Source organism: Chiloscyllium plagiosum, unplaced genomic scaffold (genome assembly GCF_037043375.1).
Source record: "Chiloscyllium plagiosum isolate Xiang-an unplaced genomic scaffold, Cpla_swu_hap1 HiC_scaffold_7, whole genome shotgun sequence".
Taxonomy (NCBI): domain Eukaryota; kingdom Metazoa; phylum Chordata; class Chondrichthyes; order Orectolobiformes; family Hemiscylliidae; genus Chiloscyllium; species Chiloscyllium plagiosum.
In genome coordinates, this window is record NW_028270145.1 from 81,830,325 (window position 1) to 81,902,413 (window position 72,089).

A 72,089-nucleotide genomic window follows, 5' to 3' on the forward strand; every position below is an offset into this window, starting at 1 on the left:
AACATGACATTCCAATCAGAACACTATCAACAAACACATTGAGTTAGACCCCATCTACCACCTCGAGTAAAAAAACAAGAAATGGCGTCACCAGAGGAAATGACATCATCACAGCAAATGGCATCACCAACCCAAAGAAACCCAAACATATAAATAGAAAGCAGGAATCATCAGCAGTGCTTCACCCGGAGGCTCACTGAAGGTGTTACTTAGTAAGGTGACGAAATGCACCTTCCAGCTCAGCGAGCAAGCCTATATCCATTAGTTATATTAAGTCTAATTAATAGAAATCAAATCAATTATTAACCACAGTAACATGCAAATTACTCTTGAAAATAATTTTGTCATTTGCCTCTCTTGAGCTGGGTGCAAGTGTTGGAGGACTTCATGTTTCAGATGGATATAAATTATATCATTTCAGTGAATAAATCCAACAGAAATTCCCCATTTTGTTTTCTATCAATGAAACACACTGTTACATTAAAGTCAGTGAGAAGCTCATTGATCAAATGGTTCATTCATGTTTTAGCAAGCATTTTGTAGAAATCAGTGGAAAAGTTACCGGTAGGAAATTGGGATCCAAATATTTTCCTAATTGCATGCTGTCCACTGCAATTAATAATAAAATTGAAAGCATATTTATTTGGTTCAAAAACTGATAACCCCAAATTTGGTTACACAGAAAGGATATGTCTGTAAGTTATTTATATCTTGATCATATTTACAAATTGTGTATGCTCGATGGAAAAGAAAATACCTTATTGTAACATATATGTAACATATATGCCTTTGTATCCAATGAGACTGAGTGTGTAAGTGTCCAGTCCTATCTGGAGTAAGATGGTCCAGCCAGAGCTAATACGCTTTGTCCATTCCTTTTCTTTTTTTTTCTCGTTTGTGATTTTTTTCCTTCTGTTCTGTCTTCTTCCTTGGCCCGAGTGGAGTGATGGGGGCAGCCAGAAGCCCAGAGCAAAGTGGATGCGGCCTGGAGCAGGGCCACCAATGGTTCGGAGCAGGAAGGGCCAGCAAGCCCAAAGCAAAGCGAGGACAAGAGCCGGTGAGCCTGGAGTGAAGGCGGCTGTTGGTTGAGAACTGGTGCAGCAGGTCAGACCACAATGAAGCCCTTCTGAAAAGTCTGTAATAGCAATCTTTTAAACTTTATTTCTTAATTTAACTTATGCTGTGTATATTTGTAAAGTAGTGTAACCTTTTTTCTTTATTTTCTCTTTTTTGTATACCTAAGATGTCTACCAACGTACTTTGTGCCCAAGTTGGTGCCATATGTTGGCAACATTGTACACTTTTCACCATACCCCTGTTCAATTGTATCTTGAGTACATGTGCTAATAAACCCAATTCCAATTCCATATATTTAATGGTTTATCTATATAATATATATAAATATTATTGACAAATAATGCATTGTTCAAATATTATTCGTTTGATTTTCAGAGTTAATGACTTTGGGAATATACTGCTGTCTTAGTTTTGTCAATTCCAAAATAATCTTAGTAAATCATAGAAAGTTGCACACTCAGAAAACAATAATTATTTGTATTCATTATGCAAAATGGACATTCATGCCCATTCATAAATGCTCTTGAAAATGTGGTGGTGAGCCACTCGAACCACAGCAATCCATGGATTTTGCAATTTAATCAAAATGTATTTAACCTGAATAGATAAACATGATACTTCTGATGCTTTTCTGCATTGCAGCAAAACTTCAAAAGGAATATGTAAGCAGCATGCAAAGATTCAATTGCCATCTATAATTGTCTACCTATCATTAAAATTTACTTTTTCTCTATTACTAAATTACACTGAACTTTAGCAATGTTATTCTTCTAAAGCGAGACTGTCAAACTGTATTTTAATTAATTAATTTCCCATTAACTCAGAACTCTTCACACTTGGACTTCAATTGTTTGCAATTTATGTAAATATCTTAGATGAAGAGATGGAAGGCATGGTTTGAAATTTAGAGTTGACAAAAATGTGTAGGAAAGTAAGTTGCGAAGAGGACACAGGGAATGTATAGAGGATATAAAAAAGATGTAGATATGTTAATTTTGTAAGCAGAGATCTGGCAAATGGACAATGTAGTGACTGCAATGTGGTCAGCCAGGTGGACCTTATGGAATATGAGTTCCCTGATTGAGGCTTTTAATAAGCTCTAATCATGAGTGTCAGAGGCTCTGCTCACACTGACAGCTTGCTCTGAGGGAGCTAAATCAGTGTCGAGGACTGTCATGTGTACATAAAGGGTGACTTAGTGATGGCCTCTGTGGAGCTTTTCAGTGAATAATGTGGAATAATGTAAATTTGTCCATTTTGGCAAGAGTAATTTTTTTAAAAATCAAAATAGTGAGTGCAGAGTACTGAGATGCAGAGGGATCCGACTGCTCTTATGCATGAATCACAAACAAGTAATGAGCAAAACTTTATCTCAACATAAATTGAAAAATAAGAAAGTTATGCTTTAGGTACCCAGGGCACTAGTAAGACCATATCTGGGATACTGTGTACAGTACTGCTAATGTATTGGAAACAGTTCAGAGAGTGTTTCACAAAGTAATACATGGATAGATTGCGTTGTTGTATGAGGAAAGATTGGACATACTGGACTTCTATCTGTTGGAATTTAGAATAATAAGATGTGACTTCATGAAATTCATAAGGTCCTGATGAACCTGGACACGATCGGTATGGAGAGGATGTTTCCTGTTTTGGGAAGTTCTAGACCTAGGGTTACCGTTCAGAAGTCGGGAGATACCCATTTAAAACAAAGATTAAGTGTCTTTAATTTTTCTCCGAGAATTTCATGAGTCTCTGTGGAACCTGGGGAAGCAAAGTCCTCGAACTTTTTTAAAGCAGAGGTGGATGGATATTTGATAAATAAAGGGTGAAAGGTTTTCAGTAGTTGGCAGGAATGCAGGTTTGATCAAGCCATAATTCACCTGTTATCATAAGTTTAATTTAAGTTGATTCAGCTTGGAGGCGGCAGATTGGAAGTGACGGCCAGTGACTGCAAAAAAGGAGCACATTGCCAGAACCCTGTGGATGATGTCGGACAGCGAGGACTGGAAGCGCAGAGAAGGTAAAGTTTAAGGTAGCAAAGTGGCTCAGTGTTCACACTGCTGCCTCACAGCAGGGACCTGGGTTCAATTCTACCCTTGAACAACTGTCTAAGCAAAGTTTACACATTATCTCTGTGTCTATATGGGTTTCCTTTGGGTGCTCTGGTTTCCTCCTACTGTCCAAAAATGTGCAAGTTAGGTGGATGAGCCCTGTAATATCCTAATATCCAGGCATGAGTAGGTTAGGTGGATCATTCATGGGGAATGCAGAATTTATGGTAGAGGGTGGGTATGGGTGGGATGCTCTTTGGATGGTCACTGTGGACTTGATGGGCTGAATGGCCTGCTTCTGCACTGTGGGATTCTACAGAGAGGTGAACATTTGAAGTTTTTTCAGTTTTAGTAATAACAGTTTAATATTAATTTATTCAGTATTTTACCATTTATACAATTTATTCAGCCATCTATTTTGTAATCCAATATGGCACCGGAATGTGGCGACACTATCCACTTTTCACGATACATAGGAGCAAGTGACAAGAGTAAATAAATCTAAAACAATTTGTCAGGAATAACGGGAAGTTTACGGGAGGTTCTTGATAAATTCCAGTGCTATTTCTAATCTACAGCACAGAACCTGGAGCTTTTTAAATTTATCACTTACTAATACCACACCGAAATTCTTGTGGCACTGTTTCAGAATAATCCTGGACAAATCTCTGATATCGTGTTATGACACAATTAGGAAAGTATGTAGACTTTCAAACCTTATTACTCCCAGGATTGCTACAAAAGTTAATTAAATCAATGTGCATAAAGTCCCCAATTTACTTGCCCGATGGAATATGATTAAAAAAAACACTGACCAGGTTTCTGCATTTAACAAAAGCTACTTTTTTGTTGCAAATATGTAAGTTTTCACCAAAGGTAAACAATATTAAGAATGATCAAAATATTGCTTGGTTAGTTGAAAGTCTAACTCTTTGAAAACCCTGCACAGAGATACACACTCTGACATTCACAGAGAAACATAAAAAATTATGGATATTTGATTTGATTTATTGTAGTCACGTGTGTTTAAGTACAATGAAAAGCTTTGTTTACGAGCAGTACAGGCAAATTATAGTAAGTAGTGACTTACAGATCACAGGGTGCTTAGGCAGAGTGAGGCATACAGCTTAGACAGCACAGAAGGTGTGCAAAATACAATGAATATTAACAAGATCAACATTATTTGAAGTTAGAGAGTCCATTCATCAGTTTAGTAACGGTAGGGAAGAAGATGTTTTTGAACCTGTTGGTCCATGTGTTCAAGTTTCTGTATCTCCCGCCTGACAGAAGAATTTGGAGGAGAACATTACTGGAGTGGGAGGGGTCTTTGATGCTGTTGCCAGCCTTTCCATGGTAATGAGAAGTGTAGATGGAGTCCATGGATGGAAGGTTGGCTTCTTTGTTGGTCTGGGCTGTGCACACAACCTTCTGCAGGTTCTTCTGGTTCTGTGCAGTGCAGAAACAAGCAGTTATGCACCCAGACAGTATATTTTCAATGGTGCATCTGTAATGGTTGGTGAAGGTCCTAATGGACATGTCAAATTTCCCACGCCGTCTGATCAAGAAGAGGCATTGTTGTGCGTCTTCACCATCGCATCTGCATGGGAAGTCCAGGACAGGTTGTCAGTTATCATACTCGGAACTTGATGCTCTCCACCCTGTCAACCTCCACTCCTTTGATGTAGGCGAGGCTTGTTGTCCTCCTAAAGGAAAACATATTGGGGAAAGCCTTCAGAAATCTGAAGTCCTAGTTCAGGATTCTTCTGAGGTTACCATGCAGGTTCAATTAGCAATTAGGAAGTCAAATGCAATGTTAACATTCATTTCAAGAGAGCAGATGTACAAGAGAATAGATTTATTGCTGAGATTATATAAGAATCTGACCAGAAAGCATTTGGAATATTGTAAGCAGTTTTGGGCCTCGTATCTAGGGAAGGATATGCTGGCCTTAGAGGGGCCTCAGAGGAGGTTTACAAGAATGATCCCAGGACTTGTCATATGAGGCTTGTCAGATGAAGGATGGTACAGTGGCTCAATAGTTAGGATTGCTGCCTCACAGCGCCAGGAACCCAGAATTGATCCAACCTTGGGCGACTGTCTGTGTGGAATTTGCATATTCTCCCCATGTCTGCACGGGTTTCCTCTGGATGCTCCAGGTTCTTCCCATAGTCCAAATAAATGCACAGGTCAGGTGAATTCGGTGCATCGTGTTAGGTGCATTAGTCAGAGGGAAATGGGTCTGGGTGGGTTACTCTTTGGAGGGTCGGTGTAGACTTGTTGGGTCAAATGGCCTGTTTCCACACTGTGTGGAATCTAATCATATGAGGGGTGTTTGAGGACTCTGGATCTACACTCGATGGTGTTGAAGGATGGGGGGTGATCTTATTGAGGCTTACAGAATACTGAGAGGTCTGGATTGAATAGATGTTAAGAAGGTGTTTCTACAAGTAAAACAGACTAGCACCTAAGAGCACAGTCTGAGTGAAAGTCTTTACAACTGAGATAATGAAGAATTTCTTCAGACAGAGGGTGGTGAATCTATGGAACTTATTGCTATAAAAGGCTTTGAAGACCCAGCCATTGTTTGTATTTAAGTCAGATGGGGTCTTGATTAGTAAAGAGATCAAGGGTTAAAGGAAGAAGGTAGGAGAATGGGATTGAGAAACATATCGATCATGATCGGCTGGAGCCGACTCAATGGGCAGAATAGCTTAATCTTGCTTCTTTATCTTATGATCTTCTTGGTTTATCTCTCATTTTGAGTTGAAAGTGTGGTGCTGGAAAGCATATCAGGTCAGGTAGCATCCGAGGAGTAGGAGTTTCGGGCAGGACTCTTTTCCAGCACACTCTTGACTCTGATCTCCAGCATCTGCAGTCCTCACTTTCTCCTTTTCTCTCATCCCTCAAAGCTTGCACAAAGTAATTGCATCAACATAACTCGCAATAAATCCAGTAACTTATTTTAAAATTACAGTAATTCCTTCCACAAACTTTAGTTTTTGTTTTAACATCATTCCTTTTGGCATTTAGTCCACAATCAGAAATAAAGATCATGAAGAGATGTGTGAAGAATGAAATGTTTGCAGCATGGGTATGTGTGAAAGTATTGTATTCCAAAAATTAGAGCAATAATTTCTCTTTCAATGTTGGAGTAATTTGCTTGAGCTGTCAGAAAATTGGTGGGGCTGATGAAGGTTTGGAGGAAGTGAGGACTGCAGATGCTGGAATCAGAGTGAAAAAGCGTTGGTTTGGAAAAGCAAAGCTGGTCAGGACGCATCCATGGAGCATGAGAGTCGCTATTTCGAACATAAGTTCTTCATCCTGATGAAGAGCTTATGCTCAAAATATCAACTCTCCTGCTCCTCAGATACTGCCTGACTGGCTGTGCTTTTCCAGCACCACACTTTTTCACTCTGATGAAAGTTTGTGTCATGCTCATATTTAGTTCTTCCAAAGACTGCAATGTCATCTGTGATACTATTATCCTGGTAGAGTTTTGATGATACAATCCATATGTCCTTGGAATATATCCTGTCTATTGGATAATCCAAAGAGTAATCTGAAAAAATACCCTCTAACAAAATATTTTCTCAATGTTGTCAGATCCTGTGAATCTGAGGAACCATCTGAGGACCAATTTCTACCTTGGAATCAAGCTTGTAAAAGTACTTGGCAGAATTAATTTGGGATTAAATTCTTCCAGATTTAGGAATCCTTTGTGGGTATCTCTTTCTTGTAATGTTCAGTTGCATTAGATCTTAAATATACATATTGCGTAATATATCTTTGAAGTAAAGTGTTGACTAAAGGAACGGTTTTATAAATCCAAATAATGTGGCACATGATTTGGAGTTCTACTTCCAAGTGGTTATGTTCTGATGCATAAATTGAGCTTGTTCTTCGGCTGCAATCAATTATGAGGTTTGGTAGATATACCCACAAATATTGCCCCAGTGCAGTGGAGTGAGAATGAATGTTTAAGGCAGTGGATTGGATGTAAGTCCAGGTAAAGCTTTATGAAAAATAATGAACTTTTTGAACAAAGTTTACAACAAAAACATAGAAGGTATTAATTCACAATGATTAACTTATTGTTGCTAAAAGTTGTTACCTCTTATAATTACATTGGTTAGTAGAAGCTATTGGTTCTATGATCAATCAAAATGATTGTGATGCCTCACACATGGAGACTGCAAAAAACAGATCAAGGTTATGTTGGGACTTCATATAAAGATGTCATTTTCACCTGAAAACATGGTGCATATAGATTTTCAATTTTTGAAAAAATTCAGGTTTTGGAGATTTGCTCAAGGTTAACCCACCATTATAATTTAAAAGTTTTAATGTTTGGATTGAACCTTATCTGGTATTTTAATGGCCATTTTAGCTGAATTATACTTGTTTCAGAACACTTCTGCATTATTCTTTTCATGAATACATTACTGTACATCTTCAATAGGATTATGAAAACTGTATTAAAATTAAAAGGATTTCAGTTGTTTTTTCAAATTGTTTACCTTTTGCTGTAAACTTCCTTTACCTTTCAAATCAATTTTCACTGAACTGTAAGAACTATAAAGCTTGCAAAATCTATAACAGGTAAATGAATTTTCATTGTATTTTTCAATTACCTCATAAATGTATTTGTTTCAATGTAAGTAGAACAATGAATACATTACAATAAGTCAACGCATTGTAGACTTTTGTTATATTGTGAAAAATGGACTCTAGAACAAAATTCCTTTGCTTGCTTGAACAGGTGATTACATCTCAAATTTGGGGTGAGATTGTGGGTCCTGGCAACTGATGGGTGGATAAGCAGCATTCTTTACCTAAAGTCAAATTTAATTATTTATTATTATTGTTTGATTTTGACATTGTTCTTCTACTACTCACTCTCTTTCAACTGCAGCAATAGCTACAAGTGTGCTCACAATCAATTTGGCCATTTTACATTAATGCAGGTTCAGTGAACACGTCAGTGCTGTTGAGATTCAGATTTTCTGCTATTCACAGTAAAGAGCATTCAGCATTAAGTTTTATCATTCAATCATCTAACATTTAGTTATGCATTTTAGAGTCATAGAAATGTACAGCAATGGAAACAAACCCTTCGGTCCAACTCGTCCGTGCCAGCCAGATATCCTACATTAATCTAGTCCCATTTGCCAGCACTTGGCCCATAATCCTCTAAACCCTTCCTATTCATGTACCTATCGAGATGCCTTTTAAATGTTGCAGTTGTACCAGCCTCCATTACTTCCTCTGGCAGCTCAATTTTCATGTTCTTAATCAGTTGGTTAGATAATTGTAAAGTATTATAGTCTCCACATCCTATACTTTACATTCAGTGCCTTGGAGTCTTTCAGATGTTCAGGAGAAAAGAAAAGCTTTTAGCACGCAAGCATCTGTATAACACAGAAAAAAGCAGTAGAGTCATGAAATCGTACAACACATAAACAGACTCTTCTATGCCGACCAGAGATCCTAAATTAATCTAGTCCCACTTTCCAGCATTTGACCCATATTCTTGCAAACCTTTCCTATTTATGTACCCATCCAGATGCCTTTTAAATGTTGTTATTGTACCAGCCTCTACTATTTCCTCTGGCAGCTCATTCCATATAAACACCATCCTCTGTGTGAAAAAGGTGCCCCTTAGGTTCCTTTAAAATCTTTACCCTTTCACTATAATCTGATGCCTTCCAGTTTTAGTTTCCACTACCCTGGGGAAAAGACCTTTGGGTATTCTCCCAGTGTATGCCCTTCACGATTTTATAAATCTCTATAAGGTAACCTCTCAGCCTCTGATGCTCCGGTAAAATAGACCTTCCCTATACAGCTCTTCCTACAGCTCAAACCCTCCAACTGCAGAAGCATCCTTGTAAATCTTTTCTGCATCCTTTCAAATTTTGTAACATCTTTCCCATAGCAGGGAGACAGTATTGAAAAAGTGGCTTAACCAATGTTATGTACAGCGACAACATGACATCCCAACTCCTATACTCAGTGCACTGACTAATAAAGGCAAGTGTACCAAATGACTTCTTCACCATCCTGTCGACGTGCGACTCCACCTTCAAGGAACTATGAATTTGGACTCAAGGTCTCTTTGCTTGGCAATACTCCCAAGACACTGTCATTGACTGTATACGTTCTGCCTTGATTTGCTTTACCGAAATGCAACACCTCACACTTACTAAATGAAACTCCATCTGCCACTCATCGACCCATTGACCCATCTGATCAAGGTCCCATTGTACTCAGTTGTATCCTCATTGTACATTGTACAGGGGTCCTCATTTTACCCTGATATATTCTTCACTGTCCATTACACCACCAATTTTGTTATCATCTGCAAACTTACTAGCCATTCCTCCTACATTCACATCCAAATAAATTTTAGAAATGACAAAAGGCAGTGAACACAGCACTGATCTTTGTGGCATCCAACTCTTCACATGCTTCCAGTCTAAAAAAGAAACTTTCCACCACCACCCTCTACCTTCTACCTTTAAGCAATGTTATATTCAAATAGCTAACTCTCCCTGGATTCCATATGATCTAACCTTGCTAATCTGTCTGCCATGTGGAACCTTGTCAAATGTCTGCCTTAATCAATCTTCATTGTCACTTCTCCAAAAAATGTAATAAAGTTAGTAAGACATGACTTCCCATGCACAAAGTCATGGCTAGCTAGCATGAGTCTGTAAACCCTGTCCCTCAGAATCCCCTATAATTATTACCCATCACTGAAGTCAAGCTCACCTATCTGTAGTTCCCTGGCTTTTCTGTATGACCTATCTTAAATAATGGCACCAAATTTAGCCACCCTTCAGTTTTTCGGCACCTCACCCTTTGCTATTGATGAAACAAATATCTCAGCAAGCGGCCCAGCAATCATTTCCCTAGCTTCTCACATAGTTCTAGGATGCACTTAGTAAGTTCTAATTTGAATTATTAACATGGGTATACCCTTAAACACATTTCATTAAACACAGTTTTCAAGGAAACCATTTCTTTGCATATTGTTTTCAACGGGAGCTGATACGTATTCCGTAAACAATACTGCATCAATTACCGAGAAGAAAACATATTCAACATTAAAATATGAAGGAGTTGAAAATATATTATCAAGGAAATTTGCTGTCAATCCATCTGCCTGTATATCTACAGATGCTGACTTTTCCCTGGTTTCTCCTTGTCAGGCGTGTTGGCACCTTCTCTACTCCAAAAAGAAACATTTCTGTTCGCACAAATAAGATCATCATTAACAAATATTTTTTTAATGTAGTCAGATACTTTGGAGTCTTTATTCTCTGAAAATATGCTGTTGGGCCCAATGGTCTTTTGTACAAGAATTCATTTTTTCAAGAAAAGGCAAATTTTCTGCTCAATTCCATATTCCTCTACTTGTGTGACTCCGACAGCATTGTTACATCATCTTCCTTTGTGCTTTTGATGTCAACCTCCTTACCCAGCCCTCTCAAGTCTTTATCACTATCTTGGTGTATGATTAGATTAGATTCCCTCTAGTGTGGAAACAGGCCCTTTGGCCCAACAAGACCACACCGATCATCCAAAGAGCAACCCACCCAGACCCATTCCCCTACACTTAACACAATTTAGTATGGCCAATTCACCTGACCTACACATCTTTGGATTGTGGGAGGAAACCAGAGCACCCAGAGGAAACCCACGCAGACCCAGGGAGAACGTGCAAACTCCACACAGTTACCCGAGGCTAGAATTGAACCTGGGACCCTGGTGCTGTGAGGCAGCAGTGCTAATTACTGAGCCACCATGCCACCCTCTTAACATCCTATCTATCTTAGTCACCCTCTTGTGATTTTGCATCTCTCTTGATGTTGAGCATATCCTTGATTGTCTTATCTCTTTGTTTGAGTGTTCTAGTCCTTGATGCTTATAGAGATTATTGCAGAAATTTCTTCTGTTTAGTAAATCTAAGTTTCCATTGGCCTTCTGTTTACAGCTTTTAAACATTACTGTTTCCTTTTTATGATACTATTTGTTTCAATCATATGCAAGCTCAGTTGTTTTCTTTTTCAAAAATTGTATCTTCTGTGTTTGTACCTAAGCCATACTCTCTTGCTGGGCTTCAACTTTTGTAACTTTCATGCTCTGTACCTGTTTTTGAATTTGAGCATGGTTGTCACATTTCTTTTCCTCTCCCTGTTTTACTCTCTCACGGTTATTCATGTTAGGTTTTAATGTGTATGACAGAGATGGAGCTTGTGCTCTCAAACTCCCACCCATGAGTAACTTTGCTGGTGGTAACCTATTCTAACTCAACAAATTAAAACTGAGGTGTTAGCTTTCCTTCAACAAAGTTTCAATTTTTTTCCACAATCCCTACAGTGTAGAAACAGGATATTCAGCCCTTTGGGCCAACAAGACCACACCGACCATCCAAAGAGCAACCCACCCAGACCCATTCCCCTACACTTAACACAATTTAGTCCCTGACATCCCTCCAATAGGCAACCCACCCAGACTCACTCCCCATACCTGTAACTCTGCTATTCCCAAGGCTAACCCACCTAGTTTGCACATCCCTGGAAACCACTTCCCTGGTATTTTAGCATGGACCGCATGAAGAAACTGGAGCACCTGAAGGAAATCCATGCAGACATGGAGAGAAAATGCAAACTTCACACAGCCAGTTTCCTGAGACTGGAATCAAACCTGGGTCCCTGGTGCTGTGAGGCAGCAGTATGAACCACTGAACAATTGCACTGATAACCAGGTATCCCTCCATCATCCACTGTATTTACTTGAGAATAGAAAGGTGAACAGGTAATATGAATGAAATCATAGTCATTTGCACAAGTTTGAAATTCATCTTTTGCAAATTATGACATATTGCCTAACAGTACAATGTCCCGGAGCCCTTGAGTGGGAATAAAGCCTCAGGAGGTATTGAATAATTGTGTCTTTGATAAAACGAAAATTGTTGACTTCAAACTATCATGAATCACAAACAATAACGACAATGAAGGATTGTTTTTCAGTATACATGAACGAAACCATCCCCAACAGCCTTGATGGAAAAGAAGAAGAAGTTCATGATGGACTGTCCCCAGCTTGTAAGAGGTCCAATTATGTTTCATATACAGTCCTGAAATAAAACCAGTCACAAATCAATTATTCTTTCCAACTTTTATAAGCTCAATTCTCTCCCAATCTGTAGAGATCATCAATAAACAAACCTATGCCTTCAGCTGTTTTGTTTTTATTCTATTGAACTTTGACCATCTGATAATTAAACTTTGCAGAATATTAAAATATGAATTGAATGCTCATTTGAACTCTTCATTCAAAGCTATAGCGTAACAAATGCTCTATCATACCATCGTTGTGACCTCCACATAAGATAATGTACTGACCTGGTCTTTCTTATTCATGCCTGAAGTAGCTCTCTACCTCGTGAATATTTTCTACCAAGTATCCAATTTCTGAAATAGGTTGCAGACTTTCAATGGCTGGATAGATTATGGATGTGGTAGTGTGGATTCCATGTTTCTTCTATACCCTGGAAGTGTTCCTGCCTCTTTGTCACTTCATCACTGCACATAGCTTCAAGCCTTCCTCACTTGTGTCTATTCTTCAGTTCTGTGTTCCAACTTGCTTCTGCTGCACCTGGGATCCTGCAGCATCTTGGTGGGATTTCAGATATTTTGTGTTTCCCCTGTTAATCTCATTGGGCTCTTCATTTGCTATAATTGAATCTTCTTTTTCCCTTTTCCAATGCCATCTTGTTAGGGTGTGGTATAAGGTTTGTCAGTGCCCTTTAGTCTCCAACGCATAATTATTGAAATTGTGCTTTTCCATGCAAGAGATCTTTCTTTACAAGATATGCACCCTCACTGTTTTTCCTTTACTTTTCTCAATTTTTGTTTTGGTAGAACTAGGAATTGAATTTTGAAGAGTTCCTTGCTTTTAAAGAGAAGAAAATGAACCCATAGTCTGCTGTTGATGACTGGCTTGGAAGATAATTACCACTCTGAGAATCTCCATAGATATTTTGTCAAACAAGTATTGCTTTGCTCAAGGCTGAAGCCGATTTGATCCTGAGTTGACGGTTCAAGGGAAGACTGAAGCTAACCAGCCAACCACAGAGGATATTGATTTTAATAAAGTAATAACAATTCTGACTGTTTTTTGGCAGGTGCAGAGTCAGTTTAGAAGCTTCTGGATTGGCTGTTCTGTTTTACTCTCTATCCAGTTAAAGAATTATTGAATGTCTGTGGAAAGAATCCCAGTCTGTAAAACAATAAGTAAATACTTCTGAAAGTATACATGCCAATGAACAGCTCAGTATCCAAGGACTGCATGAAGGCTTGGCATCCATTTGATACAGTTTGATTGAAAAGACATGTTACAATTCTTTTCTTTTTATGTTTTCCCTCAAGTTTGTCCATCTATCTGTTTATGTGTAAGTGGGTGGATATGATCAAAGAAAATTGGGTTTGCATCATAGATATTAATTAGATTATGTTATCGTTTAGCTTTATCCTGCAAAAGTTACAGTTTTAATAATAAATTGTTATTTTTTTTTGTTATAAACTTGCTTTCCAAGATCTGTTATTTGTAAACAAATGGGCAGTTTTGAGGGTCATTGAATATTTTAATTTCATGACGTCGTGGATCTAGTGATATTAAGGCTGATTTGGTTTGTCTTCCTATTCCTGGTAGTAATAACAACTAAAGATGCATTCCAACTTCTCACAGCTTATGCTGTCTTCTGGATCCCACTCCATCGGTGCTGAAATTATTGTTACTTCATCTTCAGCATCATTATGTATGCTTCTGATATTAATCCAATTATTGCACAGTTAGTGACAAGAGCAAGTTTCATGCTTCACTTGCTGCAGAACAAATCCTCAGTATCATTATGGTAAATAAAATAATCTTCCTATTCACCATGAGGATGTAAGCTAGCCCAACGAGTAGTGCTTCCAACAGCTGGAGTTAGAGTAAATTTTCTTTTACAGGATGTGAGTGTTATTGGTTAGGCCAACATTTATTACTCATCCCTAACTGTCACCCAGGAGATGGCAGTGAGCCCTTCTTAAAGTGTGGCAGTTCATTGGGAGTGTACTCCAGTCTACTTGTTAGTTGTGGAAACAAATTGACTTTCAAAGGTAAAGTCCAGCAAATCTTTGAAAGAAACCTAAGGGGAGAGTTTTATTGTGTTAATTATTGAAATAGTATACCCAGAAAATCCTAATGGAGCCATACTGCTGTTGCCGAGCAACTACCGTGGCATGAGGTTTTTTTTTGGTATGGGTTTGTAAGGATGCAGTGTGGACTGTCTCCTTGTCCCAGGCGGTAAAAGAAAATAACTTGGGATTGAAAGCAGTATACATTTCAAATATCCAGACTCCTAACGCAAACTCAGCTGAATCTGAAGATTTTCCATTATTGTGGAACTGTTAGCATTCGGATCCCATCAATGGAAATTCATGTCAGAGGAATTATGACGAGTCAATCATTTTGTTTTTTGTCTGAATTTGCTCCTTTACGTACAGTGACTCTTTTTTTCTTCATCCATAATGGCTCTGGAGAGTTGTATATGATTTTGTCCACCTTTATATGAATGTGTTTGGAATAAAGGTTGGAATAAGGGGTATATTATATAATTTGTGTGGTGATGGTGGTGTAGCGGCAATGTCAATGTACTGGTTATCCAAAAACATAGGTTAATATATGAAACATATGAGTTCAAATTGTATCATGACAGATAATGAAATTTGAATTTCATAAGACTGAATTTTAAAAAAAACTTTCTTAATGTCAACTATATTGCCACTGTCAATTTTCATAAAAGAAAAACCCTCATTCATCAATATCATTTAGGGAGGAAACATTTACCAGCCTTCCCTCTTCTGGCCTACAAGTGACACCCCATATGCAGAAATGTGGTTTAATGGCAATTGAGCCATGGATGTCTCACATTCCATGAACCAATAAAACAAATTGATAATCACTCTGTCACTTGTTTGAGTTTATTGAGAAACTTGGGGAAATACACTTTTGTTTTAGTTATAGTAATAAAGAAAAACAAATTCACCATTTTTGATTATTGAATAAGCATTTATACTTTTTTATATGGCTCCTGGAGTAGTTAGGCTTGATTTTCAGTACACTCTTCCCATTAGAGTCATAAGAATGAATAACATAAAGATAGAAAAGAATCAATGAAAAGTGTGCAAACTTAATCTATAGTGATATATTGTTTAGTTCTTGGTCTTTGCAAAAGAAATATGAAAAGAAATATCACTGAGCTGATATGATATGGAGGTGTCGGTTTTGGACTGGGGTGTACAAAGTTAAAAAATCACACAACACCCGGTTATAGTCCAATAGGTTTATTTGGAAGCACTAGCTTTTGGAGCACTGCTCCTTCATCATTTACTCTACAACAACTTGGTGAAGGAGCAGTGCTCCGAAAACTAGTGCTTCCAATTAAACCTGTTGGACTATAACCTGGTATTGCGTGATTTTTAACACTAAGCAGATAAGCCTTTAAATTTAAATGTATTTAGTAACAAGCAGAAAGCCCACAGAAATAATCTCAATTTCAATGAAGACTCATTAAAGCGCATACATTTCTAAGAGGTCTTAACAGGCTGGATGCAAGATATTGAGGCCTCTTGCCGGGCATGGTATTGATAATAGTCGAGGTGCTCTGTACAGAAAAACGATCATGACTTTCGGAGAAGCCATTTTGGGCAGAGGTAAGGCAAGATTTTTCCTCTGAGAGGTGAATCTGTGGAATTTTTTACCAAAGAAGCCTGTGGAGTACAAGTCATTGAACATGTTTAAGAAGGAAAGAGAAAAGTATCCAGTTGTTGGCAGGGTCCCCAGGTATAGGAAGTCAGCAGGATTGTGGCATTGAGATGAAGGATCAATCATGATCATGTTGCATGATAGAGTGAGCATGAGGGGATAAATGGCCTACTCCTGTTTCCATTTTCTATCTCTAGATTTCTAAGTTAAATGAAAGCTACAGATTTTTTTCTGGTGCAACAGGCAACCCTGTAACATACAAGTGTTTACATCAATCAAAAGGAGATTTCTGCCAGGAGATTCATTTATAGAGACCAGAAGAAATTGCAGTCATGAACTTTAAGATGTATCAAAATAACTCAGTGTTCAGATAATATTTTAAAAGCTCTTTTCAATAATGCAGGAATTTTTGTTTCTCATTTGCTGAAAAATTGTTCTAATAATTTTAAAGAAACATATTGTATGAATTTAAAACATTAATGCAAGAATAATTACTTAGCATAACTAATACGGCAGCAAGAAAATGTAGATTAAAGAAATTCTGAGTGAAGTTAACTGGAAACGACGTGCTGAAAGATATACGATCAATAGTCAATTACTATGAATTTCAAATTATTGCTAAACAGAATTTTCTTGTTTTCCTCTCTTGAACATGAAGGTTGATGTAGGTGTTGAAGAACTTCAGATTTGAGATCCTCAGGGGCGGTTTTCCTGAAATCTGCTGAATCTGTGAGGAAATCCAACAGACAGTCCCCATTTTCATTTCCTTCAATGAAACACTCTGTGATGTCAAAGTCAGAGGAATGCTCATAAACCTGATACTTCATTTTCATTTCAGCAAGCATGTTTTGCACATCAAGAGAAATGCTTGTAGGAAAACGAGATCCAAATTTCGTCCAAAGTGAACTCCATCCGCTATCATCTGTTAGCAGTAAAATTTGACATGTAAAACAAAATTGAAATGTATCTGATGTAGATTTCTTTTGGGAAAAATGTTGATGATATTTACAAATTATTCATTATTTTTCAGAAAGAAAATAACCTGTTGTAAAATTTATTTGGGATATTAAGCAAAGCGATTTAGTGCAAATATGCATCGAATAACAAGAACGCATGAGGAAATTACAGAAAATCATGTATTGTTTGAATATCATTAAGTGTGAAATGCTGGATTAAAAAGCAACAGTTTTTTTTGTCATTTCACCAATACCAAATATTGGAGAATCATAGTAAATTGTAGCACTGAAAATAGGCCATTCAGTCCATCAAATGTTCCCTCCTACATCTAATATAATCATAGGAAGGGTCACCAGACCTGAAACATTAGCTTTGATTTCTCTTCACAGATGCTGTCAGACTTGTTGAGCCTTTCAGCAACTTTTGTTTCTGATTCACAGCATCTGCAGTTCTTTCTGTTTTTAATATAATTCTGAATTGTTTCCCATATATTTTCATACTCTCCACATTTTTAGACATTTAACTCTGCTAAAAGTATCTGCTGACTTCACTTCAGTGACAGTTTCTTGAGACCTGAAACAATTTTTCTAGCCTTTATACTTCTGTAATATTTTCTTTAATATCACAGAAATAGAGTACGGAAGAAATTATTTGGTCCTTTGTGTCTGCACTGGCTCTCCAACTTCACTTATTGCAATTCTTCTGCCCTCTCCTCATAACCCAGAACACTGTTAATTTTGAAATAATAGTTTAATTCCCTTTTATGTGCTTTATTTGAATAAGTGTCCACATGTCCTAAGGTAGTACATTCTAGACCTTAACCACGCACTTTACAAAAAAGGCTTCTTTTCTCATTTAACTTCTGATTCTTTTGCCAATTCAATGCTGATCTTTTCGGATGTGAGAATATTTTGTCTTATCTACTCAGTCCAGATCCATCATGATTTAGAATACCTTTATCGGACCTCATTTCAAGTTTCTCTTTTTAAGGAAAACAGTCCTAGCTTGCAGTTAACGAGTCATAGAGCTGTACAGCATAAAAACAGACCCTTCAGTCCAACTCATCCATGATGACCAGATATCCAAAATTAAATTAGTCCCATTTGCCAGCATTTGACCAATATACATCTGAACTGTTTCTACTCATATACCCACTCAGATGCCTTTTAAATGTTGCAATTGTACCAGCCTCCACCACTTCCTCTGGCAGCTCATTCCATACATGCACCACCCTCTGCATGAAAATGTTGCCCCTTACTCCCTTTTAAATCTTTTCCCTCTGAATGTAAATCTATGCCCCCTTGTTTTTGACTCCCCCACACTGTGGAAAAGACTTAGTGACCCTTTCCATGCTCCTCATGATTTTATTAACCCCTATAAGGTCACCCCACTGCCTCCAATGCTCCAGGGAAAGCAGTTCTAGTCTATTCAGCCTCTCCCTCAAGCTCAAACTCTCCAAACCTGCCAACATCCTTATTAAATCTTTTCTGCACCCTTTCAAGTTTCACAACGTCCTTCTTACAGAAGGGAGGCCAGAATTGAATGCAGTACTCCAAAGGTAGCCTAACCAATGCCCTGGATAGCTGCAACATGACCTCCCAATCCCTATATTCACTGACCAATAAAGGCAAGCAGACCAAACACCTTCTTTATTATCCTGTCAACTTGTGACTCCACTGTCAAGGAACTAGGAAGCTGTCCTCCAAGGTCTCTTTGTTCAGCAACAGTCCCCAGGACCTTATCATTAAGTATATAAGTCTTGCTAAGAATTGCTTTTCCAAAATGCAGCACCTCACAATTATCTAAATTAAATTTCATTTGCAACTCCTCGGCCTATTGGCCCATCTTATCAAGATCTGAGGAAACCTTCTTTGCTGTCCACTACACCTCCAATTTTGGTGTCATCTGCAAACTTACTAATCGTACCTCCTATGTTCACTTCCAAATTATTTATAGAAACACCGAAAAGCAGTGGACCCAGCACCAATCCTTGTGGCACACCACTGTCTACAGGCCTTCAGTCTGAAAAGCAACCCTCTACCACCACCTTTTGTCTCCAACCTTCCAGACAGTTCTGAATCCAAATGGCGAGTTCTCACTGTGTTCCATGTGATCTAACCTTGCTAACCCGTCTAACATGTGGAGCCTTGTCAAAAGCATTACTGAAATCCATATAGATCACGTCCACTGCTCTGCCCTTATCAATCCACTTCGTTACATCTTTAAGAAAATCAATCAAGTTTGTGAGACATGATTTCCCACGTACAAAGTCACGTTAACTATCCCTAATCAGTCCTTGCCTTTCCAAGTACATGTAAATCTTGTCCCTCAAGATTCCCTCCAATAACTTGCCTGCCACCGATGTCAGGCTCACAATTCTATTATCCCTAGCTTTTCCTTACCACCTTTCTTAAATAGTGACACTACATTGGCCAACCTCCAGTCTCCTGGCACCTCACCTATGTCTATCAATGATACAAATATCTCAGCTAGAGGCACCACAATGACTTTCTTAGCTTCCCTCACAGTTCTAGGGTCCACCTGATCAGGTTCTGGGAATTTACCCTCCTTTATGTATTTTAAGACATCCAGTACATCCTCCTTTGTAATATGGACATATTTCAAGATGTCGCTGTTTATTTCCCCAAGTTCACCAGCTACTATGTCCTTCTCCAAAACACTGATACAAACTACTCATTTAGTATCTCCCCATCTCCTGCGACTCCGCACATAGGTGGTATCACTAATCTTTAACGGGCCTATTTTCTCCTTAGTTACTCCTTTGTCCTTGGCATCAGAAAGGACAATGGCAGGAACAACCCTGTTGACTCTGTAAAGTCATTCTCACTAACATCTCGGGGCTAGTGCCAAATTTGGGAGAGCTGTCTCACAGATTAGCAAAAAACAGCCTGATATAGTCATACTTACAGATAATGTCCCAGATACCACCATCACCATCCCTGGATATGTCCTGTCCCACTGGCAGAACAGACCCAGCAGAGGTGGCTACACTGTCAGTTGAAAGGGATTTGTTCTCGGAGTCCTCAACATTAACTCTGGACACCAAGAAGTCTCATGGCTTCAGGTTAAACATAGGCAAGGAAACCTCCTACTGATTAGTACATACCATCCTCCCTCAGCTGATGAACTGGTCCTCCTCCATGTTGAACAATACTTAGAAGACATACAGAGGATGGCAAGGGCACAAAATCTACTCTGGGTGTAGGATTTCAATGTCTACCACAGAGTAGCACCGGAGCAGTACCACTAATGGAGCCACTAGACTGGGTCTGCAGCACGTAATGAGGGAGAAACATTCTGGACACTATCCTTTCCAATCCACCAGCTGCAGATACAACTGTCCATGACAGTATCATGGAGAGTGACCAACGCACAGTCATTGTGGAGATGAACTTCCACATTCACATTGAGAATAAACTCCATTTTGTTGTGTGGCACTATTACCGTGCTTAATGGGACAGATTTGTAACAGATTTGACAACTCAAGACTGGGCATCCATGAGGCACTGTGGACCATCAGCAACAGAATTGCATTCTAGCACAATCTGTAACCTCATGATCCAGCATATTCTCCATTCAACCATTACCATCAAGCCAGGAGATCAATTCTGATTCAATGGAGAGTGCAGGGGGGTAATGACAGGAGCAGCACCAGGCATATCTGCAGATGAGGTGTTAATCTGATGAAGCCAACAAACAAGACTACTTGCATTCCAAACTGCATAAGCAGCAAATGATAGACAAGTTGAAGCGATCCTGCAACTAACTGATCAGATCTAAGCTCTGCAGTCCTGCCACATCCAGTTGTGAATGGTGGTGGACAATTAAACAACTCACAGGAGGAGGAGGAACCACAAATATCCCCATCCTCAATGATGGAAGAGCCCAGCAGATCAATGCAAAAGATAAGACTGAAGCTTTTGCAGCAATCTTTAGCCAGAAGTGCTGAGTTGGTGGTCCATCCTGGCGTCCTCCAAAGGTCCCCAACATAACACATACCAATCTTCAGCCAATTTGTTTCACTGCCTGTGAACAAGTGGTTGGAGATACTGGCTACTGCAAAGGCTATGGGCTGTGACAACATTTTGGCACAGAGTGGAAGACTTGTGCTCCAGAACTTGCCGCCTCCCCAGACATCTGTTGCAGTACAGCTACAGTGCAGGCATCTACAGGACAATATTGGAAATTACCCAGGTATGTCCTGTACATAAGAGGCAGGACAAATCAAAATCAGCTAATTACTGGCCAATCAGTCTTCTCTTGATCATCAGTAAAATGTCTCATCAATAGTGCTATAAGCAGCATGTGCTCAGCAATAATCTGCTCAGTGACACCCAGTTTGGGTTCCACCAGGGCCACTTAGCTCCTGACCTCATTACATCCTTAGTTCAAATATGGGGAGGATGTTTCTGGTGGTGGATGCATCCAGAACCAGGGATCACAGTCTGACGATTCAAGGTGGATCATTTAGGATGGAGATGAGGAGACATTCCTTCACCTAAAGAATGTTGAGGCTGTGGAATTCATTACCACAGGAAGTAGTTGATGCCAAAACATTGGATGTATTCATGAAGTGGCTAGATATAGCACTTGGGGTGAATGGGATCAAAGCTTATGGAGAGAAAGCAGAATTAGTTGGATGATCAGCCATGATTGTGATGAATGGTTCAAAGAGAGCAACAAATATGCAGGGAAATTGGGAGACTTGCAGTAATAGGGTTTTCATAGTAGGGGATTTTAATTTTCCTACCACAGACTGGGACTACCATAGTTAAGGACTTAGATCGGGTGGAATTTGTTAAGTGTGCTCTGGAAAGTTTCCTTAAGCAGTATATAGAGAGTTGTATTCAGGAAGGGGCAAAACTCGACCTACTCTTGGACAAGTGACTGAGGTGACGGTGGGGAAGCACTTTGGGACCATATATAGATTATAGAACATAGAATATTACACATAGTTGTGCCAATTTTAAAATAGTTATGGAGAGTGACAAAGCTAATCCACAGGTTCAAGTGCTAAATTGGGGCAAGGCAAATTTTGATGGAATTAGATAGGAGCTTTCAGGGATTAATTGGAGTAGCTTGTTAACAGGCAAAGGGATCTCTGGCAAGTGGGAGGCTTTTAAAAGTGTGATAGCTAGAGTTCAAGGTCTATATGTCTCTGTGAGGGTGAGGGGAAAGGTTGGCAGGGTAGGGAACCCTGGATGACAAGAGATGTTGATGTCAATCATTTATATAAATCATTTGGATGTGAGCATAAGAGGTATTGTTAGTAAGTTTGCAGATGACACCAAAATTGAAAGTGTAGTAGACAGTGAAGAGGGTTATCTCAGATTACAATAGGATCTTGACCAGATGGGCCAATGGGCTGAAAGTGGCAGATGGAGTTTAATTTAGATAAATGCAAGGTGCTGCATTTTGGGAAAGCAAAGCTTAACAGGACTTATACACTGAATGGTAAGGTCCTAGCTGAACAAAGAGACCTTGGAGTGCAGGTTCATAGCTCCTTGAAAGTAGAGTCGCAGGTAGATAGGATAGTGAAGGCGGCGTTTGGTATGCTTTCCTTTATTAGTCAGAGTATTGAGTACAGGAGTTGGGAGGTCATGTTGCGGCTATACAGGACATTGGTTAGGCCACTGTTGGAATATTGCATGCAATTCTGGTCTCCTTCCTATTGGAAAGATGTTGTGAAACTTGAAAGGGTTCAGAAAAGATTTACAAGGATGTTGCCAGGGTTGGAGAATTTGAGCTATCGGGAGAGGCTGAACAGGCTGGGGCTGTTTTTCCCGGAGGGTCGGAGGCTGAGGGGTGACCTTATAGAGGTTTACAAAATCATGAGGGGCATGGATAGGATAAATAGACAAAGTCTTTTTCCTGGGGTGGGGGAGTCTAGAACTAGAGGGCATAGGTTTAGGGTGAGATGAGAAAGATATAAAAGAGACCTAAGGGGCAACTTTTTCATGCAGAGGGTGGTACGTGTATGGAATGAACTGCCAGAGGAAGTGGTGGAGGCTGGTAAATTGCAACATTTAAAAGGCAGTTGGATGGGTATATGAATAGGAAGGGTTTGGAGGGATATGGGCCTGGTGCTGCAGGTGGGACTAGATTGGGTTGGAATATCTGTTCAGCATGGATGGGTTGGACTGAAGGGTCTATACCTTTATATAACTCTATGTTTCTATAACACTCAAGAAGCTTGGTACCATTCAGAACAAAACAGCTCACTTGACTGGCACCATACCCACAAGCATCCATCCCTCCACCATTGATGATCAGTAGTAGAAGGTGCACTATCCATAAGATGCAGAGCAGAAATTCACCAAAGAGCCTCAGCACCTTCCAAACCCATGACCACTTCCAACTAGAAGAACAAGAGGAAAGATAAATGGGAACATCACCACCTTCAAGTTCCCCTCCAAGATACCCCCCATCCTGACTTGGATATATATCACCATTCCTTCACTGTCACTCATTCAAAATCCTGGAATTCCATCAGCCAGGGCATTGTGAGTCAACTCATAGCAGGTGGACTGCACCAGTTCAAGAAGGACAACTAAGGTCAGGCAATAAAAACTGCCTAGCCAACAATGTCCACATCACATCACTGAATTTCTTTAAAAGGTGGTTGCTTGTTATCACCTCACCAGGGAACAAATTTCCCACTAGTTAGCCATTAAACCATTGCAGACTTCTGCCAGGTAGTCTTTTCTCTCCTCCAATGAAATAAGGCCAAACTTCTGACCTTTTTTTCTCCCAACCATAAATCTTCATCACCATCACCACATGAATTAATTATGCCGCACTTTTTTGTATTGTTACTTATCGCCATTCAATATTAGATCAACACAAATTTGTACACAATATTCCAAGAAAAACAAAATTAAGTTAATATTCTGGTTCCACTTGACCTTTGTGAAGCAATTTGACATTAAATCATTAGTTTGGCAGTGTAAAGTGAACAGAATGATATTTGATGCTGGAAATGATGAGTTAGTGAAGACAAGTGTTTCCTAATGCTGTGGATGTCTCTGTAACGATAAAGGACATTATCCTCCAATCAGAGTGTGAGAGATTACTGTGGCAAATTCGGGAAAGGGTGGAGCAAGTAGTTGAGCAACAGTTGAAATGGCCTTGCATGCAATACTTGGCACTGCCCATTCGTATTGAATTACGATAGCAATTTTAAACTTCAGCACCACCTACAAATGGAGTGCCTTTCGAACCTTTAGACAGAAGCAGAACCTAGAAACAGAAATATCAGTAAGTCGAGCCATTAGGGCCAACTTATGATTCACTAATTATAATTAGTCACTTCCAATGCACAGCATTGACAGCTATCCACTTCTTTCTGTCATCTAGTCAATTATTTATCTACTACACAATTTTTCACTTCGTTTAGTCTTCTTGTTTGTTGCAAGAAGGGAAAGTTGCTGTAGTCCCAAAGGACTGCTCTCACATGAAATGGTTTAACCTAAGGGTTACCACACCTCTGACAAGAGGGTCCTTCATGGTAACCTCTGCTGGTATGGAAATTGAACTTGTGTTGTTGAAATCACCCAGCATTACAAGCCAGACATTTGGCCAATTCAGAGAATCAACTCTCAGGAATGCCAAGAAGTTGATCAATAGAATACATATGAATTTAGTTATCTTCTCCGTACACTTTCAGATTGCTCAGGTAAAAGGCTGCATAGAATAACAGTACCAGTTTATCAGAAACACTGGACAATAACTTACCTGCAGTCTGTATTATTAGAAGTTTGCCATTCCTTTCCAGAAGACTGTGAAAATACTTAATGGTATCATGCGCATTTTCCACAAAGTACAGCAACTAGTCAGCAAAAATAAATAGAAGCACAGATAAGTTATGAATATAAATCCTTATATTAAAATTAATTGGGATACAATTATCAGTGCCTAAAAACACAAACTTTGAAATTCTTGTGGGCATATCCTGGAATCTTTGATCCAACGGCAAAAAACCTTACTTAATAAAGTCAATTTCATTTTATGAAATATCATTCAGAAGTAGCAAAGTTTAAATTTACTTGACTGGCAGTTCAGAGGAGGTTGATACCTGGAATGAGTGGTGATTCTTTATGAGGATAGGTTGGACAGACTGGACTGGTTTCTCCTGGAGTTATGAAGAGTGAGGGGATTTCATTAAAGATTATGAGATACTGAACAACCTTATCAAGGTCAATGTCAAAATGTCACTTCCTATTGTGGATGAGCCCCGACCCAAGTGACTCTCTTTAAAAATTAGATGTCACCCTTTTCAGATTCAGAGGAGGACAAATCTTCCTGACAGCAAGTTGTGCAGCATTGGAATTCTTTCCCTCTCAAAGTGGTAGTAGTTGTAGAGTCGTTGAATACTTTTAAGGCAGAGTTAGACTCTTTTCTGGAAAGGAATCAAAGGTTATTGTATCCCTTGCAGGGACTATGAAATCTGATCTCCCATATCTCATAGGAGGAGTGGTATGCTCTTCCTGTGAGATATGGGAGATCAGGGAGAAGTCAAATCATCCCTGATAGCTATGTCTGCAGGAACTAAGAAGTGTGCCCACCTGCAGCTCCTCTCAAACTGTATGGGTCAGTTGGAGTGGCAGTTGAACCCACTGAGGAGCATACATGAGGCAGAAAGCTTACTAGACAAGGTTTCAGGGATGTGGTCACCGAGATTAATAGTGACTGCTAGGAGGGGCAGGCAGGCAGGCAGTACAGGAGTCCTCTGTGGCTATTCCCCTCTCAAGCAGACATACCATTTTGGATATTGCTGGGGAGTGTGATATCTCAGGGCAATGCAACAGCAGCAGCCAGATCAGTGGCATCACAATTGGTTCTGCTGTACAGCACAAAGTGTCAAAAGTATAGGTAAGCAGTAATAATAGGAAACTCGATAATCAGGGCCATAGACAGGTGTATCTGTGGCCATGAGTGAGACTCCAGGATGTTGAAAGGGGAAGTTGAGCAGCTTGATGTCATGGCCTATACAATGAACAACAATGGAAAGAAGACAAATGAGATTCTGCAAAGAGAATTTAGAGCATCAGGTAGGAAGTTGAAAAGCAGAACCTTTAGTGTTGTAATGTTGGAATTACTCTCTGTGCTACGTATTAGTGAGGCCAGGAAGAGGACAGTGCATTTCAATGCATGGCTAAAGGACAGGTGTAGGAGGGAGGGTTTCAGGTATCTGGATCACTTGCATCTCTCTCAGGGCAGGACAGGTTGTACGTGAACTGGAGGCGCACTAACATCCTGCAGGAATATTTGCCCATGCCACTCAGGAGGGTTTCAACTAATGAGGCAGGAGGATGTAAACCAAAGTATTAGATCAGTATGTGGAGTTATTGAGTAGAGGTAGAGGTTATGTCAAATAACGCGAAGAAAGGCAGAGTTAGGCTAATGAACACTGCAGGACTGGCAATCAGAAGTTTTAACCTAAGAAGTAAGGCAGATGAGTTTTGAGCCTGGATTAGTGTAGAGAACCATGATAATGTCGCCATGACAGAAATTTGACTGAGAGAATGCAGGACTGATAGCTCAAAGTTCCAGAATTTAGATGTGATAGAGAGGTGGGGAAATGCATTACTAGCTGCAGACAATGTCACAACTGCAGCAAGGGAGGATATTTCAGAAAGCTCATCCAGCAATGCCCTTTGGGTAGAACTCAGGAATAAGAAAGGTACAATCACAACCCCTAGTTAGACCCCACTTGCAGTATTGTGAACAGATCTGGGCATCATATTTAGGAAGGATATATTGGCCTTGTGGGGAATACAATATAAGTTTACAGGAATAATACCTGGACTTCAGGGGTTAAATTATAAGGTGTGATTATACACATTAGGCTTGTTTTCTCCAGAATATAGAAATGTAAGGGGTGCTCAAAGTCTTCAAGATATTAACAGGAAAAGACAAGGTAGACAAAGTATTTCCACTAGTTGGGGATTCTATAACTTGGGGCATGGTCTCTAGAATTAGGACCAGACAATTCAGAGAGATGTCAGGAATTGCTTCTTCTGTTTGGAAACTTTTTCACAAGCAGTGGATGCAGAATCAGGTGTAAATTTTAAATTTTAGATGGATAAGTTTTTGTTAAGCAATGTTTTTAAGGGGTATAGGCCAAAAATAGGTATATGGAATTAAGCCACAGATGATTGAACGTTGGAACAGGCTCAATGGGTTACATTTGCTCCTATGTTCCTATATTCTTACTGATATGATCTGAAGTATATAAGCTAGCTAACCACACAGCCTTGTCCATCACACAAGCCAGCCTTCCATCCATTAACTCCATCTACACTCCTCACTGCCTCAGGCAGCCAACATAATAAAAAATCCCTCCCACCCTGTTTATAATCTCTTCCAAAATCTTCTGTTGGGCAGAGGACACAAAAGCTTTTCCACATGTTCCAGCAGATTCAAGAATAGCTTTCTTCCCCACTGTCATTAGACTTCTGAGTAGACCTCTCCAGTTTTAAATTTAATGTTGACCTCATTCTCTGTGCACCTTCTCTGCAGCCGTAACATTTTATTGTTTGCTTTGTTCTATTACCCTTATGCATTTTGTATGGTATGATCTGCTTGTAATGCACACAAAACAAAACTTTTCACTGTACCTAGGTACATGCAACAATAATAAAGCAAATCAAATTGAACCAAAACAAACCATTAGATTGAACCAAATTGAACCAAAACAAATTTTCCTTTCCTTCCATCTATTACATTCTTGCCTAGTTGCTTAACTTGTCCATATTTTCTGTGGACTCATCTGCACCAGAGACACCAAAGGACAGGCAAATTAAAATAAGGAAAAACTTACAAAGACATAATGTCAAAATGAATATGAATTCTTAAACTGACCATGGTACTTAGAACCATTAGTATTTTAGACATTAAGCAGCATGGATGTGAACTTGCTCTACATTTAGCCCTGAGTGACAGGTTGAATGTGCTGTGACTGCTGGCTATTAAGTTAACCGAACAGCAGTTACCTCAATCATATGAATGAAATCAAACTTCTTGCTTTCTTTTCTCTCCTTGTTTTGCTTTTCATAGTCAGTTGTATACATCTGGTTCCAAGTGAAAGAGGCATTCAGTCCTTGACCCTTCTCTTTTATGAGCTCTAAAAGTAATATATCATTAGAAGGGCTTTTCTCTTATTAATAAAGTAATCAGAAATACTATTCATCATATCCAGGTTCCTGAAACCGAATTGTAGGCACTTGGTTGTCTGCTTTTAGGTGAAAACAGTGGCATGTTAGATTTGGTCCAAGGAAATAACATATTAAGCATTGTATTAATTTGTTTGCAGTTCAACATATTATTGAAAATCATAAACTGTTTTGTAAAATGTATACACCATCATTCAACAAATCTAGTATGAGGTGGTACATTTTAAAAACAATTCTTTCTTGGGATATGGATACCGCTGTTAAGGCCATGATTCATTATCCATCCCTAATTGTCCTTGAGGAGATGGAGAGCCATTTTCCTGAACCTTTACTGTCTTTGTTCTCTGTAGATATGCTCAAATACTGTTAAAGTGTTAGTTCCAGTGATTGTCAAGGAATAGCAATATAATTCCAATTCAGAATGCTGTGTGAGTTGGAAAGCTCCCATGTATCTGTTGTTCTTGTGCTTCACATTATAGCTGATATTTTAATGATAATAGTCAATCATTTTTGACCTAAATAACACTCTGGATTTTTTTAAAATTTAGTAAAACACATTTCAAATTAAGAAGCAGATATTATAGCAAACTAATCGATTTCTACATGTGTAGTTTGCAACTGCAAAGCAGACCGAGTCAGGCAGAGTCACAATATTGTATATACACAGTACATGAAGGCATAGAATCCCTACTGTGTGGAAACAGGTCCTTCAACTCAACAAGTCAACACCGACCCTCCAAAGAGTCACCCACTCAGACCCATTCCCTACATTTACCCTGACTAATTCATCTAAACTGTGCATCCCTGAACACTATGGGGAATCTAGCTTGACCAATTCACCTAACCTGCAAACTTTGGACTGTGGGAGGAAGCCAGAGCACCCAGAGGAACCCATGCAGAGATGGGGAGAATGTGCAAACTCCACAGAGTCACCCTTGACTTGGATCGAAACCAGGTCCCTGGCACTGTGAAGCAGCATTGCTAACCACTGAGCCACTGTCTTTAAAGGCAAACTTTCTTAAAAGGAAGGGACATATAAAACTAGTAGAGGTCCTGTGTTTCAAAGGAGGCTTTGAGAGTGTTTGCAGTATATCTTGTATACGACACAGGCTGCTGCTTGTGTTCATCAATGGTGAAGGATATGAATGTTTCAGGTGTTCAATTGGCTTCTGAGCTTTCATCCAGGAAAATGAAGAGAATTGGTGACAGTGAGGACTGCAGGTGTATTGGCGACAGTGAGGACTGCAGGTGTATTGGTGACAGTGAGGACTGCAGGTGTATTGGCGACAGTGAGGACTGCAGGTGTATTGGTGACAGTGAGGACTGCAGGTGTATTGGAGACAGTGAGGACTGCAGGTGTATTGGCGACCGTGAGGACTGCAGGTGTATTAGTGACAGTGAGGACTGCAGGTATATTGGAGACAGTGAGGACTGCAGGTGTATTGGTGACAGTGAGGACTGCAGGTGTATTAGAGACAGTGAGGACTGCAGGTGTATTGGAGACAGTGAGGACTGCAGGTGTATTGGTGACAGTGAGGACTGCAGGTGTATTGGAGATACTGAGGACTGCAGGTGTATTGGAGACAGTGAGGACTGCAGGTGTATTGGTGACAGTGAGGACTGCAGGTGTATTAGAGACAGTGAGGACTGCAGGTGTATTGGCGACAGTGAGGACTGCAGGTGTATTGGTGACAGTGAGGACTGCAAGTGTATTGGAGACAGTGAGGACTGCAAGTGTATTGGAGACAGTGAGGACTGCAGGTGTATTGGCGACAGTGAGGACTGCAGGTGTATTAGCGAAAGTGAGGACTGCTGGTGTATTAGCGACAGTGAGGACTGCAGGTGCATTGGTGACAGTGAGGACTGCAGGTGTATTGGCGGCAGAGAGCACTGCAGATGTATTGGTGACAGTGAGGACTGCAGGTGTATTGGTGACAGTGAGGACGGCAGATGTATTGGTGACAGTGAGGACTGCAGGTGTATTGGTGACAGTGAGGACTGCAGGTGTATTGGAGATAGTGAGGACTGCAGGTGTATTAGAGATAGTGAGGATTGCAGGTGTATTGGAGACAGTGAGGACTGCAAGTGTATTGGAGATAGTGAGGACTGCAGGTGCATTGGAGACAGTGAGGACTGCAAGTGTATTGGAGATAGTGAGGACTGCAGGTGTATTAGAGATAGTGAGGATTGCAGGTGTATTGGAGACAGTGAGGACTGCAAGTGTATTGGAGATAGTGAGGACTGCAGGTGCATTGGAGACAGTGAGGACTGCAAGTGTATTGGAGATAGTGAGGACTGCAGGTGTATTGGCGACAGTGAGGACTGCAAGTGTATGGGAGATAGTGAGGACCGCAGGAGTATTGGTGACAGTGAGGACCACAGGTGCATTGGTGACAGTGAGGATCGCATGTGTATTGGAGACAGTGAGGACTGCAGGTGTATTGGCGAAAGTGAGGACCACAGGTGCATTGGTGACAGTGAGGACCGCAGGTGCATTGGAGACAGTGAGGACTGCAGGTGTATTGGTGACAGTGAGGACTGAAGGTGTATTGGGGACAGTGAGGATTGCAGGTGCATTGGAGATAGTGAGGACTGCAGGTACATTGGAGACAGTGAGGATTGCAGGTGTATTGGAGATAGTGAGGACTGCAGGTCCATTGGAGACAGTGAGGATTGCAGGTGTATTGGAGACAGTGAGGACTGAAGGTGTATTGGGGACAGTGAGGACTGAAGGTGTATTGGGGACAGTGAGGACTGCAGGTGCATTGGAGACAGTGAGGATTGCAGGTGTATTGGAGACCGTGAGGACTGCAGGTACATTGGAGACAGTGAGGATTGCAGGTGTATTGGAGACAGTGAGGACTGAAGGTGTATTGGGGACAGTGAGGACTGAAGGTGTATTGGGGACAGTGAGGACTGCAGGTGCATTGGAGACAGTGAGGATTGCAGGTGTATTGGAGATAGTGAGGACCACAGGTGTATTGGTGACAGTGAGGACTGCAGGTGTATTAGTGACAGTGAGGACTGCAGGTGCATTGGAGACAGTGAGGATTGCAGGTGTATTGGAGATAGTGAGGACTGCAGGTGTATTGGTGACAGTGAGGACTGCAGGTGTATTAGTGACAGTGAGGACTGCAGGTGTATTGGGGACAGTGAGGACTGCAGGTGCATTGGAGACAGTGAGGACTGCAGGTGCATTAGAGACAGTGAGGATTGCAGGTGTATTGGAGACAGTGAGGACCACAGGTGTATTGGTGACAGTGAGGACTGCAGGTGTATTAGTGACAGTGAGGACTGCAGGTGCATTGGAGACAGTGAGGACCACAGGTGTATTGGTGACAGTGAGGACTGCAGGTGCATTGGAGACAGTGAGGACTGCAGGTGTATTTGAGACAGTGAGGACTGCAGGTGCATTGGAGACAGTGAGGACTGCAGATGTATTGGAGACAGTGAGGACTGCAGGTGTATTGGAGACAGTGAGGACTGCAGGTGTATTGGCGACAGTGAGGACTGCAGGTGTATTGGTGACAGTGAGGACTGCAGGTGAATTGGAGACCGTGAGGACTGCAGGTGCATTGGAGACAGTGAGGACTGCAGGTATATTACCAACAGTGAGGACTGCAGGTGTATTAGTGACAGTGAGGACTGCAGGTGTATTGGTGACATTGAGGACTGCAGGTGTATTGGTGACAGTGAGAACTGCAGGTGTATTGGTGACATTGAGGACTGCAGGTGTACTGGTGACATTGAGGACTGCAGGTGTATTGGTGACAGTGAGGACTGCAGTTGTATTGGTGACATTGAGGACTGCAGGTGTATTGGGGACAGTGAGGACTGCAGGTGTATTAGTGACAGTGAGGACTGCAGGTGCATTGGAGACAGTGAGGATTGCAGGTGTATTGGAGACAGTGAGGACTGAAGGTGTATTGGGGACAGTGAGGACTGCAGGTGCATTGGAGACAGTGAGGACTGCAGGTGCATTGGAGACAGTGAGGACTGCAGGTGCATTGGAGATAGTGAGGATTGCAGGTGTAGTGGAGACAGTGAGGACCACAGGTGTATTGGTGACAGTGAGGACTGCAGGTGTATTAGTGACAGTGAGGACTGCAGGTGCATTGGAGACAGTGAGGATTGCAGGTGTATTGGAGACAGTGAGGACTGAAGGTGTATTGAGGACAGTGAGGATTGCAGGTGTATTGGAGACAGTGAGGACTGCAGGTGCATTGGAGACAGTGAAGATTGCAGGTGTATTGGAGACAGTGAGGACTGCAGGTGCATTGGAGACAGTGAGGATTGCAGGTGTCTTGGAGACAGTGAGGACTGAAGGTGTATTGAGGACAGTGAGGATTGCAGGTGTATTGGAGACAGTGAGGACTGCAGGTGTATTGGGGACAGTGAGGACTGCAGGTGCATTGGAGACAGTGAGGACTGCAGGTGCATTAGAGACAGTGAGGATTGCAGGTGTATTGGAGACAGTGAGGACCACAGGTGTATTGGTGACAGTGAGGACTGCAGGTGTATTAGTGACAGTGAGGACTGCAGGTGCATTGGAGACAGTGAGGACCGCAGGTGTATTGGTGACAGTGAGGACTGCAGGTGCATTGGAGACAGTGAGGACTGCAGGTGTATTTGAGACAGTGAGGACTGCAGGTGCATTGGAGACAGTGAGGACTGCAGATGTATTGGAGACAGTGAGGACTGCAGGTGTATTGGAGACAGTGAGGACTGCAGGTGTATTGGCGACAGTGAGGACTGCAGGTGTATTGGTGACAGTGAGGACTGCAGGTGAATTGGAGACCGTGAGGACTGCAGGTGCATTGGAGACAGTGAGGACTGCAGGTATATTACCAACAGTGAGGACTGCAGGTGTATTAGTGACAGTGAGGACTGCAGGTGTATTGGTGACATTGAGGACTGCAGGTGTATTGGTGACAGTGAGAACTGCAGGTGTATTGGTGACATTGAGGACTGCAGGTGTACTGGTGACATTGAGGACTGCAGGTGTATTGGTGACAGTGAGGACTGCAGTTGTATTGGTGACATTGAGGACTGCAGGTGTATTGGTGACAGTGAGGACTGCAGGTGTATTGGTGACATTGAGGACTGCAGATGTTTAGGGGACAGTGAGGACTGCAAGTGCATTGGAGACAGTGAGGACTGCAGGTGTATTACCGACAGTGAGGACTGCAGGTGTATTGGGGACAGTGAGGACTGAAGGTGTATTGGGGACAGTGAGGACTGCAGGTGCATTGGTGACATTGAGGACTGCAGGTGTATTAGTGACAGTGAGGACTGCAGGTGCATTGGTGACAGTGAGGACTGAAGGTGTATTGGGGACAGTGAGGACTGAAGGTGTATTGGGGACAGTGAGGACTGAAGGTGCATTGGGGACAGTGAGGACTGCAGGTGCATTGGAGACAGTGAGGATTGCAGGTGTATTGGAGACAGTGAGGACTGCAGGTGTATTAGTGACAGTGAGGACTGCAGGTGCATTGGAGACAGTGAAGATTGCAGGTGTATTGGAGACAGTGAGGACTGCAGGTGTATTGGTGACAGTGAGGACTGCAGGTGTATTAGTGACAGTGAGGAGTGCAGGTGTATTGGTGACAGTGAGGACTGCAGGTGTATTAGTGACAGTGAGGAGTGCAGGTGTATTAGTGACAGTGAGGACTGCAGGTGCATTGGAGACAGTGAGGATTGCAGGTGTATTGGAGACAGTGAGGACTGAAGGTGTATTGGGGACAGTGAGGACTGCAGGTGCATTGGAGACAGTGAGGACTGCAGGTGCATTGGAGATAGTGAGGATTGCAGGTGTAGTGGAGACAGTGAGGACCACAGGTGTATTGGTGACAGTGAGGACTGCAGGTGTATTAGTGACAGTGAGGACTGCAGGTGCATTGGAGACAGTGAGGATTGCAGGTGTATTGGAGACAGTGAGGACTGAAGGTGTATTGAGGACAGTGAGGATTGCAGGTGTATTGGAGACAGTGAGGACTGCAGGTGCATTGGAGACAGTGAGGACTGCAGGTGCATTGGAGACAGTGAGGACTGCAGGTGTATTTGAGACAGTGAGGACTGCAGGTGATTTGGAGACAGTGAGGATTGCAGGTGTATTGTAGACACTGAGGACTGCAGGTGCATTGGAGACAGTGAGGACTGCAGATGATTTGGAGACAGTGAGGACTGCAGGTGCATTGGAGACAGTGAGAACTGCAGGTGCATTGGAGATAGTGAGGATTGCAGGTGTATTGGAGACAGTGAGGACCACAGGTGTATTGGTGACAGTGAGGACTGCAGGTGTATTAGTGACAGTGAGGACTGAAGGTGATTTGGAGACAGTGAGGATTGCAGGTGTATTGTAGACACTGAGGACTGCAGGTGCATTGGAGACAGTGAGGACTGCAGGTGTATTTGAGACAGTGAGGACTGCAGGTGCATTGAAGACAGTGAGGACTGCAGATGTATTGGAGACAGTGAGGACTGCAGGTGTATTGGAGACAGTGAGGACTGCAGGTGCATTGAAGACAGTGAGGACTGCAGATGTATTGGAGACAGTGAGGACTGCAGGTGTATTGGAGACAGTGAGGACTGCAGGTGTATTGGTGACAGTGAGGACTGCAGGTGCATTGGAGATAGTGAGGATTGCAGGTGTATTGGAGACAGTGAGGACCACAGGTGTATTGGTGACAGTGAGGACTGCAGGTGTATTAGTGACAGTGAGGACTGAAGGTGATTTGGAGACAGTGAGGATTGCAGGTGTATTGTAGACACTGAGGACTGCAGGTGCATTGGAGACAGTGAGGACTGCAGGTGATTTGGAGACAGTGAGGACTGCAGGTGCATTGGAGACAGTGAGAACTGCAGGTGCATTGGAGATAGTGAGGATTGCAGGTGTATTGGAGACAGTGAGGACCACAGGTGTATTGGTGACAGTGAGGACTGCAGGTGTATTAGTGACAGTGAGGACTGAAGGTGATTTGGAGACAGTGAGGATTGCAGGTGTATTGTAGACACTGAGGACTGCAGGTGCATTGGAGACAGTGAGGACTGCAGGTGTATTTGAGACAGTGAGGACTGCAGGTGCATTGAAGACAGTGAGGACTGCAGATGTATTGGAGACAGTGAGGACTGCAGGTGTATTGGAGACAGTGAGGACTGCAGGTGTATTGGAGACAGTGAGGACTGCAGGTGTATTGGAGACAGTGAGGACTGCAGGTGTATTGGCGACATTGAGGACTGCAGGTGTATTGGTGACAGTGAGGACTGCAGGTGTATTGGTGACATTGAGGACTGCAGGTGTATTGGGGACAGTGAGGACTGCAGGTGTATTGGTGACATTGAGGACTGCAGGTGTATTGGTGACAGTGAGGACTGCAGGTGTATTGGTGACATTGAGGACTGCAGGTGTATAGGGGACAGTGAGGACTGCAAGTGCATTGGAGACAGTGAGGACTGCAGGTGTATTGGAGACAGTGAGGACTGCAGGTGTATTACCGACAGTGAGGACTGCAGGTGTATTAACGACAGTGAGGACTGAAGGTGTATTGGTGACATTGAGGACTGCAGGTGTATTAGTGACAGTGAGGACTGCAGGTGTATTGGTGACAGTGAGGACTGCAAGTGCATTGGAGACAGTGAGGACTGCAGTGTATTGGAGACAGTGAGGACTGCAGGTGTATTACCGACAGTGAGGACTGCAGGTGTATTGGAGACAGTGAGGACTGCAGGTGTATTACCGACAGTGAGGACTGCAGGTGTATTAACGACAGTGAGGACTGAAGGTGTATTGGTGACAGTGAGGACTGAAGGTGTATTGGTGACATTGAGGACTGCAGGTGTATTGGTGACAGTGAGGACTGCAGGTGTATTGGTGACAGTGAGGACTGCAGGTGTATTGGAGACAGTGAGGACTGCAGGTGTATTAACGACAGTGAGGACTGAAGGTGTATTGGTGACAGTGAGGATTGCAGGTGTATTGGCGACAGTGAGGACCACAGGTGTATTAGTGACAGTGAGGACTGCAGGTATATTAGTGACAGTGAGGACTGCAGGTGCATTGGAGACAGTGAGAAGCGCAGGTTTATTAATGACAGTGAGGACTGCAGGTGCATTGGAGACAGTGAGTACTGCAGGTGTATTGGCGACAGTGGGGACTGCAGATGCTGGAAAATTAGAATTGATAAAGTGTGAAGCTGGAAAATGTACAGCAGGTTAAGCAGCATCAGAGGAGCAAGGGTGTCAATGTTTTGGGTCAGAATCTTTCATCAGAGTATTCAATCACACTCCTGCTTTTTGCCTTAAAGGTAATAAGAAGTCTGTGGGTGAGTTAATCTTCACAGAATTTGAACACAAACTGCCAGGGATTCTTTCTTGGCTCTTCCAGCAGATTCCATGTGTCTGCAGTAACTTCAAGTGAACAAAATGCCCACTTGACTTTTCAATGCCACTGGCGTAGGTGGTTTAAGGTGGTTTTAGACATCCACTGGTGTGTGCCTATGTTGATCTCTTGAAAACATCATTAATTAGTTTTATCTCCTGAGTTGGACATTTGCCCATTCAAATTTGTTTTCTTCATTTAAAGCTTAAAGAACTAGACATCAGTCAGAACAAAAGATCATCATTTGGCACTTTGTTTTCAATGAGCTAATATATGTTTCAGTCAATTCACAAATGATAACTCAATATAATGCTAGGATTCTTATCACTGAGTTCATAATTCAGTGTTTGAGCTCAATGGGATGCATCACATTTCCAGCATGACTATAGCTAGGAGTCATTTAATCAAAATATCTTTTCTTGTACTTTTCTTGTGCCTAGCCAATTGTGGTACAGCGCACTGAGATAGTGATCTGGGTCATCTTGGATTAGGGTGGCTGCACATACATTGCCTCAAAGATAGGCTCTTCAACTCTATCCGCTGGAGTGCTCCTTTACTTATATCTGCACATAGTAGTTTACCCAGTACAGATCTCCAATGAGGAATCTAAGATTCCTCTCTCTCCAATATTCAGGTAGCTGGTAGCTTCGGATTTGTGGATATCAAACTCACGTGACCAGTTACATCACAATGATTTACATAGATCTTATCGTACTACATCTTCCCTCAGATTTCTCTCTACTTGATTTAAATTATTCCAGTGGTTTGATTTTACTTAATTACATAGTCTGTGTAATCATTAACATCAATACTGTCATTTCCAATGTTCTCACCCGACCTCAGTGTGGATATGACTCCCAGCATTCCCGGTCTTGAGGTGAAGCCCGGTCTTGGTTGGAAGGACTGAACTGTTAGTTCTCTATTTTTCTAATTCATTACTGGACTTTTTATTTTTGTTCTATTTTTTCCTAAGAATTTGTAATTATGAAGTAGCTTCAGGCTTCCTATCCCTTAAGCAGACTGTCTGTCCTGGTTTTAAGATTGACTGTTTCCACCCTCAAGTTACAGCATCTCAACTACTTTGTGAATTTTCTTGAGTTATTTTACTTTCTGTTAGTTTTCAGACATTTTGTTGAACTTGAGGCTGTGTTGTACTGGTAAATATTCATTATTCAGTGGTGTTGTTCTTTAACTAATTAGAACTAATTCTAATGCATCAGTACCTTTTCTGTGCAACTGAGGGTAGAGTTCAGAAATTATCACCTTTTGTTTATTCTAGACTGGCATCTCTTCTTTAAGTGAGGTCAAAATTGTATGATTAATTCCATCATCATGATTTACATAAACATTCTTATACCAGACTTAAGTCAATTCTCTATTTTTATCTTTATGTTTCATCTGTGCTAACACAAAACTTCTTTACATATACATAGAAATGCAAAGGCACCTTCAGATAACATGAAGCTAAGGAAAGAATGTATTTTCAGGCATGCAGGAATGGTGAAGCCTTGAGAATGACTCTGCTCAAGCTTTGGGCAGGATGGACATTGCAACCTCACCAAAAGCTTCCTTTCAACATTTAATGCTGCACAACATCACATGTGTCCAACAGGTGCTTCCTCTCCAACAACATTGCCACCCCAACAAACCTCACACCCAGAGGGCTTGACACATTACTGTACCTGGACCACTGGGACATCTTACAGTCTCACTGAATGGACTAGAAAGCTGCTAGTAAACCTGTCTGAGTGGAAACTCTCTGAGGTGTGACTTCTTCTAGAGAGAGGGGCTGAAACCCCAGATTCATGTAATTAATGACCCTTGGAAGGCTAAACTGATCAATTGTTAAAAGGGAAACACTGCCATCCGAGAAGTCCTGGCCATTGGGTGTTGATCCCACAAACAATTATGTGGATGGACAATGTGAACGCGCGTTCCCATATCTCTCTTTGATTTCTTCTGTCCAGGTTCTATGCAATTCACTTCAAAAACCTTTCCAGATGATTAATTCCAGATCATTATAAAAGGAAATGGAATGTAGAGAGTACCTTTGATCAGCCCATATGTCCCCCAGCAAATGGTGAAAACTGCTCATGAATGACTTTACAATGCACAATTTCCATGAAGATGCTGCAGTTTTTTTACTTCTGACCATAGTTCAGAGCTGACCCCATTTGTTTGTAACTTAATGTACAAAATCTCAGGCCATTGGGCTGAAACATTGAATTTGAAAAGCAATATTTTATGAATTATAATGAGCATGTTCATTGAAGATAAGAATGCATGAATGATTAACTTATCTTTGCCAAAATTGGTTACCAGCCATCTTTGCATTATGTACTGTAACTATGTTTTCCATGATCAATTGAAAAAATGTTATGCCTCTTCTACTTGTGGGCATGGTCAGAAACAGATCAAAGATGAGTTCACACTTCAAGTAAAACTGCTGCATTTGTCTAAAAGCACATATTGAATATCAGCGTTTAATGTTAAAAGGTCACCTTTGTACTTGGAGATGAGTCCAGCATTAGGTTCCACCACTTCGTTGTGAATTGAAACACCTGGATGCTTGGAATGAATTTGCTCAAGAATTGCCAAGTCCATTTCCCCTGAATGAAGAAATAGAAAATTACTGAATATTTACTTCCAAATGTTCATTAAGTCAACCTTCCAATTGAAATATTTAAGCTGCAGTAAAACTGCTAGAATTTCACTTGTTCATTTCAAATATATCATACCATAACTGCCAATTGAGTAGAGTTCAAATCAAGGAAATCAGGAAAGAACTCAAGCAAAGAGTTAGGAGGGTTAAAATGGACCATGAGATGTCCTTGGCATACAGGATTAAGGGAAAAAAACCAATGCATTCTACACATACACAAGGAGCAAGAGTTTAGCGAAGTGAAGGGTAGGTTCACTCAAGGGGGTAAGGAGGAATTTATATGTGAAGCTGCAGAAATGAAATATTTTGCAATTGCATTCACAAAGGAGAATAACATGATGGTTGATGAGTCCAGAGAGCAGTATGTTGATATTCTAGGGCATGTTGATATTAAAAAGGTGGGTGATTCCAAAAGCGTTAAGATATGCCAGTTGTTACGACACAGAGTAAACCCTCCTGCTTAATTTAAAACCAGCAATAGACAAAGGATTTATCCCATGCAGTAATCTGTGAAAAATCAATCGGCCAAGAACTAGTTAAAGTAAAGATTAACAACGTTATTTCTTAAAGTATAACAAAGAATAATTAACTAACACCTATTTATGATTCCTTATCTCACCTATCTTTTACCTTCCCTTCTATGATACTTGCGCAATAAAACTCCCAATTATGATTTATAAAGCAAAACTTCTAATCTCAAAACCAGGCAGCTTTCGGTTCTCTTCTGTATTTCAGTCTTCTTTTCTTCTCCTTGGGGATTCTGTTTAAAGGTTACTGATCAATAAAGGTATTTCTAAGAGAGCAATTTTTTCAGGCTGCCTTTTTACATGTTGGTAACTTAGCAGGTCTCCTCTCAACTGTTCAATTTTCCTCAGTCTTATACTCCCAAAGCATCAGATTGTGTCATTGGCTTTTAAGATTGTCAATATACTAAATTCAAACTTGATTGAATCTTGGCACTTTTTGGAGTATAATTTAAACTGATAGGCTTAATTCAAATCTGGTTCATCATTTCCAGGCAACCAGCTAATTTAGATTTTGACCAAGTGTTACATTGTTACTTTATTAAGAACACTTGGTGCTGTCAGGTAGCTCTACCAGCTTTTAACTTTCTTAAAGGTGCACTGCACCCATATCTTCATAACTCAATCCCCAGGACCAGTTGGGATCTATCCCAGAATTCTGAGGGAGTCAGGTGAGTTAATTACTGTGGTCTTGTTCAAAATTTTTGTGTCCTCATTTGTCACAGGAGAAGGCTCAGAGAACTGGTGAATTGCCAATGTTGTGGCATTGTTTAACAGGGAATTTAACCAGACAGTTGCGTTTTGAAGATCTATTGCAGGAGCATAGTATACAGTAAATGTCAGAGCACTGAGAAGCATTAGCATACAGACTCAAAATGAAAACTGAGGTATATGTACGGATTAGGAATCTGAAGACAGACAGAGCTTTGAAAGTGGCAAGGTAAATGGATATGGTGGTCAAGAAGGCAAATACCTTGCTTTACTTCATTAGTCAAGTGTAAAGATTGACAAGTTGTAGAATTTTAGTTAAGCGACATTTGGAATATTGTGTGCCGTTCTGGTTGCCTTATTACCAGAAGGATGTGGAGGCTTTGGGGAAGGTACAGAAAATAGTTGCCAAGATGTTGCCTGGTTTGGAGGATATAAGATATGAGGAGGGATTAGTCAAATGTGATATTTTTTCGCTTGAATATCAGAGACTGACAGGTGACCTGAGTGAAATTTACAAAATTAGGAGAGGCATGGATAGAATGGGTAGTTGGAGAGTTTCTTACAGGTAAATAGTGTCAATTATTAGGTGACATAGATTTAGTATAACGTTTAAAGGAGAGACAATATTTACATACAGACTATGCCAAGTGCCTGGAACACACTGCCAGAGGAGTTGGTAGAAGCAGAGACAATAACTATTTTTAAGAGGCATCTTGGCTGACAAATGAATAGACAGATAATAGACGGAAGAGATTAGAGTGGTGCTGGCAAAGCAGAGCAGGTCAGGCAGCATCCGAGGAGCAGGAAAATTGATGCTTCAGGCAAAAGCCCTTCATCACCATTCCTGATGAAGTGCTTTTGCTCAAAACATCGATTTTCCTGCTCCTTAGATGCAGCTTGACCTGTTGTGCTTTACCAGCACCACTCTAATCTTAACTCTAATCTCCAGTGTCTGCTGTAGCCACCTCTACCTAGGCAATAGAGGGATACTGACTATGGAGGGGCAAAAGATTTTTAGTTTGTTAAGGCATCATATGTCAGCACAGTCTTGGTAGGTGAGGAATCTGTTGCTGTGCTGTTTGCTCTTTATTTGAGGCCCTTTGAGACCATCCTGCAATTCAATGAGATCATGACCGATTTTCTACTTCAACATGATTTTCCTGCGCTATAATTGTTTCCCGCAAAGTTTTTAATTTTCAGGAATCTATTTGTCTCAGGCTTGAGCATGGTCAATGATTAAACTTCCAAATATTTCTCTTCCAAATATTTACCACCCTCTGAGTGAAGAAATTCACTTATTAAATATAAAGGAAAGTATAAAGGAATATATTATATTGCTAATATAAAGGAAAACTGAAAGAGTTTTTAGATTTTTTAAGGACAAAAGAAAAGCAGAAGTGGCTATTGGGCCTCTGGAAAATGATGTGGGAGAGATAGCAATGGAGAACAAGGAAATGGCTGAGAAACTGAACAATTATTTCATGTCAGGCTTCATGGTGCTAGAAAAACTGAATGGCCTGAAGGTGGATAAATCCCCTGGACCAGCAGATAGCTGAAGCAATCGTTTAGGCATTAGTTATGATCTTTCAGGAATCACTGGAATCAGGGAGGATCCCAGAGGACTGGAAAGTTGCTAATGTGACACCCTTGTTTAAAAAGGGAGTAAGGCAAAAGATCGAAAATTACAGACCTATTAGCCTAACCTCAGTCGTGGGTAAGATCCTGGAATCCATTGTGAAGGATGAGATTTCTGAATACTTAGAAGTGTATGGAAAAATACGGCAAAGTCTGCTTGGCTTTATCAAGGGGAGATCATGCTTGACAAATCTGCTAGAATTCTTTGACGGAGTAACGAGTAGGTTAGACCAAGGAAAGCCAATGGATTTTATCTACCGGACTTCAAGAAGATCTTTGACAAGGTGCCACACAGGAGTAAGACAAGGGCCCATGGTGTAAGAGGCAAGGTACTAACATGAATAGAAGCTTGGTTGATTGGTAGAAAGCAGAAAGGGAGGATAAAAGAGTCCTTCTCAGTATCACAAGTGGTGTTCCGCAAAGCCCAGTTGGGACCACAACTTTTCACTTTATACATTAACGATATAGATGAAGGAACAGAGGGCCTTATGGCTAGGTTTGCAGACAAGACAAAGATAGTAGACAGACTATAGCATTGAGGAAGTGGGGAGGCTGCAGAAGGATTTGGACAGGTTAGGAGAGTGGGCAAAGAAGTGGTAGATCTAGTCCAGGATACTGTCAAGGTAAACTCACAATTGAGTCAGTAGCTAGGAAGGCAAGTGTAACGATGCAATTCGTTTTGAGAGGACTTGAATATAAAAGCAGGGGTGTACTTCTGAGGCTCTATAAGGCTCTGGTCAGACACATTTGAAGTATTATGTGCAGTTTTGGGCTCCATATCTCAGGAAGGGTGCACTGGCCCTGGAGCGTGTTCAGAGGAAGTTGACAAGAATGGTCTAAGGAATGCAAAGCTTAACATATGAGGAACGTTTGAGGACTCTGGGTCTATACTCGATGGAGTTTAGGAGGATGAGGGGGGATCTAATTAAAACATACAGAACACTAAATGGCCTGAACAGGGTGGATGTTTGGAAGATGTTTATATTGGTAGGAGAGACAAGGACTCAAGGGCATAGCTTTTGAGTAAAGGGACATGTTTTAGAACGGAGATAAGGAGAAACGTTGTTAGCCAGAAAATGGTGAATACATGAAATTCATTGCCACAGAATGCTGTGGAGTCCAGGTCATTGAGTATATTCAATACTGATTTAGATTAGTTCTTAAGTATCCAGGGGATTAAGTGTTACAGTGAGAAAGTGGGAGAATGGGTTTAGAATCTTATCAGAGAGGAAAAAGTGAAGACTGCAGGTACTGGTGATCAGTGTCAAGAGTGTGGTGCTGGAAAAGCACAGCAGGTCAGGCAGCATCCCAGGAGCCGGAGAATTGATGTTTCAGGTATAAGCTCTTCATCAGGAATGATTCCTGACGATGGGCTTATGACCGAAACATCGATTCTCCTCCTCTTCGGATACTGCCTTCCCTACTGTGCTTTTCCAGCACCACACTCCTGACTGAGAAACTTATCAGCCATGATTGAGTGGTGAAGTAGACTCGATGGGTTGAATGTCCTAATTTCTACTCCTATGTCTTACAGTCTATGGTCTAAGGCAGATTGCAAGGGTGGAGTAGCCCTGAGCACTGAACGTTATGGTCAATGGTGAATAAGGTGGGATACAATGTGAAGAACTTGTTGATGTCAAGAGCAAAAGGTTTTATTTTATAACCAAATATTGAATGATGAAACAAGGTTCTTGCTAGTGGCGCAAAATCTATTTGCATGTATTAACATGCTTTAATATCACATTACTACCTAATCTCACCCGACTTTGATATAGTTCTCATTTTTCCAGCTGCCAGATAGAAATTAAACAGTGACAGATGTGAAAGTCAGTTATTTCCTGGCAATGCAGCCCTCCTCTTGCTTCCCACAACCTCCTTCTTGGATGTCAGTCATCAACATCTGAGGGCAAACATCAAGGGCTGTGAACTCAGACACCACCACCCACCTGCACAGAATCAGACATCTGGACAAATGTGAGAGAAAATGGCATACAATACAGCAGGTATTAGGGAAGAAGGAGAAATGTAGGTCTTTATTTCACAGAGAATTAAATATAAAACTACAAGGTGCCAGTTAGACAACAGCTGGAGTATTGTGAACACTTTTGTTCCCCTTATCTAAGATATACTTGCTTTGGAGGCTCTGTAGCTTAATTCTAGGTATGGAGATATGAATAGCTCTCAGGAACCAAGGGTGCAAAAGGTATGTGGAGAAAGCTGGAAACAGGGTACTGGGTTGGATGATCAGCTAATAGCAGAACTGGCTTGATGGGTTGAACGGCCGACATCTGCTCCTGTTTTCTCTATTTGTATGTTTCTGTAAAGGGTTTGCCTTCTGAGAAGAGGTAGCTGTGATGAAGCTGTCACTGTAAGAAGTTATTTTTGTCTTGTTTTTTTCTTAAGCGAGATTGTAAGGCAGAGACGCAGTGTTAGAAGAAAGTGAGGACTGCAGATGCTGGAGATCAGTGTCAAGAAGTGTGGTGCTGGAAAAGTTTAGCCGGTCAGGCAGCTTCCGAGGAGCAGCAGAGTTGACATTCCAAGCATAAGCTCTTCCTCAGGAAAAGGCACAGAACTGGCTAGTTAAGACCACTTCATTAACCTCCTTGGGAGACCTTAGGGTTTTTATGAACAGGAAAAGTGAGGACTGCAGATGGTGGGGTTTTTATGAACAGTCTGAATAAACAGCTTTCATAGATTAGGGCTTTGGGGTTTTGGTTTTCAGTAGCATCAGAAACTATTGGGGTCTCAACATAGTTGGAAGCTTCAGTGAATGTCTCCTAGCTGTAACTCTCTCTGAATTTTCTCTTGATCTTTTTTTTTCCTGGATTGGAGAACTGCATGTGAGAATCTGTGCCTAAATTTTCCTTTTTTGCCAAGGGGTGTGTTGAAGGGATGTTACTGTATAGGAACATTTAATTAATGATAGTTACTGTATCTATTAATCTGTTAAGTTTTCCAAAAGAGTTGTTATTCTAAATTCCTCTTTCTTTGGTTATATTTTAACAGCATGTTCAAGTAAATTTTGTTTTGCTTAACATCATTTAACTAGTCACATTTCATCTGGAACAGATGCTTTACACTTGCCTTTAAAATAAGTAAAGGCCAGGGTCTTGGCTACCTTCCTAAAATATTTTAAGAGGTCCAGGACAAATTATGAGGCCTGTTGTCCAGATTAAAATCCCTAATTCCAAGTTGGGTTTTGGATTGTTGAACTCAAAGGCTTCATAGAGAGGAGGTGAAGTTAGAAGGTTGGCTTAATGAGGATAGTGATGACGAGCAAACCCATCGTAGTCAAAGGCCTGGTCAGGATCCATTTAAGTATGTCCAAGCTTTGCCTAAAATCAACGAGAAAAATGTAGAAGCCTTTTTCATTTCATTTGAGCAAGTGGCTAAACAAATGAAATAGCCAGTGACTATGTGGATATTGTTGATCGAAGCAAAGTTAGTAGATAGATCTAGTGAGGTCTTTGAATCACTATCAGAGGAGATTTCTGGGGAATATAATGAGGTGGAAAGTGCCATCTTGAGTGCTTACGAGCTAGTGCCTGAAGCCTACAGACAACGTTTCAGGAATCTGAGGAGGGACCCTGGTCAAACCTGTGTAGAGCTTGAAAGGATCAAACAAAATAATTTTGGTAATTGTAATTATAATTATAAAGGCATTGAAAGTTAGTCATTCATGTAACAGTCTCAGAGAAACAATTATTTTGGAGGGGTTCAAAAATTCACTTCCTGAAGTAATAAGAACTCATGTAGGAAAGTGAAGCATTAAAACCGCAAAACGAGCAGCTGAAATGGACGGTGATTATGAGTTGGTTCATAAATCAAGGCTTGGATTCCGGTATCAATTTCAATCCATGAGGGATGGAAATTGTGGAAAAGAGAAATGCTCAGGTGGTAAGGAAAAAGGAGATCATATTGAAATTAATGAAGGTAGTTTACCACAGGGTAAAAAGGAAACCCATGAGGGGAAAAGAGAAGTATAGAAGCTCAGGTGTTTTCACTGTAACAAAATAAGCCACATGAAGTTGCAGTGTTGGTGGTTTAGAAAAAGGACTGGGAAGACGGATGTGGGATTCACAGGATAAGCTAATGAATTTTGTTGAAGTGGTAAAGGAAAGCACAGTGAAAGCTAAAAGACTGCAGCATAATGTACAACCTGCCTGAGATAAAAGTGTCAGATTGCCTTAAACAATTTACTTGCAAGGGTAAGGTTTACTCATACATGCCAGAAGGGCTTAGAGTCAACGTAATGTATATGTAATGCAGTGTACTAATAACATAAGACTAAAGATTTTTAAAATTGCAACCACCTTTTGTGCATTGGTAATTCATTTTTTTAAGGGAGAGGTGTGATGATGCTATGGCTTTACACTTTCCCTGTGTTTGCATGGGTTTCCTTTGGGTGCTGTAGTTTCTTCCCACTGACCAAAGATGTACAGATTAGGTGGGTTGGCCATGATAAATTGCCCATAGTGTCCAGAGATGTGAAGGATAGATGGATTAGCCATGGGAAATTCAGGGTTACAGGCATAGAGTGGGAGGTGGGACCTGGCGGGATGGTCTTCAGAGGGACAATGTGAAACCAATTGTCCAATGGCCTAATTATGGAAGATTCCATAATTCATAAGAAGATTTCTTTTGCCATGTAATTTTAGCAAGTTCCACTTCAAATTCAAATTTGATTTGCTTTTTCTATCTAATATTTATTAAGAAGTTTATAAAGATCTATGGGTAAATTTTGACATTGTTTGATTCACAGGTTAACAAATTAGTTAGGAGCAAATTACTGCAGATGCTGGAATCTGTACTGAAAGCAATAATTCTGGAGATCACAGTGGGTCAGGCAGCACCCAAGGAGAGAGAGAGAGAGGGAGAGAGAGAGCAAACTGTCATTTTGAGTCTAGATGACACGTCACCAGAGCTGAAGTGAAGTGTGAAGGGGGCAGCAATAATGCACTGGGAAGGGCTGTTGGTGTGCTGAGGGAGAAAGATATTGATAGCTCAGATTAAGTGATTGGAATGTGAGAATGACAGAACAACAGTTTGTCTAACTGCCAGACTGGAAAGAACAGGTAGTTATTAGTTATTGCAAAATGCAAAATTAGCTGCAATTAAGCTGTTGTTGATTTTGCCAGTAAAATTATATTCCATTGCTCCATGTGAAGTTTTTTGCTTATTCCCTTGTAACAATATGATGCAATAGAAATCCTGAGCAGATTTCCATGGTTACAATAGTAATAGCATAACCACAGCTATTTGCTGGAGCCTCAGTGCAATTGTATGTCTCTCAGGCAATTAACTGCCGAGTATCAGAGCTTTCATCCTTTTAAGGATTCCCGTGCATTATTCTTGTGCTTCCTACAGAATAAAATATAGAGGGTCTATCAACATTTAATACTTGATCTGTTTCTTTATATATCACAGTAAATGTATAGTTGAATACAGAATAATGGCGACTGTAAGGCCTACCTGAACCACTTCCTATCCCCAGCACATTTAGACAGGAGACTCCTCTTTTCCCGATACTGTAAATAAAGAAAATCTTCATTTTGAATATACATTAACTAACTTATATGATATTTCTAACACCAACGTAGGTCTTAATTTTAACATTCAAATGATAAGCTGTTGATTTATGCACCTGCAAAGCTAAAAGTGTCAAATTGTGCAAACAATGCCACTAATTGTGAACAAGAAAATAGTCTGAATTTAGCAACAGTAATATAGTGAGATTGTCAGCGTTCATCATTACTCAACTGAAATTAATTGCAATGGAGGCCGCTCATCAATTAAAATAGAAATGCCAAGTTCCTATCACTAATCCTGTGCATTTGGAAATGCAATAAATTAGAAATTATTTCATGGATGAAACAGTCTACCACTCTTAGTATTGTAGTAAACCCTTTGGAAAAGTTATATTTTTCTTTTATTTAGGTGTAACTGAAATTTTACTGACTTACCACGCTTGCACTTAATTGCCAAGCAGCATCACTAAATTTGTAAGTTTAATCTTATATTTGTGGACTGTAAAATTGACATTATGACAAGAAAATTAATGTATATTTTATTTTTCAAACGTTGTGATATTTTAGCTTCCATAGTAATCCCTTGTGTATGTCCCAACAATTTATTCCACAATCTCTAATATTTAAATGTTATTCCATCTCCAGCTTTTTCATCTTTGCTTCATGCTCAAATTGTTTAATTGCCACTCAATACTAACTGGTTTCAATGTTTCACTCTCCAAAGCACCTGATCCTTCCTCCAGTTCCATTAAGCCAAAACGTTGTGCTGGAACCTCGGTTATTTCTGCCATGTTAGCTTTCGCAGGAAATTCTACTTTTAACTTATATGACAATGTAATTAACCTGATTTTTATGATTTCTTTTTATGCTGTCATAGAATCACAGAATCATACAGCACAGAAACAGATCCTTAGGTCAAACCAGTGGGACACAGCTGCTTCCTGACAGAAGTCTTTGGGAGTTTCTTTGCCATTAGTCTTTGGGTAGAAATAATGTACAAGTGTATGGGGCAAAAGCAGGATATTGTCACTAAGCAATGACACTTATTTCAAAAGTCAGTGCAGATACAATAGGCCAAATGGCCTCCTTCCACATTGTAACACTCCCTGTGATTGCTTTTGCAGTAAAGAACCTGGTGTTCCCTTTAATTCATGATCACTCCATACCCAATTTTTTTTGTATATTACATAATAATCCTTAACGATTCCCCAATCCCTTATCACCACTCCCTTGGAAAGCACATTGATATTGAACCCTAATTATTCTTGGGGTCTTCACAAAAAATAAAAAAAACAAATTACCCAATTTTAATGTCTGATTAACTCAGGTAAAGAGGAAAAACTGACCAGGTTTCTATACATAAAAAGGAACCACCATTTGTTGCACATAGATAAGTTCCCATGACAGGCAAATAAACATCAATGATCAATTTATACTTCTACTAACTTACAATATAACTCTTTCTTAAATGCTACAATTACATGCGGGCAAATAAGCAGAGAAAAATATTAGGAAAAACAGTTACGTGACACAAGTCCATAGGATTCAATGAGATCGTTCTAATCTCTGATCTTCTTATTTAAAATACTTTTGGTTCTTTGCAATAGAAACAGGGTACTAGGCACATTAATTGTTCAGGCTCTCAGCCCTGTTTAGAGACAAGAACTTAACAGCAAATAGAGTGATGTGGTCTTCACAAAGCTGAACTTCAAAATTTACTAGCTGGTGTTAAGACTGAGTAATTTTAGTTCCAGACATACCTGTAAGTTTTGCCTACTCAACTCTAGAAAGAATTGTTGAATGTAGGAAATGCACATCACAGTTGCTGAAGAAGCAGAAGCAGGAAGCATTTGAGACATTTTAGAAAAACTGTGAGAAGTAAAAATACTATCCATCTATTAAAGTTTTAGATTTGTACAAGTTTCCAAAGACCAGTATTAATTTCAGATTTATGTATTTTAGTATTTGCATGCTTGTGGATTCTCATAAAACATCTCCAAAAAAGATTACTATAAGGTGTCAATGAAATACCAACTTGAATTATAAACTTATGGTCTTACCGCAAAGTGTTCAGTGTATAGTTGGATGTGCTGTCATTTTGAGAGTGCTGGTCGGGTGACCTGGAGGAGCAGAGCTTGGGTCCAGTCTAGAACTGGCTGTGGACATGTGTGCACTGTAAATAAAGTGTTCCTGTTCAGATTTATCATTTATCTACCTGGTTCCAAAGGAAGAATCAACACACAAACTGGCAACGAGAGGGGATCTGGATCTGATACTGCCTGGAGTTCGGGATAAGGAGGTAACGTTGAGGGAAGTGTTTGAGAGGGGACTTGGGCCATGGTTGATCCAGGAAGGAAGATAATATTGCAGAGCTGGCCTCAGGTGGCTGTTGAGCCAATGGTTGAAGAAGTAAGCATGCACCAGAGAGCTACTGGAGTCATTGCAGACAATGATCTCAAAGGAACTCGGGCTGTGGGCAACGTCAAGAAGAACGATGCTCTTGCACAACTGATGAGGGAGTGGTCAATGTAGGACTCAGTCTGCGAGCAGCTGTTTGACCCAAGAAGGGGGAAAGATTCCCGCCAACAGGAAGATGAAATGGCCTTACCCAGCAGCAGCAACACAGGGCAACAACAGCCAACTAGAGAGGGATGTACCTGCAGAACAGTCAGAGTTTCCAAGAATCCCTATAGATGCCACTAGAAAATGTTCCTGAGATGAGGTGATGAACTTCTAGGAATTGCCATCCCCTTGAGAGACTGATCATGTCAGTGGAAACTCCGGGTAGGTTGTTTTCTTTTTCTATGTTTTTTCTGGATATATTCCAGATGATGCATTTGTGTTAACTACGGTGCTTGCATAATAGTTATAGTTGGTGTATGTTTAATCATGGGAGTTTTAAACTAATGGATGAAGGGTGTTATATATGCAGTCGGATGTGCTGCCCTTTAAGAGAGGTGGTTATGTAACCCAGAAGAGTAAAGCTTGGGTCCCATCGGGACTATCTGTGGAGGTGTGAGGATTCTCCTGTTCAGATCTACTATTTGTCTCCCTGGTATATAATTTCTTGATTAACCTTCCACTTTGTGAAGACATAGGTAAATTACTCGATAAGAATCCTATCCACATCCTCATCTTAAATTATCTTGTACATCTGTGATCAGCCCTAACCTTTCTTTGGTTATCCTCTTGCCCTCAATGTGCAACTCAATTGGGAATGACACACAGAAAGGAGATAATTAATCTCTGTCTCAATCCAGAAAAGCATAGCTAACGTCTAGCTTCATGGTCCAACTGAGCTTCCTCCTGCACCTTGAAATGTTTTGAAAAATGTTAGGGCTGCTTGTGGTTGAAGCAGAATAAAGGGCTGTTGGAATGTAGGGGGAAGACTCTTAGCTGAAGCAGAAACTTCCATAGTCTGATATGTAAAAATAAATTATAAGCTAGAGTAATAATAGCCTGTATAGATGGAGTACATCCAAAGTAACAAAATTAAGATAACATGAAAAGAGTCTTGTGAAATGCAGGCAATAAAATCCTGTTGAATGCAGGATTTGCTACTTGTTAGAGATGGTGTGATAAGGTAGATCCTTATGAAATGCTGATACAAGCCTCCATACCAGGCAGGTGCAAAGTCTGGTATTTATCGTGGGATAGAAAGCAAGTGTTAACATCAATTAAGATCCCTAATTAAATATAGCCACATGTCATGTATCAAAATGGAATTTTAAGTATATAACATGAAGTGATTTAATTGTATTCCAGTGATGACTGGATTCAAGAAGCACCAATATAACACGAAGTTGAGAGAAGTGAGAACTGCCCTTCAAACGGATTCATGAATTAAAATAGCATTCATTTCCTGCAAGAGATTTCTACTCAATCTTTATTAAATTAATACAAAGCATAGTTATTTAATGCAATTTGAGGGCTTTTTGTTTGTTCAGTTAATGTAATGGCAGTTTCACTGTGCACATACAGTCATACGGTGGGTTGCTCTTCGGAGGGTCGGTGTGGACTTGTTGGGCCGAAAGGCCTGTTCCCACATTGTATGGAATCTAAACACGCCATTTAGTCCAACGAGTTCAAGCCAAATATAAGTTTAAGAAGGGCGGTAAAGACAAGCTAGGGAACTGTAGACCGGTGAGCCTGACCTCAGTGGTGGGCAAGTTGTTGGAGGGAATCCTGATGGACAGAATGTACATGTATTTGGAAAGGCAAGGACTGATTCGGGATAGTCAACATGGATTTGTGCGTGGGAAATCATGTCTCACAAACTTGATTGAGTTTTTTGATGAAGTAACAAAGAAGATTGATGAGGGCAGAGCAGTAGATGTGATCTATATGGACTTCAGTAAGGCGTTCGACAAGGTTCCCTATGGGAGACTGATGAGCAAGGTTAGATCTCATGGAATACAGGGAGAACTAGCCATTTGGATACAGAACTGGCTCAAAGGTAGAAGATAGAGGATGGTGGTGGAGGGTTGTTTTTCAGACTGGAGGCCTGTGACCAGTGGAGTGCCACAAGGATCGGTGCTGGGCCCTCTACTTTTTGTTATTTACATAAATGATTTGGATGTGAGCATAAGAGGTACAATTAGTAAGTTTGCAGATGACACCAAAATTGGAGGTGTAGTGGACAGCGAAGAGGGTTACCTCAGATTACAACAGGATCTTGACCAGATGGGCCAATGGACTGAGAACTGGCAGATGGAGTTTAATTTAGATAAATGCGAGGTGCGGCATTTTGGGAAAGCAAATCTTAGCAGGACTTATACACTTAATGGTAAGGTCCTAGGGAGTATTGCTGAACAAAGAGATCTTGGAGTGCAGGTTCAAAGCTCTTTGAAAGTGGAGTCGCAGGTAGATAGGATAGTGAAGAAGGCGTTTGATATGCTTTCCTTTATTGGTCAGAGTATTGAGTACAGGAGTTGGGAGGTCATGTTGCGGCTGTACAGGACATTGGTTAGGCCACTGTTGGAATATTGCATGCAATTCTGGTCTCCTTCCTATTGGAAAGATGTTGTGAAACTTGAAAGGGTTCAGAAAAGATTTACAAGGATGTTGCCAGGATTGGAGGATCTGAGCTACAGGGAGAGGCAGAACTGGCTGGGGCTGTTTTCTCTGGATCGTCGGAGGCTGAGGGATGGCCTTATAGAGGTTTACAAAATTATGAGGGGCATGGATAGGATAAATAGGCAAAGTCTTTTCCCTGGGATCTTGGAGTCCAGAACTAGAGGGCATAGGTTTAGGGTGAGAGGAGAAAGATATAAAAGAGACCTAAGGGGCAACTTTTTCACGCAGAAGATGGTATGTGTATGGAATGAGCTGCCAGAGGATGTGGTGGAGCCTGGTACAATTGCAACATTTAAGATGGGTATATGAATAGGAAGGGTTTGTAAGGAATTTGGATGGGTATATAAATAGGAAGGGTTTGGAGGGATATGGGCCGGGTGCTGGCAGGTGGGACTAGATTGGGTTGGGATATCTGATCAACATGGCTGGGTTGGACCGAAGGATCTGTTTCCATGCTGTACATCTCTATGACTCTTTAATCCCAAACTAAACTTGTCCCACCTGCCTGCTCCTGGTCGATATCTATCTAAACCTTTCCCATTCATGTATCCATCCAAATGTCTTTTAAACTTTGTAATTGTACCTCCATCCATCATTTCCTCGGGAAGTACATTCCACACGCGAACCACCCTCTGCATAGAGAATATGCATTTTATGACTTTTTAAAATCTCTCTTCTCTCACCTTAAAAATCTGCCCTCTAGTCTTGAAATCCCTCAGCATAGGGAAAAGGCAACTACCATTAACTCTACCTACACCTCTTATTATTTTATAAACTTCTATCAGGTCATCTCTCAACCTCCTGCACTCCATTGAAAGAAGTTCCAGTCTTTATAGCTTTTCGTTATCACTCAAAACCTCCATACTCAACAACATCCCGGGAAATCTCTTCTGAACTCTCTTGAGTTTAATAATATCCTTCCTATAACTGGGCAATCAGAACTGGACACAGTATTCCAGAAGAGTCCTCACCAACGTCCTGTACAACCTCAACATGACTTCCCAACTCCTATACTCAAAGGACTAAGCAATAAAGGTAAGCATTCCAAATAATTTTTTAAATACCGTGTTTACATGTAATGCAAACTTCAAAGAATTAAGTGCTTGCACTCCTCGGTCCCTCTGTTCTACAACAGTACCCAAGGCCCTACCATTAATTGTATAAGCCCCACCTTTGTTTTTTTTTGTACCAAAAGGCAATACCTCACATTTTTCCAGATCAAATTCCAATCTGCCATTTTTGAGCCTATTGTCCCATTTGATCAAGATCTCTTTGTAATCATAAACAAAAACCTTCACTATCTACTATGCCACCAATTTTGGTGTCATCCACAAACCTCCTAACCATGCCTTCCATGTTCCCATCCAAGCCATTTATATAAATGACAAACAAAAGAGGAACACAACCAATCGCTGTTGAACAAAGTCGGTTACATGCCTCCAGTCTGGAAAGCAACCCTCCATCATTACTCTCTGTCTCCTGCTGTTAAGTCAATTATGTATCCAATTGGCAAGCTCACCCGAATCCCACGTGGCCTAACTTTCCTGAATAGCCTATCATGCGGAACCTTGTCAAAGGCTTTACTAAGATCCAAATAAACAACTGTACCATCATCAATCTTTTTGATTACTTCCTCAAAAAAATTCAATCAAGTTTGAGAGACATGATTTTCCTCACACAAAACCATGCTGATGATTCCTGCTCAATTTTTGCCTCTAAGTGACCATAAATCCTATCTTTTATAATCACTCCAGCAAGTTACTCACAACCAAAGTGAGACTCAAAGATCTATTGTTCCCTGGTTTTGCCGTACAAACTTTCTTAAACAACGTCAAGGTCAGAATATGGCTATTACAGAATGTAGATTACCTTTCTTCTCCTATACTATAGCTTCACAAATTTTCTACTCACAAAATAATTGCCAGTAGCCAAATTGTCCAATCTCCTATAAATATGGATAAGCTCCTTTGTCTTATGGGTGAGCAAATATCCAAATATGAATGTGGCTAGAAAGTGTATGATTAAAATGAAGATTGAAATCCTTCCTTCTCGCACCCCTCATTCATAACGCCTCAGGTTCCACATTCAGGTCAGTAAATTTCTCTTTTTATTTATTCTTCTGCTGACTGGCAATCCGAAGGCCTGATTTTTTCAACTTGCTTAAAGGCAAACCAATCTGACTTTTAGCATCATGCAGCCAAGTGTTTTAGTTTCCAATTTTGCTGGATAATATACTTTTGGCAAGAAATTTCTCTGTCTTACTGCCTGCTCTATTAAAGGGGAGTAGTCCTGATACTTCCAATCTCTATGCCTGAATTTGTGAGCCATCATCTTAATATTTTGAACAAGCATATCACCAACTATTGCAAGATGATGTGTGAATTTAGAAAAAGCATTACAAAGTAATGAACATAAATTTAAGGATAAGTACCTACTGAATAATAAAAAGACAATCCAGTTCATAGTCTGTTCTAATCTCTCAGGTTTGAGCGTGTCATCTTACCTGTTTATGATATCTGGTAGATCATTGTCAAAGAATTTTTTCATGCACTGATGTTCAGTGGAGCGTTCTAAAAAGAGTTGAAATGACTTCAAATACCGATCGTGAAATGAGGAGAGGGATTTCATCGATGACTCCATCTCTAGTTTCTTGCAGTTATGAAAGGTAACAGTTCAAATAACTGAGCTTTATTATCCAAAAAGAGGGTGTGTACATTACATTGACCTCCCTCCAGTATTGTTTGCTGTTGATGAAAATTACGTCACACAATGTATGCTGTGTTCAATGACCTTTCTCAACTTCATCTTACTGTCTTTGAGGCTTTTTTGGAGTAAACAGTCAACTATGTTTACTCAAAGAAATAGCTGATCAGCATTTCCTGTTGGAGCGACATCAGAGTGATCTGAACACATGGAATTAAACACTAAGGGTATGTTAGTTCCAAAATATGTTTTCCTTACCATCCTTTGCATATGATTAGTTTATAAGTGCAGTTAAAGTTTATTCCAGGGGTGTGGTCCTGACCTTGCTACATGATGGCAATGTTTACCAGAATCAAAGGCAAATGTCAAAAAGCATGAGAAGTGAAGCCAGTGGCAGTACAGTGCTTTGATTTGCCAGACCCCAAAGGCTGAACTTTGCAAGGCAAACTGACTTTTGATCTAAGAGAACAGAACATGTTTGTAATTGACAGCAATGCAGACCGTTTCTAAATCAGAAGTCAGTCAGCGAGCCAGTGAGACAGCAGGCACAATGGGGGAAACAGTGGCACCCCGGCCATTGCTTCTTGTTTGTTATTACAGTAAACTTCCACCTCAGTGCTAATCCTGCATAGTCAGCAATACTGAATGCCATGCATCATGTAATTTGATTAACAAAGTGACCCGAGTGTCTTGACAGTAAGTCATTGAATGCAAAATGCCGATACAGCAGGCCAATAGGAGGCGGATTGTATGTTAGCCTTCATTACAGAAGACTTGGAGTTCAGGAATAGTAAAGTTTTGCTTTAATCACGTAGAATCTTGGAAGCTGGAGTACAGTGTGCAGTTCTTTGTTTCCTTAGCTGAGGACAGATATTTTTGTCATTGAGGGAGTGCAACAACAGATTAGCAAATATGTCCCACTGGAAAAACTGGGGTTGTTTTTTCTCCAGTTTAGAAGAATGGGAGGTGATCTATTTGGAACCTAAAAACCGATAGGGTAGTTGCTAGTAAGATGTTTCCCTTGATTGAGGAATCCAGATCCAGGGAACACAATTTCAAAATAAGGAGAAAGCCACTTATGAACAAGAGAAGAGACTTTATTTCAAAGAGAGTCATGTGCCTTTGTAATTCTCTACAACAAAGAATTGTGTTTATTCAAGTACTATCAAAGTCATATTTGGTAGATTTCTAAATGCTAACAATGTCAAGGGGTATGGGGTGATGCAGACAAAATGTATTGAAGAGGATGATCAGTAATGATGACATTAAATGTCTGAGCAGCCTAGAAATATAGAAACATAGAAGATAGGAGCAGGAGGAAGCCATTCAGTCCTTCAAGCCTGCTCCACTATTCATCACGATCATGGCTGATCATCCAACTCAGTAGCCTAATCCTGCTTTCTCCATAATCATTGGTCCCACTTGCCCCAAGTGCAATATCTAGCTGCCTCTTGAATGCACTCAAAGTTTTGCCATCAACTACTTCCTGTGGCAATAAATTCCACAGGCCCTCCACTCTTTGGAGGAAGAAACATCTCTTCATCTCCATCCTAAATGGTCCACTCTGAATCCTCAAACTGTGACCCCTATTTCTGGATGAACCCAGTATCAGGAACATCACTCCTGCGTTACCCCATGTAGTCCTGTTAGAATTTGACAAGTCTCTATGAGATTCCACATGTCTGAACTCCAGCGAAAACAATCCTAACCTAGTCAATGTCTCCTCATATGTCAGTCCCACCATCCCTGGAATCAGCCTGGTAAACCTTTTCTGCAATCTCTCGAGAACAAGAGCATCCTTCCTCAGAAAAGAACACCAAACCTGCACACAACTTTCTTGGTGTGGCCTTACCAAAGCCATGTATAACTGCAACAACACATCCCTGGTCCTGAACTCGAAATCCCTCACAATGAAGGCCAACGTACCATTTGCCTTCTTAACCACCTGCTGCACCTGCATGCTCACCTTCAGCCACTGCTACACAAGGATACCCATGTCACGCTGCACACTCCCCTCTCCTAATTTACAGCCATTCAGGTCGTAATCTGGCTTCTTGCTTTTGCTTCCAAAGTGAGTATTCTCGTATTTATCCAAATTATAGTGCATCTGCCATTGATTTGCCCATCACACAATCTGTCCAGGTCATGCTGAAGCAACTCTGCATCCTTGTCACAGTTCACCCTCCCATCCAACCTGTATCATCTACAAACATAGAGGTGTTACATTTTGTACCTTCATCCAAATCAATCTTATACATTGTGAATAGCTGGGGTCCCAGCACTGATCCCTGTGGCACACACTAGTTACTGCCTGCCAGCTTGAAAAGGACCCATTAATTCCTCCTCTTTCTTTCCTCTCTGCCAACCTGTTTTCTGTCCATCTCCCAATCCCATGCGCTTTAATCTTGCCCAATAATCTCTTATGCAGGACTTTATCAAATGCTTTCTGAAAGTCAAAACATACCACATTGACTGGCTCCCCCTTGTTAACTATACGAGTTACATCTTCATAAAATTTCAACAGATTTCTCAAACATGATTTCCCCTTCATAAATCCAAATTGTTCTAATCTTTTCTTTTCCATAAGAATAGCCATTTTCAGGTAGTTTACCAAAACAGCAATCAAAGATTTCAATCTGAGTAAAGTTTAAAAATTGACTATTCTAGCTTGCAAATGTCAAAGAAATAGATGCTATCAAGGACAAAAAGAAATTTTCTTGGCGAACATGATAAATCCATAAGATGATTTCTGGTATGTTGATATCATGGTTAATGTTAAGGAAAGTCATTGCATACTGAATACAGGGAGAGTGTATCCATTTTGTCAGATCAGTGGTTGAAACTTCAAGGTCTTCTGTTGGAAAGAATGACTAAACAAATCACTTGACAATGTGATGATGCCATGGCTTTAAGAGGTGCAGATTATCCTGTCTTTTTTTTTTTAAAAGAGGTTTTATGTCAGAGGGATCTCACTATTTGTTGAAAGCTGATAAGTTAAACAGCTTGTGAAGTTTTTTTTTGGAAGTAGGAATACTGGAACCAGCCTGAATGGATGAAGTAAGCCTCCACAGAACCAGGACTTTTAGTTATGGTTTTCAGTAGCTGCTGGAGTCTTGATGCAGGATTTAGAAGCTGCAATGTATCTCCCCCGGTACTCTCTCTCTGTCAGAGTTTTCTGTTGATGTTTTTCCTCATGGACTGGAGAATTGCCTGTCAATCTATTTTACTGAATTTTGCCTTTTGCCAAGAGTGTGCTTGTGGGATGTTACTATATTAGAACAGTTAATTAATAGTAGTTACTGTGTAAAATAGTTTGTTCAGCATTTCAATAGAGTTACAGCTAAGCTAAATATTTTATTTATTTTATTCTTTTGCTGCATTTTAACAGTAGTGTATTAATAAAATTTTGCTTCAAATATAGTTGTTTCACCAGTTAAATTGCATTTGAACTGCAACACAGTACACTTACCTTTAAGATGCGAAAAAGTTAGGGTCTAACTAATCCTTCTGAATATATTTTGAGGGGGTTTGATCTGGTCCATAACAACACCCAGGACCACTTCCAGCAATGAAGAATTTAATGTTTTACACCATTGGGGACAGAGCCTCTAGACAGTCCAGTACTTCCCAACCAAACAAAGGGAAACATACACATTATATACATTTGCTTTTAGCCAATCATGTTATTAATTGATTATATGCACCACTAAATCAGGTTAGTCATATAATTACGTGATCAGTCCATGGACAGCTGGTTCTTCCCATGATCTCATGAGGTTTACCAGACCTCCTTATCAATTATCCCTCAACCTATCCATCTTAATCAACCACATTCCAGGCTTAGCTCTGACATATACTGCCGTCCCTTGCTGACAGGAAGGGGAATTATTTTATCTGCTTTAAAAAGGATGTCCACAAGAATACAGTTAAATCACTTCATACTGTATACTTAATTTTTTTAACATATGACAAGTGGTTACAATTTAACTAATGGAGTTCAAACCCTTGCCTTCTATCCCATGATAAATACTGGACTTTGCACCAGCCTGGTATGGAGGGATTTTGTACTTGCTTAATCTTGTTACCTTGGATATAGTCCTTCCATGAAGGTTACAATTACTCGAGCTTATAATTTAACTTTACATATCAGACTATGGAAGTTGCTGCTTCAGCTAAAATTCTTCCCCAGCCATTTTCAGTCAGCCAACAGCCACTTTCAGCTATTTTATATTGCTTCATTCATGGGTAGCCCTAATATTTTCCAATACATTTTAATGGATACCAGAAAGCAGAATAAGCCTTAAAGCTAGATGTTAGCTATACTTGTATGCATTGAGACAGAGATTAATTATACCCTGTATGTCATTACCAATCAACATCATGGGAACTAATTAAACAGAGCTTCATGTAAAGCTTTGGACATTATTTGTTTTATCAGTTTTAAGAGATACAATTGACTCTTTCGCAGAAAACCAGATTTCATTGAAGACATGCCATTTCTGTCACCAAAGGAGAACATTGCAGATCTTGCACTTTTGTTTGAAAAAAAAATAGAAGTAAGAGCAGAAAACACCAAGTCTGATGGCGACCAGTCATTACACAAAATTGTACATTGAGAGCAAGAAGATAAATAAAGAAAAGGGAGGACATCTCAGAGATATACAAGATAATCCAAGATGAGGATGTGAGCATGATTCTTAATGAATAAATTGCCTCTGTCTTCATAAAGTGAAATGATGCAGACATTGCAATTAAAAAGAAATGTGAAGTATTAGGTTTAATAACATGATGGAAGAGGAAGCATTGGAGAGACTTACATCCTTGAATGTGGTTAAATCACCAGAGAAGGTTAGATTGCACTCCAGGTTATGAAAGGAAACCCAGGAGGAACCCGCTGCAGCAGCCGTGAATCAGCAATAGGACCACTTCGTCGGTGCAGAAGTCGCCAGGGACCCAACCTCGTTCCCCCCCTCTCTCCGAAGCTGGTGTCACGTGTGTACGCTGGGCTTCCTTGAGTCTGCACTGAGCTCACTTGCAACCAATGTCGGAACCAAGCTCTTTAAAAAGACGTAAGTAAAATAAAAGAAAACAAAAAGAAATGCAAAAGACATCGTCAATCTTATACAATTTTTTGGACCCCACACAATATGAGCTGATGACTCTGAAACGATACTTCAGTGTAATCGTAATTTGGGGTTTCCGAATTTAAAACCTTCAAAATAAATCATTTCAATAATCTCAAATCCAACCAAAAATTTTACCTAAATTGCCATCTGTTAAAGAAACTTATGTCTGACAGTATCTATGGAGGGAAACAGTTAAAATTTCAAGTGTGATATGACATTTCAGGAGAACTGTTCACTCTGTTTCTCTCATCTCAGATGATGTCAGTCCTGCAGAGTTTCTCCAGAATTTTCCCTATTTAGCACACATTTGCAGCACCCACAGTATTGTGTGGGGACAGTAGAACAGATTATGAAAAATTGAAAACAATAAGATTGTAGTGGAGGGTGATTTTGACTTCCCCAACTTGACCCTTAATGCCAAGAGTTTAACTGAGGGGGAAGGGGGAACAGATTTATTAAATCTAGGAGAGTTTCTTGAAATAATATAATAATATAGCAGATCTTGTATGACCCCTTTTTTGTCTGGATAAAAAAAGGGGTCATACAAGATCTGCTATTGGGGAAGGAGCCTGGCTAGTGATCAATGGTGCATTTGGAGAAAAATGACCATAATTTTGTAAGCTTCAACTTACTTATGGATACAGATAAGTGGAGTCCTTGGGTGAAAGTAGTGAATTGGAGGAAGGCTAACTACAACAATATTAGTAGGAACTGGGGAGTGTAGATTGGCAGTCGCTGTTTGAAGGTGAATCCACATCAGTCATGTGGGAATCTTTGAAAGGCCAGTTGATTAGAGTTCAGGGTCAATGTGTTCCCATGAAAATGAAGGATAAGGATGGCAAGATTCAGGAACTTTGTATAACAAGAGAAATTGTGAGCTTAATCAAAAAGAAAAAGAAAGCATATGTAAGGTTGAGGAAATTAAAGACAGACAGAGCTCTCAAAGAGCGTTAGTAGTGGTTTGGAAAAGTCTTTACAATTGCCATTTTTCAGCACCAACGCACTGGTGTAATGATGTGGTTTCTACATAACATAGCACTGCCAAATGTTTTGATATGATTTTATCTGCTATAAATTTTCAGCTATACATCATCTCAATTCTATAATTACAGCAGTTACAGAATTATATGTCTATGACTGCAGCTGTTACTGAAAGTAAGCTGAGCGTCTTTATATACAAATGTCCCATGTCATGAGGTCATCTACCTGTCTGAAAGTACATGGCTTTTCTGGTCTGGCATCTAAGCGATGGTGCAATCATAGGTATCACTTCCAGGGCTCGTATTTGTTCCCCATCCCTAATGGATCTTGTGAAGGAAGTGGTAGGTTGCCCTCTACATCTGTTGCAGTCCATGTGATATAGGTACACCTACAGCGCAGCTCCAGGATGTTGGCGCGAGCAAAATAAAGGAATGCTGGTATAAATCCAAGTCAACATGGCATGCGTGATTTGGTGGGAACTTCTAGGTCATTATGTTCTGATGCATCTGTTTACCTCGCTCTTCAGGGTGCAATAGGTTGTGAGTTTTGGTAAGTAAAAACAAGGATTGCTAATGCTGTAAACCAGAGTCTAGATTAGAGTGGTGCTGGAAAAGCACAGCATCCGAGGAGCAGGAAAATTGACATTTCTGGGTGCTCCTGATGAAGCGCTTTTGCCCGAAACGTCGATTTTACTGTTCCTCAGATGCTGCCTGACCTGCTGTGCTTTTCCAGCACCACTCTAATCTAGACTGTGAGTTTTGCTAGATATAACTAGACAAATTGCCCCTGTGCAGTGGAGTGTGAATGTATATTTGAGACAATGGATTGAATGCAAGTTCAGGTAAAGTTTTACAAAAGATCACGAATTCCTTTGAACATGGTTTAAAACAAAACCATAGAAGATAATAATTCACAATGATCAACTTATTGTTGCTGAAAAGTTGTTACCAGCCATCATTACATTGATTAGATTAGATTAGATTAGATTAGATTAGATTACTTACAGTGTGGAAACAGGCCCTTCGGCCCAACAAGTCCACACCGACCCGCCGAAGCGCAACCCACCCAAACCCATTCCCCTACATTTACCCCTGTACCTAACACTACGGGCAATTTAGCATGGCCAATTCACCTGACCTGCACATTTTTGGACTGTGGGAGGAAACCGGAGCACCCGGAGGAAACCCACGCAGACACGGGGAGAAGGTGGAAACTCCACACAGTCAGTCGCCTGAGGCGGGAATTGAACCCGGGTCTCTGGCGCTGTGAGGCAGCAGTGCTAACCACTGTGACAACGTGCCGCCCACTAACATTAGTTTATTCCAAACATTGGTTTATTCCAAACTATTGGTTTTATGATCAATCAAAAGGATTGTGATGTTCACACATAGAGACTGCAGGAAATAGATCAAAGGTATGTTGAGAAGTTAAATACAGGTGATAACATGGTGTATAGAGATATATTCTCTCTTTTTGCAGATTTGCTCTGGATTAATTCCTCATTATGATGTAAAATTTTTAGATGTTTGGATTGAATTTTATCTAATATTCAAAGTCTATTATGACTGATTATTATTGTTTCAGAAATCTTCTGCATGACTCTTCATGAATATATTACTGTGCAACTTCAATAGGAGTATGTAAACAGTATTAAAATTAAAGAGATTTCAGTTGTTTTTTAAACTGCTTACCTTTTGATATGAACTTCCTTTACGTTTCAAAACAATTTTCCCTGAACTGTAAGAACTGTAATGTTTGAAAATCAATCCCAACTAATTGAGTTTTCATTGTATTTTTCAATTAGCTCATAAATATATTTGTTTCAATATAAGCAGAAGAATGAACACATTACGATAAGTCAATACACTGTAGACCTCTGCTTTATCATGAAAAATGCACTGTAGAGCAAAATTGCTTTGCTTTTTTGAACAAGTGACTCCATCTCAAATTTGGAGTGAGATTGAGGATCCTGGCAACTGATGGGTAGATAACAGCATTCTTTACGCAAAGTCAAATATATTTCTGTTACTATTCTATGAATTTGACATAGTTTGTTTGCTGCCCACACTGTTTTAGCTGCAGCAACAGCTACAAATCCTGCACTCTACAGCAACAGCTACAAAAGAGGTGATCACTTTGATAACATTGTACCACAGGCCCCCCAATAGTCAGCAGGAGATTGAGGAGCAAATATCTCAGGAGATCACAGCTCCAAAACAATAGGGTTGTAACAGTTAAGGATTTTAACTTTCCTAACATCGACAGAGACTGCTATAGTTTTAAGGGTTTGGGTGAAGAAAAAAATTGTTAAGTGTATTCATGAAGAATTTATCATACAGCATGTAAGTGGCCCTACTAGAGAAGGGGCAAAACCTGACCTCCGCTTGGAAGATAAGGCAGGGCAAGTGACAGAAGTGTTAGTGGAGATGCACTTTAGGACCAGTGACCCTAATTTCATTAGGTTTAAAATAACTGTGGAAAAAGGTAGTTTTGGTCCACAATTTAAAGTTCTAAATTGAGGCAAGGCCAATTTTTGGTGGTCTTAGGCAGAAACTTTCAAAAAGTTGATTGGGGGAGGCTGTTCTCAAGCAAATTGACTTCTGTTATATGGGAGGCATTCAAAAGTGAGTTTATGAGGGTTCAGGACCAGCACGTTCGTGTTCGAGTGAAGAGAAAAGCTGGCAGGTGTAGGGAGACCTGGATGACTAGAATTATTGAGGCCTTGGTCAAGAAAAAGAAGAGTGGCATATGACAAGTATAGGCAGCTGCGATCAAGTGAATTTCTTGAGGAGTAAAGAGAGTGTCAGAGTACCCTTAAAAGAGAAATCAGGAGGGTTAAAAGGGGAGTCAAGATTGCATTGGCAGATGAGGTAAATGAGAATCCAAATAGATTCTACTTAAGCAAGAAGGGAGATAATGAGGCCTCTTAAAGTTCAAGAAAGTCGTCTGTGTGCGGAGCCACAAGAGATGGGTGAGGTCTTAAATGAATATTTCTCATCAGCATTTACCATCAGGGAAGGTATGGATGCTAGTGAACTTGAGGAAATAAATAGTGATGTCTTGAAGAGAGTCCACATTATAAAAGAGGAAGTATTGGAAATATTAAAATGCATTAAGGTAGCTAAATCCCAAGGACCTGATGAAGTGTATCCCAGGACTTTATGATAAGCTAGGGAGGAAATTGAGGAGTCCCTGGTGGAGATATTTTTGTCATCGACAGCCACAAGCCAAGAGCCTGAAAATTGAAAGGTGGCCAAAGTTGTGCCATTACTTAAGAAAGGTTGCAGGGAAATGCTTGGGAACCTAACATCTGAAAGCCTAACATCTGTGGTAGGTAAGTTGTCAGAGGGGAATTTGAGAGCAGGATATACAGGCATTTGGAGAGGCAACAACTCATTTATGATAGTCTGCATGTCTTTGTGCATTGGAAATTGTCTCTCAAGAATTTGATTGAAGTTTGTAGGTGTGACCAAGGAAGTAGATGAGGGCAATAGGCATTGCCTATGAGAGTCTGGAATGCGCTGCCAGAGGTAGAGGTGGAGATGAGTACAATTTCATAATTTAAGAAACATTTGGACAACTACATGGTTGGGATAGGTGTAGAGGGATATGGACTAAATGCAGGCAAATGGGCCCAGTTTAATTGTGAAAACTGGGAGGCATGGGCAAGTTGGGTCAAGGAATCTGTTTCCATGCTATAAACCTCTATCACTCTAACAATGCTCACATTCAATTTGGCCAGTGGAGTTATTTTAAATTTACTCAGAGTCAGTAAATACATCAGTGCTGTTGAGGTACAGATCCTCTGCTATTCACAGTAAAGAGCATTCAGCATTGAATTTTATCAGTTAATCATCTAGCATTAAATTATGCATTTTCATGTTCTTAATCAGTTGGCTAGTTAATTATTTTCTGCAGAGTATTATAGCCTCCCCATCCTGTGTTTCATATTTAGTGTCTTGGAATCTTTTCCTTCCTTTCATTTTAATTCCTTTTAATTCATCTTAATTCCTAAATGTTTAGATGAAAAGAGATGATTTTATTATGCAAATTTCTGCAAATAGCAGTAATTTCTAATTTGAAATATTAATGTAAATATACCCTTAAACATGTTGTGTTAAATACAATTTTCGAGGAAACAATTTATTTGTTTTCAATGTTAGCTAATATAGGCAGCATGGTGGCACAGTGGTTAGCACTGCTGCCTCACAGCGCTAGAGACCTGGGTTCAATTCCTGCCTCAGGCGACTCTCTGCATGGAGTTTGCACATTCTCCCCGTGTCTGTGTGGGTTTCCTCCCACAGTCCAAAAATGTGCAGGTTAGGTGAATTGGCCAAGTTAAATTGCCTGTAGTGTTAGGTGAAGGGGGGAATGGGTCTGGGTGGGTTGCGCTTCAGCAGGTCAGTGTGGACTTGTTGGGCCGAAGGGCCTGTTTCCACACTAAGCAATCTAATGTAAAAAAAAATTCAGGAAATAATACTGCATTAATTACTGAGAATAAAACATTTTCAACATTAATGTATGAAGGAATTGAAAATATATAATGGAGGAAATTTGATATCAGTCCATCAATTGTACCTGCAAATCTTCAGATAGTTGACTTTGTTCCAATCTCTCCTTGCCAGGCATTTTGGCACCTACCCCCGTCCAAAAAGAGACATTTCTGTGCACACAAATAGGATTACCATTAATTAATATCTCTTTTTTGTGTCGTCAGGTTTTTCTGGAGTCTTTACTTTCTAAAAAATCTACTGTTGGAGCTAATGGCCCAGAACTCTTTATTTTCAGGAAAAGATTTATTTCTGCTCATTTCCAGATTTCTGTATTTACTCATGTGACTCTGACAGCATTGTTACATCATCTTCATGTGTGTTTTTGATGTTAATCTCCTTACCCTCCACCACCCAAGACTTTCTCACTATCCTGTTCATATTCTATCTATCTTCGTCACCCTGCTGTGATTCTGAATCTATTTTTAAATTGAGCATATCCTTGATTGTCTCATCCCTTGATTCAAGTGTTCTTCTCTCAGGTGGCTGTAGAGGTTATTGCAAAGTTTTCTTCTTCTGTTTGGTAAATCTAAGCTTCTGTCGGCCTTCTATTTAACAGTATTAAACATCACCGTTTCATTTTATGATACCGTCTGTTTCAATCATGTGCAAGTTCTGTTGTGTTATTTTTTTCAAAAATTGTTCCTTTTGTGTTTGTATCTAAGCCATACTCTCCTGCTGGGCTTTAACCCTGGTAACTTGCATGCTGTGAGTCTGTTTTTGAATTTAAGCCTAGCTGCACATTTTTTTTCCTCTCCGTATCTTACTCTCTCGTGGTTGTTCATGAAATCTTAGGTTTGACATTCATATCGGATAACTATGTAATAAAATGGAAGTTGTTGACTTACGGTCAAAAAATTGTACAGCATGGAAACAGACCGTTCAGTCCAGGTTGTCCATGCTGACCAGATATCCAAAATGAATCTGGTTCTATTTGCCAATATTTGGCCCATATCCCCTGAACCCTTCATGTTCGTATACCCAACCAGATGCCTTTAAATGTTGTAATTGTACCAACTTCCACCACCTCCTGTGGCAGCTCATTCACACATGCATCATCTTCTGAGTGAAAATGTTGCCTCTTAGATCCCTTTTAAATCTTTCCCCTCTCACTTGAAACCTATTCCCTCCAGCTTTGGACTCCCCTACCCTGGAGAAAGGTCCTTGCATATTCACCCTATTCATACTGCTCATGATTTTATAAACTCCAAAAGGTCACCCTCTACATCCCATGCTCCAGGGAAAATATTCTCAGCCTATTCAGGCTTTGCCTATAGCTCAAGCTGTCCAACCCTGGCAGTATGCTTCTAAATCTTTCTGAACACGTTCAAGTTTATTAACATTTTTCCCATAGCAGAGAGACCAGAATTGTATACTGTATTCCAAAAAGTGGCTTAACCAATGTCCTTTACAGCCGCAACATTACCTCCCAATTCTCATACTCAGTGCACTGAGTAAAGGCAATCTTACCAAATAGATTCTTCACTACCCTGTATAGCAGTGACTCTGCTTTCAAGGAACTATGAACCTGCAAACCCAAGGTCTCTTTGTTTGGAAACATTAAGCAGCACCTTGCCAATAAGTGTATAAGTCCTACCCTGATTATCCCTACTAAAATGCAGCACCTCACATTTATGTAAATTGAACTCCATCTGCCATTCCTTGGTCCATTTGCTCATCTGAGCAAGGTCCCCTTGTACTCTGAGGGAACCTTCTTCGTTGTCCATTACAGTATCAGTTTTAGTGTCATCTGCAAACTTACTAACTATTTTCACATCAAAATCATTTATATAAATGACAAAAAACAGTGGACCCAGCACCAATCTTTATGGCACACTGCTGATCACAGGCCTCCAGTCTGAAAAGCAATCAATCTTGAATAGTAAACAATAACTATAATGAAGGAGTTTTTTTTTTGCACATGAATAAATCCATCCTCCACAGACGTGATGGAAAAGAAAGTAATTAAAAAGATTGCCTTTACTCAAAGTTAAAGATCCCCAACAAAATTTACTACATAATCTAACAGGTTGGCATTGGAATACGGAAAAGAAAAGATACATGAAGACCATCTTGATGTCTGTTCTTCCATGAACATTTGCTTTTTCGTGCATGAATAACCAATTTTGTTTCTTACGTTTAACTTGTCTAATATTTTGAACTGTTTTCAAATTGTCAATAGCCTGTAAGTGGTCCAATAATGTTTCATACACAGTCCTGACAACAAATCAGTTCCAAGTCAACTATTTTGTTTCATTTTCATAAGCGCTGCCAGTCTATAGAGATCATAAATAAACAAATCCATGCTTTCACCTGTCCTTGTTTTTGATCTATTTAACTTTGCTGATAATTAAATTTTGAAGAATGGTATGAAATGAACTGAATGCTCATTTTAACTCTTTACACAAATCAGGAAGTTTTACAAAGCTTCTGTCTTACCAATGTGTCATTCATAGTCGTGAACACCACAGCAGATAATGTGCAGTCCTGGTCTTTCTTATCCAAACCTGAATTAGTTCTGTACCTGGTGAACATTTTTTTTCCAAGTTTCCATTTTGCAATAGCTGGATTAATCAATGGCTGGATAGATTATGGATGTGGTAGTGTGGATTCCATGTTTCTTTTGAACCCTGGATGTCCTCCTGCCTCTGTTGTCACTTCATCACTGCTCATAGCTTCAAGCCTTGCTCACTTGTTCTTCAGTTCTGTGTTCCAACTTCCTTCTGCCGCATGTGGGATCTTGCAGCATCTTGGTGGGACTTTGGATATTTTGTGTTTCCCCTATTAATCTCAAGATGGTCTTCATGTATCTTTTCTTTTCCGTATTCCAATGCCAACCTGTTAGATTATGTAGTAAATTTTGTTGGGGAACTTTAACTTTGAGTAAAGGCAATCTTTTTAAAAGAGAAGAAAATGAGCCCAGATATCTGCTGCTGGTGACTGGGTTCAAAGGTAATTACTAATCTAAGGAATATGTTAAATATTTTGTCAAGCGAGTATTGCTTTATTCAGGGCTGATAGCTGATTGGATCCTGAGTTGGTCAATCAAGGGAATACTGATGCTAACCAGCCAACCAGAAAGAATATTGATTTTTACAAAAGAGAAAATTGTTCTGACTAGATGTTGGCAGGTGTAATGTCAGTTTTGGACTGGCTGTTCTATGTTTTATTCTCCCTAGTTTTATTTCCAGTTAAAGAATTATTGAAAATCTGAGAAAAGAATATCAGTTTATCAGAAATAAGTAAATACTTATGGACATATATGTGCCTGTGAACTGCTCAGTATCCAAGGACTGGATAAAGGGCTGGCACCATCATATGAATCTGATTGGTTGATATGACATATTAAAATTGTTTTCTTTCTAATTTGTCCCTTAACTTTGTCTGTCTATCTATCTTTTTACGTGTGATTGGCCACATATGATCACAGAAGGCTGGATTTAGACCATAGGTATTACTTAGATTATCTTGTTGCTTAGCTTTATCCTGCTAAAGTTACAGTATTAACAATAATTTGTTAATTTTTATCTGTCATAAACTTGGGGACCAAGATCTGTTAATCATAAAGAAATGTTGGAAACAATTGGACAATTTCGAGAGTCATTGAATATTAATTTCATGATGTTGTGAATCCTGTGACAATAAGGGTGATTTGGTTTGTCTTCCTATCCCTGGTCATAATAAGAGCTAAGGAAACACACGTTATAGCACAACTGGCTGTAGGTTATTGTATTCTTGCAGAGTGTGAATTATTGGTTCCTTGGAAATCAGGTGTATATTCTGAGGACCTAACTAATGGTGTCTGTGAGAAAATCTATAGCTGATCTGGAAGAGAACAGGAGCTGAATTCAAGAAAATAATTGAACAAGATCTTGGGATCCTAAAGGTGAGATGTAGAAGCACCCTTTCAGATAGTGCCTCATCATGGGGATCCAGATGGTTGTAGTCTAGTGTGCCCTCCAACGATTTCACTACACAGCTAAATAGAGCTGTTGGAAAAGGAAAGTTCAGATAACTGACATTGTACTTTTCCTACTCCTCCACCAAGATGTCAGATGTTGACCAGTAGCTACTCACCTATCTACCAGCATATTTGGCAGTATATCATATCCATCTGACTGATCCTAAGCCAGTCCCATTGTCAAAATGCTAGTTGATTGTCACAGAGCAGATATATCTATGTTTCCTTAGGACTTGTGATCAGTACTTTTTGTGATGAAAGTGTTACTTGCTTTCTTATGTAATTCCCTGGATTCTGTGAGCCAATAAACAATATCATGCAAAAACAAGGTTTTGTGAGTTTAGAAATTAAGTCTATTTATCCTCACAAACCCTGAATTAAATGAGACATCTCAGCCACACCTTCACACATACAATCTCTCACACACAGATCAGATAGAAATGAAGGACACATAAAGGCAAACATTTTTCTGCCAGTTTCTATCCAGATTTTTTAAAAAGAAATTGATTGAATGTTCAGAATATATGAGAGTATGAGACAATACATTCACTGCTTTTCTGTCTTACAATTTTGACATGTCATTCCAGGAAATTCTCCTCCATATTGAATACAATATAATGAGAATTTCAATTTGAGAATCAGATTTCTTTAAGCTAACACCATGAATGTAACTACTGTGCAAATATTATTGGAGAATCTAATTCCACCTCCCATGCTAAGTCAATTTCCAAGTGAAGGTTTTCATAAGAAAATTTCTTTTGCCATGTAATTTCAGCAATTTCTGTTTCAAACTCAAATTTGATTTGTTTCTTTGATGTAACATTTATTTAAGGAATTTAGAAAAATCTTATGGATAAGTTTTAACATTGGTTGATTCAGAAGTTAACAAATTAGTTTTTGCAGGGAGAAAATGCAATGTTAGTTGCAATTCTGAAATCAACATAAAGATGTTGTTGGTTTTGCCAGTAGCATTATATTCCTTTGCTTCATCTGTGGGTTTTTGCTTATTGCCTTGGAACTATATGATACATTGGAAGTCCTGAGCAGATTTCTATGGTTACAATGGTAACAACATTGCCACAGCTATTTGCTGGAGCCTCAAACCAATTGCATGCACATCAGAGCTGTCATCCTTTTATAGATCCCCCATAAGGATTATTCTTGCGCTTTCTACAGAATAAAATACAGGGGTTCCAACAACATTCAATACTTGACCTTTTTCTTAAATATTACAGTAAATACATATATTTATAAAGAAATAATGGTTACTGCAAGGCCTACCTGAACCACTTCCTACCCACAGCATGTTCCCTTTACTACAAATAAAGAAAGCCTTTATTTTGAACATACATTAAGTGATGTAAAATGACATTTCTCATAACATTGTAAATCTCTATTTTAACATTCAAAGGATTAGCAGTTGATTTACACACCTACAAAGCAAAATGTATCAAATTGTGCAAACTATGCTACCAATTAGGAACAGGAAATTAGTCTGAGTTTTGCAATAGTAATGTAGTGAATCTTGAGCATCTATTATTACTCATCAGAAATTAATTGCAATGGAGATCACACTTACACTTAAAATGGAAATCCAAAACATTCCTGTTACTGATTCTGTGCATTAGGAAATGCTGCATTATTAAGGTCGTTCAATAATGCAGTAAGTTAGAAATCATTTAATGGATGAAAATAATATTTTATTCTCAGTTTTCTAGTAAAATGCCTTAAAAACAAAGAACAAAGAAAATTGACAGCCCAGGAACAGGCCCTTCGGCCCTCCAAGCCTGAGGCTAAATAAAAAAAGTTATGCCTTTTTTATTTAGGTGTAACTGAAATTTTACTAGCTTACTACACTTGCACTTAATTGCCAAGCAGCATCACGAAAACTGTAGATTTAATCTTGTATTTGTTGAATTCAATTTTTTCTTTATGCCAAGAAAATCAACATACATTTTACTTTTTGAAGGTTATGAAGTTTTAGCTTCCACCTTCGTCCCTTGGCTATGTCCCAACAATTTATTCCATGATCTGTAATAGTTAAATCTTCTTCCATGTCCAGCTTTTTCACCATTTCTTCATGCTCAAATTGTTTTAATTATAACTCAATATTAACTGGTTCCAATGTTTCACTATCCAAAGCATCTGATCCCTCCTTT

At 40.1% G+C, this 72,089-nt stretch overlaps 1 protein-coding gene and 1 long non-coding RNA gene across 2 annotated transcripts; both read right to left on the reverse strand.

Moving 5' to 3' along the window:
- Window positions 1-4,129: 4,129 nt before the first annotated feature.
- LOC148149650 (uncharacterized) lies at window positions 4,130-9,606 on the reverse strand. Its single transcript, XR_015757714.1, has 3 exons — window positions 8,345-9,606; window positions 7,243-7,321; window positions 4,130-4,834 (listed from the first exon to the last, which is right to left on the reverse strand). It is a non-coding gene; the product is annotated as an uncharacterized LOC148149650 (long non-coding RNA).
- Window positions 9,607-15,138: 5,532 nt separating this feature from the next.
- On the reverse strand, window positions 15,139-55,276 carry LOC122551717 (histamine N-methyltransferase-like). The gene is made up of 6 exons (XM_043694073.2): window positions 55,113-55,276; window positions 47,478-47,533; window positions 38,975-39,082; window positions 27,917-28,047; window positions 24,657-24,750; window positions 15,139-16,866 (listed from the first exon to the last, which is right to left on the reverse strand). Exons 1-6 carry the CDS (start codon window positions 55,247-55,249, stop codon window positions 16,529-16,531), a joined length of 864 nt encoding a protein of 287 aa, XP_043550008.1. The 5' UTR covers window positions 55,250-55,276; the 3' UTR covers window positions 15,139-16,528.
- Between the last annotated feature and the right edge of the window lie 16,813 nt (window positions 55,277-72,089).

Excerpts from the sequence above, each read along its gene's own strand:
- LOC122551717 (XM_043694073.2), bottom strand. The coding sequence starts at position 55,249 with ATGGAGTCATCGATGAAATCCCTCTCCTCATTTCACGATCGGTATTTG. Across the intron at positions 47,534-55,112 it reads CTACCAGATATCATAAACAG|TATCGGGAAAAGAGGAGTCT; the intron begins GTAAGATGACAC and ends CTTTATTTACAG. Across the intron at positions 28,048-38,974 it reads ACTCATCTCCAAGTACAAAG|AGCTCATAAAAGAGAAGGGT; the intron begins GTGACCTTTTAA and ends TATTACTTTTAG.